This window comes from Miscanthus floridulus, chromosome 6 (assembly GCF_019320115.1).
Source record: "Miscanthus floridulus cultivar M001 chromosome 6, ASM1932011v1, whole genome shotgun sequence".
In the NCBI taxonomy this organism is placed as follows: Eukaryota; Viridiplantae; Streptophyta; class Magnoliopsida; order Poales; family Poaceae; genus Miscanthus; species Miscanthus floridulus.
In genome coordinates this window covers 127,455,408-127,527,323 of record NC_089585.1, presented here as the reverse complement: position 1 = coordinate 127,527,323, position 71,916 = coordinate 127,455,408, and the positions used below count along the sequence as shown (strand labels likewise).

The window sequence follows — 71,916 nt, the reverse complement described above, 5'->3', positions numbered from 1 at the left end:
TCTTGTTTGATCCCCAAACTAGCTGACTAACTACCTCGGCTGCACAGGCTGCACCAATGCTAGGACCCGCAAGCTCTGTCTCATCCGATCCCTAAAACTAATTGCCTCGCCTGGTCCCCTGACACGCATCGACGCTAGGAACCGCAAGCTCTATCTCGTTTGATCCCTAAAACTAACTGCCTCACCCGATCCCACAGCACGCACCGATGCTAGGATCCATGAGCTCTACCTCGCCCGATCCTAAAACTAAACACCTCGGTGGTGCAACGATGCCTTGGTTGATGAATCCATCTCGACTAAAAAACACGCACACACGCCCGCTGATAAAACCCCCTAGACGATTCTGCCTGAATCACCCGGGGGCTCGGGGGCTACACCCGTGAGTGCGCTCGCGCGCACCCGCTAACAAAAACAAAATTTTCCCCCACTGGCAAATACGAATAACCCCCTAGATGATTCTACCTGAATCACCCGAGTGCTCGGGGGCTACACCCGTGGGTGCGCTCGCGAGCACCCGCCATCAAGACAAAAATCCCCTAGACGATTCTACCCGAATCACCCTGGGGCTTGGGGGCTCCTATCGGGTTCATAAACCCAGGGTCCCTCACGGGCTGGCTTCCCAGCAAAGGCTCGGCCTAAGTAGATAATGCGCAACTGATGGGTCTACCCAAGTATCTGAACAACAGGCCAGAAGAGCGATCCAATCTTCGACCAAGAGGACCGGCCGAGGAGGAATGGCACCCATTTTCTGACTCCAGCCCACCTCTTCGACCGGGGCGCCCACTTCAGTCTTTGACCCACCTCTAGATAGCCTCTCCGACCAGAAGGCCTAGCCCAAGACCGCTTTTGACTCTGACCCACATCTCCGACCGGGGATGCGGCAAACCCCTGCTTACTGCTTTTCTCTGACTGGCACGATCAGAGCCGACTGGGATCAACCGACTTGGGATGCCTGCTCGGTAAGGACTAGGAAACAGACAGAGAAAGGATGGTAGGGTGCACAAGTCAAACTACAATACTAGGGACCATAACCTGTACACCTATAGAAACAGTGCTCTTTGACCTCCCTGGTACGACAGAACCTAAACAGTGTTGTAGGCGCCGACATTTTCCCCTATAGTATTGTGGGTGCCATTAAACCCCATATGGTAAGGCACCCCCACATGCCTTAAGGCATCGATAGTGTTGTGGGCGCCGGCATTTACCGTACCAGGAGAACATGGTGAAACTCCTCACATGCCTCTGGGCATCAATAGTATAGCAGGTATCAACATCTGCCATACCTGAACAAGATGACGTAACCTCCCACATGCATATAACATCCAATAGTGTTGTGGGCGCCTACCATCATCCTATAATCGCTGGCGTGGGCAACAAGGCTTAGAAACATATGTATTCTCTCCCTCTCACTTGTAAGGCCATCTCCTTCATCTATAAAAGGGAATGCGCTCTCTCCCAACATGAAGGTTCATCAAAGTCATTCTAGATCCATTAGATCGATCAAGTTCACTAGCACACAACAGCAGAACTGCCAGGTTCAAACCATGAGCACATGCTCAAACACTTAGCTCATAATGAGGCTCCCATCGCTTTTGGTCCTTCTGACCAGAGTCCGACCAGACCTCTTGTACCCCCCATCTTTCTCCTTCTTGTTTGTAACCCCGCTACAAACTTCGAGCACCTAGGCTCAGGAATAAAGTCACCGACTGACTCAAACTAGACGTAGGGAACATTGCCTGAACTAGTATAAACCCTGTGTCATTGAGTGCTAGGCCACCTCCGATCACAACGTACGGCAAAACTACAAATATTTACTTGTTGGTCACTTTCTGTACTGATAGTAAGTAAACAGAGGTGCTTATCTTTTGGCGGTCGTTCATTCGTCATTTTACCTAGGCCGTTTGATTGACTTAGGAGGCCTATTGGGCTACTGTCGATGAAATATGGTCGGCAGTCTACCTAGGGGTATGCCCAAGGTAGTAGATTATCGGCAGATAGATGCGCAAGCTACAAACAAGACGGTGATGCAAGACAGACACGAGGTTTTATCCAGGTTCGGCCGCCGCGAAGGCATAATACCTACGTCCTGCGTCTGATTGTATTACTGTATGTCAATGAGAGATATTTTTTAGAGGGGTCCCCTGCCCACCTTATATAGTTCGGGGGGCAGGGTTACAGATCTGGAAACTAATCCTAGCCAGTTACAATTGCCATAGGTGGCCGGATAAGGATTCCTATTCTAACCGACCAGGATCTTGCTTGATCTCCAAATCTGTCTTGATTCCTAATGCGGGATTCTGAACAGGTTGGTCGGGCCACGCGTCGTCTTCTAGTGGACCGGACCCCCTGACCCGGGCCAGCCCAAGCCCAGCCGTAAGGGTATAGGGGTTAATACCCCCACAGCTAGTCCCCGAGCACCAAGTATTATGCTACGACACGCCATTCGATCTCCTTCGACTAATGCGATCCGTCTTCATGTCATCTCCAACTGATTGAAACATTGACCAACCGAATGTGCTCGCATTCTGGTCAGAATAGAAAGCAGTAGACCACGATTATAGCCAAAGATTCCGGTGTCCGAAGAATGCATGGTGCTCTTAAAGAAAAAAGAAAAAGATTTCTTTCCTTATCAAGTGTGCCCACTTGTATTTCTGAAAAGAAATGTAAGTGACCCTTGGACAATAGTAATTCTAGCAATCAGTCAAAGCGTAGGGGTCGATAAGATAAACACTTTCACCGTAAGGTGAAGTGTGCCCACTTAGTCTCCGAGCCTGGTAGTAGGTGACGTAGGCACGTGGTGCCAGGGTCTAAAAAAATTTCCACTGAAGTTAAGAATCCAATCGTCGTGCAAGCAATACGAGATGCACCGGCAGGTGCATCGTACCGATGTAGTCCCCGAGCTTGCTGGAAGGCGAAGTATAAGACTTGTAGCAAGGTCCAAATAAATGCCTCTCAACTATATGCAAGTACAAATGACATGTAGCCGAGGAGAGCGGTCTCCAAGCAGTGGTTGGAACAATCCCCGAGCACGGTAGTGGTCGAAGCAGTCCCCGAGCATAGTAATGGTCTGGACAGTCCTCGAGCATGGTAGTGATCTGGGCAGTCCCCGAGCATGGTAGTGGTCTGGGTAGTCCCCGAGCACGGTAGTGGTCTGGGTAGTCCCCGAGCATGGTAGTGGTCTAGACAGTCCTCGAGCACGAGACGTGCGACGAAGAACCAAATGCCACTTGTACTATTATTTGGTGTATTTATTTATCTTCTTACTCTGTCCAGTCCAATCTGACATGTCTGGTCAAAAAAGTAGACGGGTATAACACGTCATACTGCCTTCTTGTCCTTTCAAGCAAACAATCACTTGGCACCTGTAAGGAGGAGCATCAGTGTGGGCCCTCTCACACTGGTAATGAAGAGGCGCATACACTAATAAAAAAGAGACACATATATTAGCATAGATCTCGAGGTTGTGAAAACAACCATCTGCGGCGCGTGCGCACGTCTCCCAAGAATCTTAGGTAGACAAAATGGCAGAACTCTTGGTTAAATATAGTATAGAATTGGTAAGTTACTTTTTACCGAACCCCATTACCATTCGCCGCCGCAGCCTTCTTCTTCCTCTTGCCAACCCTAATACCTCCAAAATCATCACTAATCCCTCCTCCACTGTATCCCCTTTCATCAGCAAGGCTGGATTCATAGCGAAAAGTGACGCCCAGAAGAAAGCCAGAGTCATGGCGAAGGAGTGGTAGAAGTCGAGAAGCAACGAGCAGACCATCGAAGACCTTGTCATCATGGGAGTACTCCACAACAAGAAACTCGTAGGATGGCGCACGCCGGAGGGTGAGGGGTACCCCGATCCACAACCAGGTGAGATTGTGGTTTTTGAAGATTTCTTCAAGTGGGGTTTTGGGGTTCTAGTGCACCCTTTCCTTCAGGGGCTCTGTCTGTATTACGAGATTGGGATTTGTAATCTGCATCCCAACTCGATTCTTCTTGTCTCCACCTTCATTCATCTTTGCGAAGCGTATGGCGGCTTCCAGCCCCATTTTGACTTCTTTCGCCATCTTTTCTATCTGTAGAAGAAAGGAAGCGGCGGCTCAAAGATAGCCGGAGGTGTGTACCTCAACCTTCATGACTGGATGAAGGCCCAGTACCTGCACTGCCCTTGGAACACGTCGCTTGACGATTGGTACAAGAAGTGGTTCTACATCCATGAAGAGCCAAACACGATCACACTGTGTGACGTGGGGTTCATTCCAGAGAAGAGGACCAGCTGGTCGGAGAAGCCCGAGCACCTAGAACAGATCCCAGAACTACTTGGGATGATCCCGTGGAAGAAACTAGACGGTCTAAGTGTGGTCGGGAACTTCATCAGCTAAAGGATCCAGCCCTGCCAGATGAGGGTACATCCCGGCTATGAGTACCAAGGTAGCGCAGGCCCAACGAGGACAAGGCAAGAGGCACTTGACAAGATCGAAGTCAGAGCCAGAATTGGAGAGCTATTTAACTTAGCTGATCCAAATTATGTCAGATTGAGTGACATCAAGCACGCTTTCAAGCTCGCCCGACCTCCCCCAAAGGTAAATCATCCAGCCTTGTACCCGTAGTTTTATGTTGTAAGAGAAACTTACTGTGTTATTGCCTTTGTGTTTCCTAGATTAATGGTCGGGATAGAGCAACAGTGTTCGTGTCTCCACCCCCTGGTGTAGATTGGCCGCAAGTTGCCGGCCCAGTCACCCAGACCAGCGCCGGGATCGAAGACGTCGACTAGGCCATGCTCGGAGTTGCGGAGGAGGCAGTGGCCAAAGCAGCTAGTAAGCGGCCAGCAGCCAGCAAGTGTCGTTAGGCAATCCTTACTCTGTCGGGTGATGACACAGAGGATGCAAACATCTTTCGACTCGTCCCTCAAAAGAGAAGGAGGCAACTGGAGTCGACGGAGCAAGGTGGCTCCTCCGTGCCGGTGGGACCCACATTGCCGACCACTGCAGTGCGGAGGACAAGCGGTGAAGGGGTCGAGCACCAAGCCCCGGCGTCAGTGCTGGATGTAGAGGGAGACTAGGTGTCACCCGCATAGCATGTGGAGCAAGCACGGCCAAAGAGACATGCCTTTGCCACATCATTCCGCGCTTCCAACATGTAAGTATTTGTAACTTTGATGTAAGCTTGCAATTTTTATTGACTATGGTTGCCTTCTAAACTTATCTTGGATGTACTAGGTCGGCGTCCACCGAAAATCCAGATCAACTAGTCGGGAGCGGCGTGGCTTCAGCAGCAATTGCAGAGAAGACTGCGCAATAGCCGTCCATGGAGGTACTCATAGCAGAAAAACCATCGGAACCTCAGCCCACCAGCAGTCAGACAATAGTCCCCGAGCAGGGGGTCGAGGGAAGAGCTAAGCCAAACACAAATCCTTCGAGCACCAACCCTGTGGGGGGTGATACCTCAGCACCAAAGGTAACGGGTCAGACCGAGGAGCAGCGGACGAAGGCGAGAGCACAGAGCACGCTTGTTGATGCTGCAGCCCGTGGGAAGCCCATAGTGATCGCGGAAGCTACTAACTCCGGACCAGCACCGATACCCGAAGAAGAGGCTGAAGAGGATGAAGTAGAAGAGGTCCTAGGCCGTTCATAGGACAGACGACAACATGTATATGTGTCGCGCTGGCGGAACGACCAATGGGTTGTTCATGAAGAAATCCCAGAGGTCAAAGAGACCATAAAAGTTGAACGGGCGGTGAAACGACTAGTGACGGAAGTCCAGGTATGCTTTGCTTGACCACCTGATCTTGCCATCTAGTCATACTGTCTTACTTAGCTTTTTGCATGCAGGACTTAATGAAGACCGCAAGGTACCACAAGAAATGCTTCGACCAGATTGAGGGGATCGCAGCAAGCAATAAAGAACTGGCGGCCGAAGTGGAACGCTTGCGCCACCAACTTGAAGCCGCCAACCATCAAAGGACGGAGCAAGAGTCCTAGAACCAGAACCTGGTCATCCAGCTCAGTAACAAAGAGCAAAAATTAACAAGTAAGTAGTCACTTTATCACAATGAGTGCATGACAAGTGTTGTTGCATTGCTGGTAGTAACAGCTATAGTGCAGGCTTAGAAGCCGAGGTGGTCTGTCTCCAAGAGGAGAATAGTCGTGCGGTCGTAGAGTGTGATCGCCTGAAGGAGGACAACAGGAAACTGGTGCACGACCAGTCGCAGCTCCGGGACCACATGACCAAGATAAAAGAGGAACTGAAAAGTAAGTGTTCCAGACCCTTTTGCTCACTGTTGTTGCCTGCCTTATCTTGTTGTGGTATGACGTCTTAATGTCTTGTGTAGTTTGTAGTTTTAAAAGTCAATGCCAAGAAGCATCTGGAGGCCGTGATAAAAGATTGTGACGGCTAGAAGGCGTGGTGCCAAGAGATCTTCAAGGATCAGGACACGTGGAAGAACCGGTGCCAGGAAGTGGCAACGAGCATTTTGCCGGTCCTCAACCTTATCGATCCAGCACTTACAGAGGATGTGCCAAGGACACCATAGCTCGGACTAGTCGATAGATGCCAAAAGGCATGGGGATGGTTCCAAGAGTTCGTGAAGGAGGCGGGTGAGTACACGGGCACACATGTGCTAAGCACAGTGCGTGCTCACTACCCCTTGATCGATCTCAAACACCTGGAGGCTAGATACCCGAAGAAGGTAGATCCAGACAAGGCTGAGGAGCTTCAGATGACCCAGCTGTACTTGTCAGCAAAAATAATTGGCGACATTAACATGTGTGGAGGCGGAACAGCACTTGAACAGGGTACGCCATCAACAAGTTAGCTGGAAGCGCCATCAGTTTTAAGCCAACCGGCGAAGCCTGCGGTCTCGACCAGCCAGGCATCGGTGGGGCCATCTTCTTCAGCTCGACCAGTACAAGAGTCCTCGGGACTCGAGCACGATGCCAGGCCCAGCGAACAGCAGGTGCCACGTGACCCGACCAGCCAATAGTATAGGCTGTAGCTGTAGAAGAAGATGTAGTAGTGTTATTGTAAACTTGGACCTTTTCAGGCAAGCTTGTAATAACGTAACTGTATATCAGCATAAGCTTGTTTGTTTTGTGGAAAACGTATTTAAGCTTGGATCTCGTGTTGGTGTAACTAAGTAAGAACATATTAGCGTTCTGTTTAGTTGTACCAGTTGAGTCGACACGTCATCCTGACAGGTTTGTATGGCCCTAGTTTGTCCTGTGGTCGGAGTGTGAGGTGTGTAGCTTGTACACACATAGACGTAGACAAGTCAAACCAAAGGGGACCTGCTGATCACCCATAGCATAGAGAGCAGATCACATGCACGCGTTGGGAGAAACCGGAGACAGGGCCTGCTCCGAAAACCCAGGAAGGATTGGTGGTCGATTTTGACTGGTTGAGTTAGGATAACGATAGACTTCAAAGTGACACATTAGAGTGGTCGGAGAAATCATAATAGCTTTATTAAATTGAAAGTACAAAAGGAGTACATATCTTAGGAGTTAAGCATAGAAACACCTAAGCTTGTCGATGTGCCATGAATTGGGTACGTCCGTACCGTCCAGGTGAGCTAACCTGTAAGACGTTGGTCGTGTAACTTCCTTGATCATGAAGGGCCCTTCCCATGGAGTTGTGAGTTTGTGGACACCAGCCTGATTCGTCTTCCACTTTAGGACTAGGTCCCCGACCACGAAGGACCGCTCCTTAATGTTCTTGTTGTAGTACCTGTGCAAAACAGCAAGGTATTTGGCTGTACGTACGCAAGAATCGAGCCGCTTCTCTTCTGCACTATTCACTTCTAGCTCCCACACTTCATTGGCCTTGTCTTCATCGAAGTTCTCTACTCATGCTGATCTGAAGGCTATATCTACTAGGAGCACTGCCTCAGCACCGTAAACCATAAAGTATGGTGATACGCCGGTATTACAACTGGGCTAGGTTCTGAGGCCCCAGACCACGGCTGGTAACTCTTTGAGCCTTCTTCCGGGAGCTTTGTCATTTTCTCTGTACATCCTCTTCTTAAGTGCGTCCAAAATCATACCATTTGCCTGCTTGACCTATCGATTAGCTCTAGGGTATGCCACCGAGACGTATTTTACTACTATGCTCCTTTCATCGTAGAAGTCCCAAAAAGCGTTCCGGGTGAACTGAGTACACAGATCAGTGATGATGCTATTGGGTATGCCGAAGTGGTGGATGACCTGGTCAATGAACATGATGGCTTTTTCTAAAGATGCCTATACCAGAGGCATGTACTCTATCCATTTAGAAAATTTGTCGATCAGCACAAAGACACATGTAAATTTCCTAGGAGCTGGCTTGAAGGGCCCAATCATATCCAGTCCCCAGCATGCGAAAGGCCAAGAGGCTAGTATTGTCTGAATCTTATGTGCTGGTATGTGGATTCTCTTGGCAAAGAACTGACAACCCTTACAATGGCGGACTAGCTTCTCTGCATCGGCTATAGCTGACGGCCAATAAAACCCTGCTCGGAAAGCCTTGCCAACCAGCGTTCTTGAGGCCACGTGGTTGCCACAGGAGCCAGAGTGGATTTGGTCTAGGAGATGTTCGCCATCCTCCTGGGTTATACACTTCATCAAGATTTCCTCTGCATTCTTGCGGCATAATTTGCCATCGACGAGCAGATACTGCTTACTACGCCGCATCAAGCGTTCGTTTTCTGTTCGATCGGTGTAACCACTAGCATCTGTCAGGTACTTGATGAAAGGTACCCTCTAGTCAGGCTTCTTAGTGGTTGGAGGTGGTTCGATGGTGTTTGACGCGAAACCGTAGCCACCAAAAGCTGGTCTGGAGGCTTGTCGACTGTGGGATCTTCCTCTTCGATGGAAGGCGTGAGCAAGTCTTGAACAAATATGCCATGTGGGACTTTAGCTCGGGATGATCCTAACTTTTACAGTGCATCTGCTGCTTGATTTTTGTCCTGGACCACATGTGTGTACTCGATGCCGTAGAACTTGCCTTCCAGCTTTCTGATCGATTTGCAGTATGCATCCATCTTTTTGCTGGTTGTGTCCCAATCCTTGTTGAGCTGGTTGATGACCAGAGCCGAGTCTCCGTAGACATAGAGACATTTGACACTGAGCTCGACCGCAATGCGCAAACCATGTAGGCATGCTTCATACTCGGCGGCGTTATTAGATGCTGGGAAATGAATCCTGAGGACGTACCGGAGCTGCTCCTTGGATGGTGACACAAAAAGGACTCCTGCTCCTACATCGTCGATGTTGAGAGAGCCATCAAAGTACATCTTCCAATACTCATCGAGCCCCTGAGAGGCAGGTGTGCTTAAGTCTGTCCACTCGACGATGAAATCGACGAGTGCCTGAGACTTGATTGTAGTACGGCTTGCAAATTCCAAAGAGAAAGGGCATAGCTCCATTGCCCATTTGACGATGCGCCCGTTTGCATCCTTGTTACGAATGATATCTCCCAGAGGGTACTCGGTCATGACCACCACATGATATCCGTCGAAGTAATGTTTCAACTTTCGGGATGTTATCAGTATGGCGTAGATTAGTTTCTGAATCTGTGGGTACCTGGTCTTGGATTCATTGAGTACCTCACTGATGAAATAAATTGGTCGCTGTACCTTATAGGCATGGCCAGGCTCGTCGTGCTCGACCACCACGACAGTGGAGACCACCCAATTAGTTGCCACAATGTAAAGTAGGAGAGTTTCATCTTCTCTGGGAGCAGTGAGGACCGGAGTTGATGTAAGGTATTGTTTCAGCTGTGTGAAGGCAGCGTCTGCTTCCTCCGACCACTCAAACTTCTCGGATGCTTTGAGCAGCTTGAAAAACGGTAGTCCTTTTTCTCCTAATCTTGATATGAAACGACTGAGAGCAGCCATGCATCCGGTAAGCTTCTAGACATCCTTCACCTTTTTGGGTGGCTTCATGTCTAAGACAGCTTTGACTTTCTCCGGGTTAGGGCGTATGCCATCGTAACTGATGATGTTGCCAAGCAGTATACCAGAAGGAACACCAAAGATGCACTTCTTTGGGTTTAATTTCCATTGGAATATATTAAGGGCTGCAAAGGTGCGTTCTAGGTTGTCAACAAGGGTATGTGCTTCCTTGGTTTTGACAACTACATCATCAACATAAGCCTCGACGAGGTCGTCTTTTATCTCGTCTTTGAGGCAGGCCTGTATAGCACGTTGGTAGGTAGCCCCAGCGTTCTTGAGCCCGAACGACATGGTCATGTAGCAGTAGGCGCCAAAAGGTGTGATAAAAGATGTCTTGATCTGGTCGTCCTTTTTGAGAACGATCTGGTGATAACCAGAGTAGCAATCGAGAAAGGAAAGCAGCTCGCAACCGGCGGTTGAATCTACGACCTCGTCTATGCAAGGTAAGCCAAAGGGGTCCTTAGGGTAGTGTTTGTTGAGATCAGTGTAATCAACGCACATTCTCCATTCATTATTCTTTTTGTGTACAAGGACCGGGTTGGCTAACCACTCCGGATGATACACTTCTTTGATAAATTCGACTGCCAAAAGCCATGTAACTTCTACCCTAATCGCCTCCTTCTTGTCGTGAGCGAACCGTCATAGCTTCTGCTTGATAGGTTTGGCCTTGCCATTGACATTCAAGGAGTGCTCGATCAAGTTCCGAGGTACACCGGGCATGTCAGCAGGTTTCCATGCGAATACATCCATGTTGCTCCTCAAGTACCTGACAAGCGTGTCTTCCTATTTAGGATCCAGGTTGGCCCCGATAAGGGCCGTTTTGCTGGGATCACCGTCGACCAGCTGGATCGTTTTGTGCTCTTTGGACTTGACATTCTTGCGTGGGGCCTCGAGGTCTGGGATCTCCAGGTGGTCGGCTAGGGTCTTCTTGGCATCGAGCATGGTCTCGGCCATGCGAATAGAGAGGTCGTGAGCCTTTGCTATTTTGAAGCTATCATCCTTGCAGGTGTAAGCTATGTACACGTTGCCCTTGAGAGTTAGAACCCCCTGCTCAGTAGGCATCTTGAGCACCAAATACCTGTAGTGAGGTATGACCATGAACTTGGTGAGCGCTGGCCGACCAAGGATAGCATGGTAGGTGCCTTCGAAGTCGGCGACCACGAAGTTGACGTAGTCGGTGCGGAAGTGGTCTGGGGTACCAAATTGCATAGGTAGTGTGATCTGCCCGAGAGGAGTAGAGCTCTGTCCGGGGAGAACACCCCAAAACTGTGCCTCGTATGGCTTGAGATCAGCTGGGGTTATCTTCAGAGCTGGCAAACTATTCTTGAACAGTATATCAATGGAGCTGCCGCCGTTAATCAACACTCTATCGAACTGGACCCTATTGATACAAGGATCAAGGACCAGAGGAAAATGTCCTGGCTCAGGTATTGCGGCCCATTGGTCCTTTCTGCTGAAGGAGATCTCGTAGTGAGGCCAAGGAGGGAGCCGCGGATCGGCGATGAGGTTGTCGATGTTGGCTACATTCAAGCAGGCGTGGGCGAGCAGCTTGTGTTCTCGTTTGGTCTCAATGGACACTTTGCCTCCAATGATGGTGTGGACGCGATCGGTTGGCTTGACGTACTTGTGACGGGGATCTGTGTCTTCATCATCGTTGTCCTTGTTGTGCTGTTCCCCTATGTCGTTAGGCTTGTCGGATGTATCCGGAGCCTGTTGACGCGTGTAGATAGACATGAGAATGCGACAATTCTCCATGGTATGGTTTGACTTGGGGTGGAGCTGGCAGGGTCCTTTCAACGCTTTGGTGTAGTCTTCTTCATAGTTGCGAGGTCCGCCACCTTTCTTAACGGTGTTAACCTCGCCGTCGTCTTCCCGAGCACGCTTGCCCCTGTAATCATCACGACGATTACGCTAGTCACGGTGGTCGCAGGGGTCGTTGCGCTGGTTGCGGCGATCAAAATTGTCGTTCTGACCACGGTTGCCATGGTAGTCATCGTGGTGTGGGGGTGGTCGAAGTGTGGAACCCTTGCTGCTTCTTCGATGATTATCTTTTTAGCATCATCGGCAGCCGCATATTTCTTGGCAGTGGCTAGAAGCGCTGTGATGGATTCAGGTCTCTTGTGGAGGAGCTTGTCCCGTAGGGCATCATGGAAGCGGAGACCAGTGATGAAAGCCTCGATTGCCTCGTTGTTAGAGATTGACGGGACCTTGATGTGCATCTTTGAGAAACGTCGGACGTACTCACGTAGTGGCTCATCTCTCCAGTCTCGAATCCGCTACAGATCATATTTGTTGCCGGGTTGCTCGCAAGTGGCAATGAAGTTGTCGATGAAAGCTTGCTTGAGCTCTTGCCAAGAATCAAAGTAGTTCACCGGCAAGCTAACCAGCCATTGGTGACCTGCATGGCCAACAGTGACTGGGAAGTAGTTAGACATGATGTGCTCGTCAGCCATGGCTGATCTGCACGTGGTTTCGTAGAGCATGACCCATAATTCAGGGTTCTCCTTGCTGTCGTACTTCTGAAGTTTTTCGAGCTTGAAGTTCTTGGGCCACATGACTTGGCAAAGATGTGGAGTAAACTGCTTCAAACCTAGAGGGCCGTAGGCAGTATCATATTCCATACAGCGATAGCTTTTATGGGATGCACAATCATTGGCTCTTTGGTTGATGCGATCGCGCAGATCGCGTTCTCCGAGGTAACGGCGGAGATCGTTATTGCCATCACAGTGATCTCGGTTGCCACCCTGATTAACCCTATGACCGTGGTTATCACGGCGATTATCGTGGTTGTCTCGGCGGTTGTCGTCCCGGAAGTCGCGACGGTTGTCATCCCGACGGCGGTTGTCGTCCCGACCACCATCATGGCCACCGTTTCCGCCTTAACAGTTGTCTGATGGGTCGTTGTTGCGCGAACCACGTTGGTTGGGTGGCTGTGAGCAACTTGAGAACTGGCGGCTGTGGCTTGATTTGACTGAGATAGATGGAGCCTGGGCTTGATTTACAATCTCTGCGGTCTGGACCATAGCAGCCGTCAGGTAAGCTTGTATATCATCATGAATTGCCTTTGTTTCTGGGGTGTTGGGTAGTCATTGCATTATCGCCATAGTAACAGCTATGTTGGCGCTTGGAGTCTTGAAGACCTGCTTGTCCCCCACCCTGTCAAAGGCATTGTTAAGATCGCGTGGCTGGACCCTTATGCGTCGGGCCTCCTCTTCTGCCTCGGCTTCGATTTGTCGGTGATTAAACCGATCAATATTGCATGCTTCGCGTCCAGCCTTTCTTGTTCCGTCTCACCGACTACCGGTGGTTCATCATTACTGACAACATTGATCAAGTCTCCTCGCCTTGGTGGGAAGGATGGGAATCGTGGGTATCTCGGGGCGTGGTCTGGGATATCCATATCGTATTCAACGCCTTCATCGTCATGATGCTGGAGCTCGGTGCGAACGAAGGCATTAGATGCAATGCCGGACGAAGAGCTTTAGCCACCCTCTTGAACTATGTGGACCGATCCTTCTTGATAATCCTCAATCCGGACCATGTTGACGAAGTTGCGTGGCTTTGGCCGAGGTTGATGTATAAAACACAGTCCCGAGCAGCGTTGTATATTGTACGCGTAGTTGGAGGCAGCGTTTCGTAGGCCGTAGGGCTGGGCCTAGTAGTTCTCCATCGAGGCTTCATACTCGGAGAGCCGGAGACCCGTTGCGGAGGCTGGCCGGCGACGACCGGAGCGCCCTTCAGGAGTAGATGTGACCATGAGATCTATACCAAGTCGTGTAGGATGACTGGCCTGAGCTGGTCGGGTAGATCTGTTGTGGGTAGCAGTTACCTGCTCATTAGGTTGACTTTTAATTGAACTTACTAGAGCTAGGGTTTCAACAAGTTTGGTGCCGACCCGGTCGATGGAGTCGAGCAGGTCGATGTTGTCGATATGCTTCCCTTTGTAGTGAGGAAGCAGACGATGGGTTGTCGGCGTGGCTGAAGGCGATGCGGACGTGGTCGGAGGTAGATCCACTGTGGTCGGAGCCAGATCCACCGTGGTTGGAGCCAGATCCACCGTGGTCAGAGCTGTAGCCGATGCAGGTGAAGCAATGGTCGACGCGGATTGAATCCGTGCCTCCTCCGTGATCATGGCGATGAAGTTGTCAGAGCCAGTGGTCCAGGTGATCTGGCCGACAGTGAACGTGAGGCCGTTCGGCATAGCCACGGAGCCAGAGATGATGACCATCTTGTTTGCTTGGAGAGCAGTACGCACACCCCCTACCTGGCATGCCACTGTCGACGAAATATGGTTGGTAGTCTACCTAGGGGTATGCCCAAGGTAGTAGATTGTTGGTAGACAGATGCGCAAGCCACAAACAAGACGGTGATGCAAGATAGACACGAGGTTTTATCCAGGTTCAGCCACCGCGAAGACGTAATACCTATGTCCTGCGTCTGATTGTATTGTTGTATGTCAATGAGAGATGTTTTTTAGAGGGGTCCCCTGCCTACCTTATATAGTTGGGGGGCAGGGTTACAAATCTGGAAACTAATCCTAGCAAGTTACAATTGCCATAGGTGGTCGGATAAGGATTTCTATTCTAACCGACCAGAATCTTGCTTGATCTCCAAATCTGTCTTGATTCCTTGCGCGGGATTTCGAACAGGTTGGTCGGGCCACGCGTCATCTTCTAGTGGACCAGACCCCCTGATCCGGGCCGGCCCAAGCCCAGCTATAAGGGTATTGGGGTTAATACCCCCACAGCTACCCTTGATAGAGGTTCTATCGTTGGGTCGTTCTAGGTCCTGCCTAGGGAAGCGGAGAGTCGCCTGCTTACGGGTGTGCCCTGATTCTCGTGCTCCGCGTGCGGTGGTGGTGGGCCATGCCCAGGCAATGTCCTATTTGACCAGGTGATGTCTTGTCGATCAGAGCGCATCCCGTGGGTCTAGGCGCGTCCCCTCATATTCCCGTCAGCATCGATTTCTCATTTGCATTGAATAGGGGAAGGAAGAGGGTTTTTCATCCCAACCTTTCACCTTTCTTCCGCTGCTGCATCTCCTCCTTAAATAGGGGAGGGGGAGGGGGTTCTCATCCCCATTCCTTCGCCTATTCTTGAGCTGCTACCTCCTCTCCTTCTTCCTTTTCACCGAATGCGTTCGTGCATCGTAGCGGTTCCTAAGTGAGAGAGGGCGATGCCGGGGAGAAAAAAAACTCACAGATCCGCATGTGAATCTAGAGCGTGATGTTAAGCTAGAGGTCATCCAACGTAGATGAGATGGTGTCGGCCGCCTTTGCTGAGAAGGGGCCGCTTCTGCTGAAGGAGGAGGGGCACTAGAGTGTGCTGGGCATCGTCGGTTTTGCTATCGTCTACGAGGCCTTCGTCGAGATGGAGTCGTACAGGAAGCTCTTCCAGCAAACCTTCTCGGGGTGAGTCTTGTCGGTGGGGAAGCCGCCTAGGACTACATCGATGGGGAGTTTCGGCCTTGTAGCCGCTCAGATCGGCCAGTTCATGAAGCTTGATGAGATGTCAGAGACATCCATCAGCCATGGCGGCCTTTCTTCGGCGGGAAGCGCCCCCTGTCTAGGTGCCGTTGTTAGGGTTGTGGCTGATCATGATGGTGTAGTCCTTGGACACCCCGACAAAGGTGCCACGGTCACCAACATGGTGCTCGACGTTGCCGACGACGGCACCCTTAGGGATCCCTCAGAGCGGTAGGACATTGCCGATGGAGAGCGTGGCGCGGCGACCGTAGTAGTACTTAGAGTAGAAATGGTCAAAAACTATAATCGAATAAGTTGTGGGGGGAGCCCCTGTGTGAACAATTTTATGTATTCATGAATGCATCAGTCCATTTTTGTAATGAAATTACTTTGTAAGCGATGAATTTGTGAAAAAATGAACTTGTTCTCAAATTTCGTTATGGCAAACAACTTTTTAGCTCTTCTCCCTCTTTTTGGCAAAAGAGGTTTAATGCCTTCCAACTTTTCCCATAGTTACGGTTGCAAAAGACTCGGAGTGCGGGTGAGTCAATTCTGATTACGCTGGTGAGCAAGGAGGCCATAGCCATTGGGGCACGGGTTTCCCGCAGTCCTACCAGTTATACTCAGATTTGGTCCCCGAAATCCTAGCCCTTAGGACTTGTCGTGGGAAAAGAGGGAAAACATAGAGAATGTTTGCAAGATAACACAGAGAATGTTTTTGCAAGGTAAACGTGCTCATACCAGCCCCCCAAGTGAGGTCCAACCCCTCGCATTTGTAGGGGTCGGATGTCATGAAAGATCGGGGGTTTTGATGTCAAAACTGATAAGAGAAAGTATGTGTTTATTTACGGGTAAAAATGACGTAGTTGCTCAATGTTCTAGGCATTGGTGAAGACCTCGCTGTCGATGGTTTTCAACTTGTAGGCGCCTGGCTGGAGTACTTCCATGACGACGTACGGTCCCTCCTAGGGTGGGGAGAGCTTGTGACGGTCCTTGTTGCTCTGCATGAGGCAAAGAACCAGGTCTCCGACATTGAAGGCTCGGTCCCACACTCATCGGCTGGGGTACCGACGTAGTGCCTGCTGGTACTTGGCTGAGCGGAGGAGGGCGACGTCATGAGCTTCATCTAGCTGGTCCATGGCATCTTTGTGGGATGCCTTGGCTCCCTGTCCATCATATGCTCTGATCCTTGGCACTCCATAGTCGAGGTTGATTGGGAGGATGGCCTCAGAACCGTAGACCGTGAAGAAAGGCTTATAGCCGGTGGCTCGGCTGGGAGTTGTCCTTAGGCACCAGAGCACCACAAGGAGCTCGGTGACTGAATGTGCGCTGAACTTGTTCAACCGGTTGAATATCCTAGGCTTGAGGCCCTGTAGGAGCATGCCGTTTACGCGCTCGACCTGCCCGTTCGTTTAGGGGTGCGCGACGACAGCCCAATTGACCCGGATGTGTTGTTCATCGCAGAATCGAAGGAATTTCTTACCGGTGAACTATGTGTCGTTGTCCATGATGATGGAGTTCAGTACTCCAAAGCGATGGATGATGTCGAGGAAGAACAGCACAACTTGCTCGGACTTGATCGCGGAGATTGACCGAGCTTTGATCCATTTTGTGAACTTGTCTATGGTGACAAGCAGATGGGTGTAGCCCCCGAGCACCTTATTGAGAGGCCCAACCAGATCAAGCCCCCAGACCATAAAGGGCCACGTGATGGGGATCATCTAGAGTGCCTGGGCTGGGAGGTGAGTTTGCCGAGCATAGTACTAGCACCCTTCGCAGGTGTGTACGATCTGCTCGGTGTCGGCTACTATAGTGGGCCAGTAGAAGCCCAGTCAGAATGCATTCTCAACCAAGGTTCTAGGCATGGCATGGTGACCGCAGACCCCACCATGGATATCGCTTAGCAAAAGCTTCTCCTGTTCGACGGGGATGTAGAGTTGTAGGATCCTGGTGTGGCTTCATTTGTAGAGTTTGCCCTCTATAAGAATGAAGGACTTGGTGTGATGTGTGAGCCGTTGAGCTTCCGTCTTGTCCGTCGGCACCGTGTCACGGAGGAGGTAGTCGAGGTAGAGTGTTCTCCAGTCGTCCAGATGGTTGGGCTCTATCGCTGGATCCTCTTCAAGCTCCATGACATCAGGGCCGGACGGAGCCGTCGGTTGGTTAGCCCCCGAGGCTGGATTGGATGGACCATTGTCGGCCCATTCTGACCCTTCTAGCGTACCAAGGGCTTGTGTTGGTCGCTGGCGAAGACACCCATTGGCACCAGTTCTCGGTCGGACACCGCTTTCGCAAGTGTGTTGCCTACCTTGTTGAGGCACCTTGGGATGTGATTGAGTTCGAGGCCGTCAAACTTGTCCTCCAGCCATCGAACTTTTTGGCAGTACACAGATATCTTGGCGTCGTGGTAGCTGGACTCCTTCATGACTTGGTTGACGACTAGCTAGGAGTCGCCCCGGATGTCGAGGCATCGGATGCCCAGCTCGATGGCGATGCGTAGGCCATTGATGAGTGCTTCATACTCAGCCACATTATTGGATGAGGGGAAATGGAGACAAACCATGTACCCCATACGAACCCCGAGGGGTGATACGAAGACCAGCCTCGTGCTGGCGCCCTTCTTCATCAGTGATCTATTGAAGTACATCGTCTAATACTCTTGATCGACGACCACCGATGGTGTTTGGACCTCGGTCCATTCTGTGATGAAGTTAGCTAACGCCTGGGACTTGATCGCCGTTCGGGAGGCATACATGATGCCTTGATCCATCAACTCGAGTGCCCACCTTGTGGTTCTTCCTGTGGCATCCTGGCTCTGGATGACCTCACCGAGGGGGAACGACATCATGACCGTCATGGGGTGTGACTCGAAGTAGTGGCGTAGCTTCCTCTTGGTGATGAGGACGGTGTATAGGAGTTTCTGGATTTGGGAGTAGCGGGTCTTAGAGTCGGATAGTACCTCACGGATGAAGTACATAGGGCGCTGCACCTTGAGGGTGTGCCCCTCTTCCTCCTGTTCTACTACCAGGGCGGCGCTGACCACTTGCGTGGTGGCCGCTATGTATAGCATGAGGGATTCTCCGTTGCTTGGAGGAATTAGGATTGGGGCCCTTATCAGAAGTAGTTTGACCATGTCAAGTGCCTCCTGGGCCTCGGATGTCCACTCAAAGCGGTTGGATTTCTTCAAGAGTCAATAAAAGGGGAGACCTCATTTGCCGAGGCATGAGATGAATCGGCTGAGTGCGGCGAGGCACCCTGTGACTCGTTGAACCCCCTTTATGTTCTAAATCGGGGCCATCCTTGTGATGGCTGAGATTTTCTCTGGGTTAGCTTCGATGCCATGTTTAGAGATGATGAAGCCGAGCAGCATGCCCCTCGGGACCCCAAAAACACACTTCTTGGGATTAAGTTTGATTCCATTCGCTCAGAGTTTTGAAAAGGTCTGCTCAAGATTGGCAACGAGATGGTAAGCCTATTTGGACCTAACTACGATGTCATTGACATAGGCCTCAACGGTCCACCCGATGTGGTCCCTAAAACATTTGAGCATACAGCGCTGGTACATAGCCCCAACATTCTTCAGTCCGAATGACATTGAAATGTAGCAGAACGATCTGAAGGTGGTGATGAAAGACATCGTGAGTTGGTTGGACTCTTTCATCATGATTTGATCATAGCTGACTATTTGGTGTATGCGCGGCAAAGGAAATAGATCCTTTGGGCATGCTTTGTTGAGACTCATATAGTCTACACACATCCTCCATTTCTTGCTCTTCTTTCGTACAAGAACAAGATTGGCTAACCACTCTAGGTGGTATACTTCCTTGATGAATCCAGCAGCCAATGGTTTTGCTATCTCTTCACCGATGGCCCTGTGTTTCTCCTCATCAAAACAACACAGGTGTTGCTTCACCAGCCTGGAGCTTGGGTGCATCTTCAAGGTATGCTCGGTGACCTTCCTCGGAATGCCTGGCATATCCAAGGGTTTCCACGCAAAGATGCCTTTGTTGTCGTGGAGGAAGTTGATGAGCGCGCTTTCCTATTCGAAGAAAAGTGTGGTGCCAATGCGTACCGTCTTGCCCTTGGGGCTATTGGGGTCTATGGGGACTTCCTTAGAGCCCTCGTCCGGTTCGAATGACTCGGACAACTTCTTGGCATCGAGCGCTTCTTTGGTGGCCTCCACCCTGAGGGCAGTGAGTTCCTTAGAGGCGACGACCGCTGTGGCATGGCCGCAGCACTCAACCTCGCACTCATAGGACCGCTGGAAGGAGGTGTCAACAGTGATGACCCTATGGGGGCCTGACATCTTTAGCTTGAGATATGTATAGTTAGGGATAGCCATGAACTTCGCATAGCATGGACGTCCCAGGATGGTGTTGAAGGTTTCGAGGAACCCAACCACCTCGAAGGTGAGGGTCTCAGTCCTGTAATTAAACTGATCCCCGTAGGTGATGGGTAGATCGTCTGCCTGAGTGGCATGGCCTGCTTCCCAAGCATGATGCCGTGAAAAGGCGCTTGGGTTGGGCGGAGGCGTGTTCAGTCGATGCCCATCTTGTCGAGTGTTTTTGTGTACATGATGTTGAGGCCACTGCCCCTATCCATCAGTACTTTGGTGAGTCGCTTTGGGCCAATGATCGAGTTGACCATGAGCGGATATCTCCCTGGGTGTGGGACGATATCTAGATGGTCGGTCCGATCGAAGGTGATGGCGGACTCTGACCACCAGAGGAAGGCAGACATGGCCGGTTCGGTCGTATAGACCTCGCGACGTGTGATCTTCTAACGACGTTTGGAGTCATAGACCGCTGATCCTCCAAAGATCATAAGGTGGCCGTCTGGCATTGGAAAGCCATCGTCCTTCTCCTCGGCGTCGTCCATAGTGGGGGCAGGGTCCTTCCCCTACTCCCCTTTGTTGGAGCCTCCGGACAAGAACCGCCGCATGAGGCTGTAGTCCTTGAGCAGATGCTTAACAGGAAATGCATGGTTCGGGCATGACCTCACGAGTAGTTTTTCGAAGTGGCTTAGAGTGCCCTCCGTGGGCTTCCAACCACCCTTGCGGTCAGCAGTGGCCACGAGCGAGTCCTCGCGTCGTTGTTTCTTATTCTTCCTTTTGACGGAACGATTGGAGGTGCCTTCATCGACACCTCATCCCGCCTTGCCTTGCCCTCAAGGTGATTGAAGATCGCTCCAACCGCCTCTTCTCCTGAGGTATGGCTGGTGGTGATGTCCAGGAGTTCCTTGGTGGTTCACGGGCTCTTGCGTCCCAGCTTATGAACCAAGGACTCACAAGTCATCCCGGACCGGAAGGCTCCTATCACATCGACGTCGGCGACGTTAGGGAGCTCGTTGCACTATCGGGAGAAGCTCGGATGTACCCACGGAGGGTCTCACTAGCCTTCTGATGGCAGTTCTTGAGTCCCCATGGGTTCCCAGGGCGTTTATATGTTCCCTAGAAGTTTCGCACAAAGATCTCCTTTAGATCCTCCTAACTCTGGACTGCGTTGGACGGTAGGTGTTCCAACCACGCTCGTGCCGAATTGGCCAAGAACAGTGGAAGGTTACGGATAATGAAGTCATCATTATCCACACCACCGACTTGACAGGCGAGCCGATAGTCTTCAAGCCAAAGTCCAAGGTTTGTCTCCCTAGAGTACTTAGGGATATTGGTAGGCGGTCGGTACCTTGGCGGGAAAGCAGCATTGAGGATGTGCCGGCCGAAGGCCTGAGGGTCTAACAGGCCGGGGCTCGGGCTCTAGTCCTCGCCGCTGTCGTAGCGTCTGCTACAACAAGGATGATAGCCGTGGTGGGCTCCTTCTCTCGGGTCGCTGTAGGTGCGTCTATGGGCATCGGGAGTGTTGCGTGCGTCGCGGTTGAGGCCGAGACATTGATGTATCGAGATCATAGCGCGTTGCCTGCCACCTTGTGGTGCCTGGTGGACCGATGCATCCCTGCTGGGATGTCCGGAGGGCATTTGCTGGCTGGTGTTGAGCTCGCATCGCTGAGACAATGAGCTCTCCACCTATTGTGCCGCCGTATGCTCAAGTAGCGTGTGAATTTCATGGTGGGCCCAACGATCCTCCGACGTTGCGGCCTCTGGAAGGCCATGTAGCAAGGCCGTTGTGGCGGTGATGTTCTAGCTTGCCCGAACGAAGTGAGGAAGGGTTTCATCATCGGCGATGATCCTTCGGTTTACGTCACAGGCCATGGCGTGTGTGCGCCCACCGTCTCTACGGCGTTCGATATTTCGATCGACCTCCGCATATTCCTGCACGAGCTGGAGTCTAGCTTCATTGATCTCCCATTTTTGGGCTCTCAGCTGCTCCACCCCACGCGAGGTGGGGCCGCTGTCTCCCATTCGGTTTCGCCGCCGAGGTTGCCTATTGGGGTAGCCTCTTCCACGGAGATGCTTTCGACATGTCCCACGGGGGTGCCCACCATGAAACATTCCCGGGAGGGGTGATGGCTCCCCCTGCTAGAGTTAGAGCCAGAGTCCGACCCTAGCCCCTCCACGAGGAGGCCATGGAGGGATTCTGTGATGCTTTCGATCATCCCCACGAACTTGTTGTTCGCGGGGGACGGGATCGTGCGCTGTGCCACAAGGTGGCTGACGGTCGCCGCGGCATTATGGAGACCAAACGGAAGTGCCATTGGGGTGCTTCGTGCGGAGTGTTCTAGAGAGAGGGTGAGGCGGCGTGGGTCCTTCTTGGATGGCCGGGGTCCAAGGGAGATGCCGGGCTGGCGCTCAAGCCTCTCGTAGTTGAAGCCGATGGAGGGGAGAGATTGGATGGCTGCGTGGGCCAACGCCAACTCTCCTCCCACCATGACGATGAAGTCTAGGTCACCGAAATGCATGTGTGCGCCTAAGACCCAGCTGATTGCATGGCTAGCCATTCGAGGCCTAATTTGGAACATGCAAAGGCCCCTACCTGGCACGCCAACTGTCGGTGTTTCGAATAAACACCAACTAGTAAATTTATATTTGTTGCGCGTTAGGCTTGGATGGTGTGCTAAAGGACACAAGGTTTATACTAGTTCAGGCAGAATGTCCCTACGTCTAGTTTGTTGCTGCTCGTGTTATTAGTACCGAAAAAGGTTCATAGTAGGGGGTACAAATGGATGAGAGAGGGACAGGTCCTAAGTCTCTGATGGAATGGTTGAAAGAATGCCAAGAGCTCATTTGCTGCTTGGCTGTGTGTTGTCTGTGGAGTCGATCCATCCCGTTAGTGGGGTGTCCTACCCTCCCTTTTATAGACCAAGGGGGGAGCAGGGGTTACAAATGGGAGAAAGAGGAAAATACCAAAGGTAGAGAAGATCCTTCGAAGGTGCCAGGTCTTCCTTTTCCCTTGAGCCTGCCCTGCTGACATGGTAGACCGCGCTAGGGATAGCATGTTTTGCTGATCCTGATAGGGCCAGGCTCTGGCTTCACTTTAGCGAGTGGTCACGTCCCATCCTCCCTCGGCGGACAGTGTGGTGTGTCAGGGTGCTGAGCCATGACTCTACGGGGAGTAGACGGTGAAGTGACTATACGCCAGTTACTGTTGATGATGTGAGTTCCCTCTTGGATTGTAGTGGTTGTCGTATGCTCATGTTAGGATCCACGCCCGAGGGCTGATGGCGGCGCCCACAACACTGTAAGACCAAAGTCGACACCTACAACACTGTTCAGCCTCAGCCATGCCTGGAAAGGCTTAACTTGCCTGTCCCATCGTATCCTAATGGAACCTTTCTGTAGGCGTGCAGGGTGTGGTCCTCGATACTACGGTTGACTAGAATGTCCTGTCTTACCTCATGCTCGTCATCATGAAGGAGCAGGGCGCAATGGTCGAGCCAGCCCTCAGCCGTTGAGCGAGGCGGAGCCAGCCCTCAGACGTCGGGCAAGGCGGAGCCACCCCTCAGTCATCGGGCGAGGTGGAGTCTAGCCCTCGGGGGTCGAGCGAGGCGAAACCAATCTTCTGTCATTCGGGCAAGAAGTGTAGTAGCGTTCTTGTCTGAACGGGAGCGTTAACGTTCATTGGTTATTAGCTCCACCTCATTGAGTACCCCGGTATTAGGTCCCCGACACATACTTACACAAATAAAGAAAAAAGATAGTGGAAATAATTTCTTACATTAAAACAACTACATGTGTAGAAGCACCGCACCGCTGTGTCCGAATGTTTCGATTGGAAAACATGGGCCAGGAAACCACAGTCATAGTTAGGGACAGGGAGGTCTGGAGGGATGGGGGCATCTTTGCTAGACGCGTCAGGGTATAATTCTCAAGGATGACCCTATTTTCGTCAAAACTCCTCCCGAAACATTTCTACCATCTAACAAAACAGATGTAATTTATCTAACATAAATCAAAACATCATAAATAAATGTTAATGAGAACCATAACTACAATACAATTAATTTTGTTCTGAGAACCGAAAGCAATTAACATTAAACCCTAAACCTAGGGTTTCCAATGTTATGCACAACAATGAACCCATAAAATATAACAACATGCGCTGCGGTTACCTAGGTATAATACAAATATTAAAAATTGCATGAAACCCTAAGTAATGACGATTCTTAGGTTAAAAAATCCGACTAATATATACTGAATCAATGCAAAAAAACTAGGAGAGGAGTGAGGATACCTTGCTCTCAAAAATCTATGGATCAAATCAAAGTTTCCAAAGTCCAATATGCCGATTCGTGAGGTAGGGCGAAGTGGGGAGAGAAAACACCCGAGAGGGAGGAGAAAGAAGAGGAAGAAGGCTCGGGTAGGAAGGTTGGGGCTAGGGTTAAAACACAAGCTCGGCGCCAGTCACCCTGGCGCCGAGCTCATCGCTAGGGCTCCCTGTCATGTCACCTCCACGTGGGTCTCGAGCCAACGAGCTCGGCACCAGGGACGCTGGCGTCGAGACGTGTTAGCTCGGCGCCAGCATCGATGCCGCCGAGCTAAGGGTCTAGATTCTGAAATCTTTCCTCCAGGGGCGTATTTGTAAAAAACTTTCAAAAAAGGGCTAAAAAATAAAAAAATCAGACATCGTCATTGCTCATAGGCTCATGGAAGGAACATGAAAGATATATATATGCAAGCGAGAGAAGATGAACAAACCCTAGTTTTTTTAACTAGTAGTTTCTTAGAGAACTAAGGTGCTTTTGCCATTCAAGGGAAAACCATGCTAAGAGCAAATTTGGATAGACCAAAATTGAAACCCCGCAAAAACTAACCCACCCCAAAGTATTGTAAAGCCAAACCCTAGTCCCTAGTTCCTGACTCAGTCGATTTGGTGGCAAATTAGCTGGTTTCATGGGGCCAACCAATCGAAGGCCACGGTGCACGGGATGAGCGTACCTTGTGGTAGCGGTTGGTGTGATCGGGCAGGAGGCGGTACTCGTTCATGATCCAGCTGCTGCGGATGCCCTTGGGCACCTTGCCGGAGTAGAAGACGAGCGTCTTCTTGAGGCCGATGGGGTGGCTGCTGTTGTCGGCCTTGATGGTGCGGTCGGCGCGCGCCTGTGGCCTTCCAGTACCCCGATGCCATCACCCAGTTGGGCCTATCCCTGTTATGGTACTTGCGGTCCCTCAGCATGTAGAAGAATCACTCCTTCTCCCCAATCGCGGCCATTGCTGCACATCGATTAGGCTTGATTAATTTGTCTCCCTTGAATTCTAGCAGAAGATTAGTTAATTCTGGTTGGGGCCAGAGAGATTGGAAAGGGAGAGAAGATCAAGCGTGCGTGCGAGTAATTGGTGTCGCTCGCTGCTGCTCACGGTCGCGGTGCGGGTGCAAGTGGGTGGAGACGAGGGGAAAGGATAAGAGTGTTAGTGTCTAGGGCAATATATATCGACCAAAAACCAGCCATGCTGGCCGATCGCTGCTTGATTGGCCCGGTCCGGCCGACGAGTGATTGCAGCTAGTCTCGATCGGCCCCGGCCGGCTAGTCTCTCTAACCACTCATCTACACACACACAATCCACACACAATCTCTAGCTAGGCGCGCGGGGAGCACATGGCGCAATAGGCACACGCAAGGTGATGAGCAAGGCCTGATTCCAGTCGCCACGCCAGATGCCACACGCTCACGATGGGAGGAGAGGTGGAAATAATGAGTCGTGGGGCGGAGGGGACCCGCCGAAGCGTTGGAGGGAGGGACAGCGACGGCGGAGCGAGTTTAATAGAGGGGAAAGGGATGGCTTAGGAAGAGGACAGTTGTGGGTGGTTGCCGCCGGTAGGCGGCAGGCATCAATCCACCCATTCCATCCATCGCCCTGGCCCCAGCCGCGCGCGTCTTCTATCTTGCCGGGGGCCAGCGCTTTTCGATGATGATACAAGATGGCGCTAGATTGATTTCGATCCGGCCATTGTTTTCTTCGTGGATGTGCTAGCTCTCTACATGATAGCTACGTACAGTGATTCTTGTTGTCAAGCACCTCGTCTTATCACGTAACCTACATTAATACTACTATTAGTTGCCTTTTTCACATGTTCTCCTCTAAAGAATGCATTAGCTCCTTGAGCAGAAGCAGAAGCCACGTCACCCCGATTGTTTCTAGCCATTGGATCTTCGATCGTGTGGCAGTGATTATCAGGAGCGGATTCGACAAGAAGCAGTTTCTACCGCTCTTTCTTGGCTTCCATCAGATTTCCTTTGCATCTCTCGGTGTTCTATGGCTTCTGCCTTAGAGCTAGGCCACCGAATTTATATATACCAAAGCAGGAGAGTTTGGCCGCCAACCACAGCATCCACGTCACCCGAAATTATCTCTTCCGTCTGATCTTGTCTCGTGTGGCTCAGATTTGATGGACCCGCTTTCGTCTAAAGCTGCTTCTCGTGCTTCCGGTTGCCTTGTCCGGCTTCTCCTCTGCTTCCGATTCACTTCTCCAGCTTCTCCTTAGAATCCAGAGACATGAATATATACTTGAGCTTCTACTTCTCCTTCCAGATTCTTCTCCTCTCTCCCGAGTACCGACGCGGGTAAGAGCGACGACGACTGGCCCCAGCGGGACGCGGTGGCTGCGACCGCCCTCCGCTTCCTCCTCCTCCCCCCCGCGCCCTTGGTCGCCAGCGCGTGTCCCCCCGGTTTGCCTCCTCCTCCTCCCCCTCGCTGCCTCCTCTCGCCGGTCCACGTGTGCTCGACGAAACCCTAGCTGCTCCTTCATCGCTGCCAATGGTGGCGGCGGCGTCTCAGCTCGTCAGCTCGATCTACCGGTACGTCACCCCTTCTCTTCTCCCTAATGGACGCGTGGTTGCCGGTGTGCGGGTTGCGGCGGCGCTAGGGCCCAGGCTGCACGCTGGGAGGTGGGGGAAGGAGGGCCCCTTTGGCCTGTAGCTGTTGGCCTGCCCCTGCTGTGCAAATTTCTTTGGAATTTTTTTGTGTCAGATTTTTAAGATTTTTTTGGGTGAATCAATGTATCTGAACCTGTGCTATGATGAAGACGTGGCTAGGTATCTGAATTGTGTTTGTTGATGGATGGGGAATGAAATGAAGCCGTGGGTATAGGATATGAAGCTCAAGCTGGTGAATGGGTCCAGAGAGGTGTGGATGGGGAACGACATGATGCCATATCAGGTGTTCTTGGTTCTTAGTCTTGCCTTTCTTTATCAGCTTTATTTGTATGTATGATTCTCTTTTTTTTACTAACACAATTTGGTTTTGTTTACATGCTCCACCTGCTTCGCCCTTTGTGATTGACTGACATTTTGTTATGGCAGCATATTTTTTTTGGGTCTCAATACAACCCTTGTCTTGACCTCTTCTCATTTGTTTGGCAAGGATCTGCAGAATGGTGTTCGTGTCTGGGTTCTTCCTTATACTCTACCACATCACACGTGTGTGATTTTGTCAAGGTTAGATAGCTCTCTACCTATCTTACCATTTCATCATTTTAGTTTAATTCCTTTAATATTTTGTCACACTTTCTGTTTTATTCAGGTGAGGTCTGCCGTAGAAAGACAAAGGTAATTTTGATTTCTAAGCTTTCCCTTCTGCATGTCATGGATAAGTTATGAAATGAAGAAAACATAACAAATTTAAGTATGGACACGACCATTTCATGATTCGTGGAGTTAGAACATGCTGTTTTAGTGATAAGCAAATTTTAATATGGGCATGATCATCTAATCATTTCATGATTACTGCCTTTGCCTTGCAGTCTTTTGTAGTTGTCATGATAGTTCACATATCCACATTGCAGCTACATAGTTAAAACATCTTTGTGTTGCACTTTTCCCTTTGCATTGCCTTTGCTTGTGATGGACCTGCACATTTTTTGGTTGGAACTGCCTGTGATTAAATGTAGCTTATATCTACATTAAACTCCTAATATTGTTTCCATGCAAAGATTAAACATGTTTTTTACCTACGCCTTAACCAGGTGATTTGCCGGCGCGCGCAAGGGCACGCGTAATGGACTAGTATATATACAACGCCTTCCGATTCTCCTTCAGGTCCTTCCAGTAAAAAAAACTTTCACCTTTTCTTCCCCGTGCTCCCTCCCACACCCGACGCCGCCTCCGCCGCTAGCGCTCCCGCTCCCGTCGCCGCCCCCAACGCCTCTTCCTCTCCCTCACTCCTGACGTGATGGTGTGCCGGACGGGCCCCAGTGCCGTCGTCTCACCACGCGAGGCGCTGCTGGGGCGGCGATGGCCTGCGCTATAGCACCACACGTAGGCCGCGGCGATGGCCGCCCCTGTGCACGGCGTGATGCGGGCGGGCCTTGCCGGTGGCCGCCAGCGTGCCTGCCCTCCGACGGTGCCTCCTCTCTTCGGTCCGCGTGTGGTCTCCACGAAACCCTAGGTGCCTATGCTCGAGGACCCCTACGACGGTGGCTGGATGTGGCAGTGCCTCACCCTCTTCCCCTCCTCATCCTCCTTCTCATGGCTCCTCCCCTAGATCCTCTATTCTCCCCCATCTTCTCCTTTGCGTAGGTGATTGGGCATGATTTCTAGCAATACGATGTCCATGGCTTGGTCTCATGTTCTAAGATTCATTACATGATTTTCATCCGGCTAATCTTTTCTAATCCATGATTCCAGGGAATGCCTCATAGGCTGAATGGATGGTTTTCTCTTCTTTCCTCCATCTTTTCATCAACATCGACCTACATGGCTGCAGGATTAGATGATCCAAATGAAGCATGGCATCAGGTATATGTTTTGTTAATTTGCTTTGGAGGTCCATGTTAACTGACCTCGAATGATTGCACATTTGTTTCATAAAAAGGAGTCCAAGTCGATTATTAATATGCAGCTGACCGCCTGAGTGACGCTGTTGCTGGTTGCCATCAAAGCCCTAGCCACCACTATACCAGCAGGCGTGGGCATGCCGCCGTGGGCCGCTGTGGGAGGTCAAAGCCACCGTGAAGCCGACGAATTTGGAGGAGGAGATCCATGACCTGGGGCATCAGACATGGCCGACGCGGCTAGGCGTTGGGCACCATGGAGCCATGGCTTGCCCTCCCCCTCTGACGCGACGGCCACCAGCTCGAGCAGCTATGTCGCCGACGCCGGGTGTCCCGTCGGGATGATAGGCGAGAGGACCTGGGGCACCTGGGCCATCAGATCCATGGTAGGGAACACCGGATCTAGACCCGGAGATCCCGGATCCGCCCTTTCTCTGGTCATCTTGCACGCTGCCGGCCGTCCACCATGCTAGAAATCCAGAGCTCAACAGAGGAAGAGGAAGGAGAGTGTAATGTCCTGCCTCTTCGAGGCCGGGCCTGCTTACATCTGGCAGCTTCTCTAGGATATAGACTGCCCTCACAGACCAACACATGTCTTTTCTGCGCACTTTGTCCTCACTCGTGCGCACCCAGGAAGAACTTTCCGGTCGGTCACCCATCGCTCCAGGCCAAGCACGCTTAACCTCGAAGTTATTTGCAGATGGGCTTCCGGAAAAGAAGTTGCACTTATTGGTATGAGTATCCTATTAATCCTATTAAGCCCTGGGTCGGGATGTTGCATCCTCACCCCCTTAAGAGATCGACGTCCTCGTCGATCAATCCCAAGCCAGGAGCGTCCTCTCTTGGCCACGTCCGTGTGTCCAGAGCCAGCGCATGTGCCATGCTGTGTGACCACGCCGGATCCATACTAGCCATGCGCACCATGCCTGCGCAACTACGACACACGCGCCTGTGAAACCGCGAGAGTCGGCTTTGATACCATTCTGTAACGTCCCGCCTCTCCGAGGCCGGGCCCGCTTACATCTGACAGCTTCTCTAAGATATAGACTGCCCTCACAGATCAACACAGGTCTTTTCTGCGCACTTTGTCCTCACTCGTGCGCACCCGGGAAGAACTTCCCGATCGGTCACCCATCGCTCCAGGCCAAGCACGCTTAACCTCGGAGTTATTTATAGATGGGCTTCCAGAAAAGAAGTTGCACTTATTGATATGAGTATCCTATTAATCCTGTTAAGCCCTGGGCCGGGATGTTACATCAGTATCCTATTAATCCTGTTAAGCCCTGGGCCGGGATGTTACATCCTCACCCCCTTAAGAGATCAACGTCCTCGTCGATCAATCCCAGGCCAGGAGCGTCCTCTCTTGGCCACATCCGTGTGTCTAGAGCCAGCGCATGTGTCATGCTGTGTGATCACGCCGGATCCACACCAGTCATGCGCACCATGCCTGCGCAACTGCGATACACGCGCCCGTGAAACCACGAGAGTCGGCTCTGATACCATTCTGTAACGTCCCGCCTCTCCGAGGCCGGGCCCGCTTATATCTGACAGCTTCTCTAGGATATAGACTGCCCTCACAGACCAACACAGGTCTTTTCTGCGCACTTTGTCCTCACTCGTGCGCACTCGGGAAGAACTTCCCGGTCGGTCACCCATCGCTCTAGGCCAAGCACGCTTAACCTCGGAGCTATTTGTAGATGGGCTTCCGAAAAAAAAGTTGTACTTATTGATATGAGTATCCTATTAATCCTATTAAGTCCTGGGCCGGGATGTTACATCGTTACAAAATGGTATCAGAGCAGAGAAGCGCCGCCGCCGTGAATCCATCGCCACAGCAGCACCTCCATCTTTCTCCTCCCACCAACAGCACCACCACGGCCCTTGCTGCATCCGCAACCTTGCTGCACCTTCCCTCGACAATTGGTAAGCCATGCGAGCTCACAGCTCCGCCGCGTCCGCCATTGTTGCCGCCTTGTGCGAGCTCGTATGTGGCCATACTTACCTGAACTCTATCCGTCATTCCTCTCCATCGCTGTGTGTCTGCCTCGAGCCGTAGATGCTCCCACGGTGGGCCATTAGAGCTGAGCCTCCGTCGGTTCACCGAAATCGACGAGCTCACTGCCACTGACCATACGGCCACACCGCCGAGCCATCCTTCTGCCGCCGCCGGAAGGAGAGTCGTGAAAATCGATTGCTAACCTATTCCGTTAGATGCGTCTCGGCGAGAGGAGTCCGTTGGTGGTGGTCGTGTCGCCGGATAGTTCGCTGCCGGCGAGCTACGGCCGATCAACGCGCAGCCCCTGCTTCTGTCTTTATGACATGTAGGGTTAGGTTGACCCAGGGGCCCAGCTGTCAGCCCCCTCGGGTGCAGTAGGCTGTGTACGCGTAGCATATGTTAGGATTTGGTCGTTTTCGTCTTAATCTTTTCTAGATTTTGTGAGGATCTTGTAAATTCAATATCTAGAGCTACAGAGGTCCGATTTGAGTGATTCCAATTTTGTTAGCTTCCTTAGGAAGTGTAGTATTTATTAAAAATATAAAACACATAGTTTATAGTATTTTTCATGGTGATTAAAATGTATTTAAATAAGTTCCTTTTGTATGTTTACAATCTTGTAAAATAGATATCTTGAGCTAGAAAAGTGATAAAATTGTGATTCCAAGTTTGTTGGTTTTGTATTGACATGCTTTAGCTAGAAAAAAATAGTGAACTTGCTGTAAATTTGATTGGAATAGGGTCTTTCTAATTATCTAGTAATAAATGGTATTTCCTAAGGAAAATGGTAGGGATAAAAATATGTAACATATTGATATGGAACTTTTTGTACAGTAGTATGGCACTAATATGGTGCTAGAAAAAATATATAATCTGTTGTTTGACACTTTTCTATAGGGTTTACAATTTTCGCTAAAATAGACCTTTCTAGCTTGTCATTTTTGTAAAGAATGTTATACTTGGTAAAATGATATGAAACTTTTACAGTAGTTTATTGAGGGCACTTGTAAGCCACTGTAATTTTCTAAGAATTTATTATGTACATTTGGTAGAGGTTTATTATTTAACCTAATTATCCAAATAAATTAATAAAGGCAATTAAATCAATAGTTTGGGCTTTGCCATTAGGTTTTCTTGAGTGTATTTGATGTCCCTGAACTGTTGGTGTACTTGGTGGTGCCAAATTTTGAGTGCTTACATGTAGTAGAAATATTGTTGCTTTATAATTCGAGTTAGAAGGGTTTCCGGACAGATTCTGTGGTTTGTTATATTGCATAGTGAAAATGATGTTTACTATAAAAATGGTTAATAGCAAAGTTGTAGGTAACTTCTTCATCTATCTTGTGTTAAAATTTTAGGGCAATAGGCCAAAGGGTTTAGGAGTTATAGCTGTTTAAATTTAGTATTTCGAAATGCTTGCTCTTTGGAATTTCTGGACAGCACTGGTTTGATTGTCTATTTTGGTTATGTTAGAGTGTGAATTAGCTTTTGGTGATTAAATAAGAGTTGTAGACAATTTTATAAGCTTTCCAGAAAGTCTAACATCAAAGCATTTGGATAAGTATAACTTCAGTTATGATATAAACTTGTAGCTGTCATGTGTAACTTAGATATTGCTTTGTGGGAAATTTGTAAATAACTAGAGAAGAGATATGCACCTACTAGGCAAATAAGGAGTTAGCATTTTGCTACTTCAGTTATCATTTTGCTACTTAACATCATTGTCACAGCATGTACATTCCTTATCACATCCTCCATGATCCATCTTATGCATTCATGGTACTTACTTATGCATATGCATGCAATAGGTGCAACCGAGGGGATCACACTAGTGGAGCTCGACGCCGAGCCACAGGAGGAGAATTAGGAAGTTCAGCACCTAGAGGTTCCCGGAGAAGGAGAGCCTAAAGCCGATCACCTTCCCGAGTGCCCCGATCACCAGCCTTCGACGTTTGTGAAAGGCAAGCCCCAGAGCATTATAAGCCTCCCTATTTTATTAATGTCACTTAAAGTTATTTGTATTGCTGCATTACGTGATAGGAGTTGTTTGGAAACTATTGTTGCATATTACCTTCCTTGACCAGAAATATTTACCATGAATCCTATTTAAGTCCAGGAACATTTATCATGCTTAGCTATGCTTAGACCGGTAGAAGTCGGGTGATTTCCTGTCGCCTGCGAGCTATAGGTGATAACTTAATCATGGTTGGCTATATTGTGCTATCATGGAGCATAACCTGGTAATGTGGAGTAAATGGAGACTGGGCGGAGTCTTATATGTGGTATTGTAGTGATTCCATCTGTGTCGTTTAAGGACCGGACGTTGGAGGTCATCTTGTCATGTTGAACGCAGCCTCTCACATAGTTGGCCGGATAAGTCATTCTGACCGCGAAGCCGAGTAGTTCAATTCAGGCCGGGACCACGAGCGGTAAAAGTGCGCACTCTGGATGGTAGTAAGGATGTGTGGAGAGCCATTGGCGTAAGCCCAAGGGCGGGTTAGAGTCCTGATCACCCTTGGTAGAGTGGTTCTCTGATTGTGCGGCGCTGGTCGTACCCGTGAATTTGGTTCTTGAGTTGTACCAAAGGTGACCTAAGGCTACCTTCGCGAGGTATGCTTGGGTGTGTGTTAGGAATAATTCCCCAGCTGGGTAGGAATTGATTCGAATCGTCGTCTCTCCCGGATAGTGAGAACTTGACTTGAGTTCCTTTCATCGTAGTAAATTATGGAAATGATGGTTATGAGATTATGCGAGAACTCAATTGGATATGGTTATTATTGTGATGACTTAATAGACCAACATGTTTAGCATAGGATAGTTGCTAATATAGTATGAGATAGGATTAATAACTGGTGTTTCATAATTAAAGAGATGTTGGATAACTTATGCCTTTTCTGCAAATAATGTCTACCAGCTCTACTTATAAAGCCTTGCATACTCCTTGGTGTCTTAGTATATTAGTTGGACGGGTAAGTCTCGCTGAGTACCTTCTCGTACTCAGGGTTTTATTCACTTTGTTGCAGATAACGTTATGTTTCATGGCTACTGCAAGAACTGTCTTGCTCCTGCTGTGGATGAGGACTAGGACCATGGGCAATGGTCATTCTGTATTTCATCTCACCTTTGTGCTTTTAGTTGGAGATGACTATGACACTGGCTTTGTATTAAACTACGCGTGATGTTGATGTTAAACTACTTTGCTTCCGCTACTTTCAAACTTGGTTTGTAATAATTATTCAAACTCTGATGTATGAGACCTATTTGTAAACTATGATGTAACATGTGACTGGTTGTGTTGAATCTCTACGATCTTGGTTTGTATGTTGGTTGTTTGAGATCCTTCGCGATTTCGTTGGACTACCGGGTTTATATGGGCTCAAGTATGATGGTTTGATCGCTTCGGTGATTGCTATTATAACCGTCCAATTTATAAGAGCACAAGTACAATAGCAATCACCGAAGCGATCAAACCATCATACTTGAGCCCATATAAACCCGGTAGTCCAACGAAATCACGAAGGATCTCAAACAACCAACATACAGACCAAGATTGTAGAGATTCAACACAACCAGTCACATGTTACATCACAGTTCACAAATAGGTCTCATACATCAGAGTTTGAATAATTATTACAAACCAAGTTTGAAAGTAGCGGAAGCAAAGTAGTTTAACATCAACATCACACGTAGTTTAATACAAAGCTAGTGTCATAGTTATCTCCAACCAAAAGCACAAAGGTGAGATGAAATACAGAATGACCATTGCCCATGGTCCTAGTCCTCATCCACATCAGGAGCAAGACAGTTCTTGTAGTAGCCATGAAACATAACGTTATCTGCAATAAAGGGAATAAAACCCTGAGTACAAGAAGGTACTCAGCGAGACTTACCCGTCCAACTAATATACTAAGACACCAAGGAGTATGCAAGGCTTTATAAGTAGAGCTGGTAGACATTATTTGCAGAAAAAGCATAAGTTATCCAATATCTCTTTAGTTATGAAACACCAGTTATTAATCCTATCTCATACTATATTAGCAACTATCCTATGCCAAACATATTGGTCCATTAAGTCATCATAATAATAACCATATCCAATTGAGTTCTCGCATAATCTCATAACCATCATTTCCATAATTTACTACGATGAAAGGAACTCAAGTTAAGTTCTCACTATCCGGGAGAGACGGCGATTCGAATCGATTCCTACCCAACTGGGGAATTATTCCTAACACACACCCAAGCATACCTCACGAAGGTAGCCTTAGGTCACCTTTGGTACAACTCAGGAACCAAATTCGCGGGTACGACCAGCGCCGCACAATCAGAGAACCACTCTGCCAAGGGTGATCGGGACTCTAACCCGCCCTTGGGCTTACGCCAATGGCTCTCCGCACATCCTTACTACTATCCAGAGTGCGCACTTTTACCGCTCGCGGGCCCGGCCTCGAAGAGGCGGGACGTTACAGAGAGGAGGAAGGGGGAGGGTTGCAGCTGTGGGTAGCCTTGTTGGGCACCGCAGCGGGTCGCCACCGCCGTGAGCCGGGGAGCGTCGGCGGCGACCAGGGAGCTTCAGTGTGGTGGGGAGTTTCGGCGGCAGGGGCTGAGTCGCCCCAGAGTCGCCTATGTACAGAGACGACGCGGTGTGGGGGGGGGGCTTGACAGACACATTTGAAAAAGATCGGTAATACAATGTTAAGCATTCTCTTTTTTTTATAAGGCTAGGTAGCGTGTTCGTGCGTTGCTACGGGATAACTAATAATTTATACTAAAAACACACGAATCACATGATAAGATAATAATATTGTTAAATTAAATACCAACATTAAAGTGACATTTAATTCAAAAAGCAAAGTTTATGAATTTAACACAGTCACGGAGTGCGCGGCGTCGCAGGCTCACAAACTCTAGAGCTTCTAGAGATTGGGTCGAATCCAACCTAAAGCCTCAGAACCCTGCATCTTTTCTTGAAAGGGCTTCACTTCGGATGCGCTGGTAGCAATATCAACGATCTCCAGTCGATGGACCAAGTCGTATGGATCCCCATACAATGGCTCAGACATGTAGATTTTGTTCTCCTTGTATTTGGATACACTTGTTTCACTGAAGCTTTCATTGAAATATTTAGACACGAACAGTGTCTGATCACCGATGTCTCTCACCCTGGACCACTCCGACGTATGGTCGTGGATGTTGCACTTGTAGATCGCGCTGCTGTAGGTGAAGCTCTGTGTCTCGTAGAACGTGCTCACCATGGCACCCACAATGTGCAGCTCACCGTTTGATTCCAGGTAGCTGCGGTGGTAGAGCCCCGCAGGTGGCGACAGCGATGGCGGCAGTGTCGCGGTTGGAGTAGCGCCGGCGACATTGCTGCTGCAGACGGAGATTTCTCCAGTGCAGTCGATCGCCAAGAATTTGTCTTGGCAGTGGACGATGGACCCTATGGAGAACTCCAGTTTGGTGTCGAGCAGTGTCCATACGCTGTCGACTCCAACCCGGCAGAACGCGACCTCTATGGAGCACCCAAGCATGGCTATGGCCACACACTCGCGGCCGGCGGCGTCAGGCGGCGCCGAGAGCACGATCTCATGGAAGAACACGTCCCTCATGTCTTCTAGCTTGATGGCTCTGCCTGTGGCATTCGCGTCCCCGTAGCCGTTGGTGGGATGGAGGACCCACCGGCCGTGGACCCTAGACACGTATTCCGATGAGGACGCCGCCGCGACATGTTCGCCTGCTGGCGGGAGCTCAACGCGGGGGGGCACGGGCACCGGTGAATGGATTCAGCAGCGTCACGGACGCCGCCTCATCTATGAGCGTCAGCCACCCACACGAGGAGCCGCACGCCAGCTTGCCGTGCACGTCGGGCAGCGTCTTGGACAAGACCTTCTCCGAGACGCAGTAGAAGCCGACGCGGTCCGAGTCGGGGTCGAACGGGAGCAGCAGGAACGGCCCGAAGGTCGCAAACGAAACGGCGGCGCGCCATGGGGAGCAAGTGGATCGGAAGGACGTCGCGTCGTGGTCTGACGCGAGACGCTGCCCGATGGACTCGAGGAGATCCTCTAGCAGGCCGGATCTCCAGTCAGGGAGAGGTAGGAACCTTATCTTAGGATTGGGAGGCTGAGCCATGGAAGACAGATGACATCAACTATGGTTCACGCAAGAAACAACAAGCGAGAGCGATGGAACACGTGAGCGTGAAACCAAATGAAAGGAGAAAAAAGCTGTCCCTTTTGCAAATGCAAAGAGAGAAAATAATTAAATGTAGACATATTTGGCAAGGTTCTTAGAAATACAAAGATGTTCCTTTGTCTTAATTCTCTTTCCTTCCGTGTTAATTATCTTTTCTTTTGCTCGTTGCCATGTATGCTAGTGCATGCAAACATGCAATGTGTATATAGATAGCACAATAATTTTCTACTTCCTATTTTACAGTGATTCCTCTATCACATGACAGGCAATATTCAATCAAGGAGAATAGCACGATCAATTAGTAATTAAGATGTCGTTGGTTCACAGGCGTGGGCAGAGAGACGAATCAAAATAAATTTTGCACAAAAAAAAATATTCATACTTTGTTCATTTTAGTCGTATAAAATGTTAAGCATTCCCTATCTAATAATATAAGGAGAAGCGATTCTCTTCCGGGCCCAGGAAACATTAGGCACCCGTGCCCCCGTCCAGCAAACGAACACGCCGCCCTTCGAATCCGACCCAGTTACCAGTTTCCACCGACTTCCGACTTGCAAGCCGATAAGGAGAGAGCCCAGCACTGAGCACACCTTTTATTATCCATCTAGTTCACGTTCGTCACCCACAAAAGAGAGGGACTGGAACCCTAATCCCCAAATTCGCCGACTGCCTCTCCCAATTTCCCACAGGCGACGCACCGAATCCCCAGAATCCGATCCCACCCCACCTACATGGCGTCCGGGCAGATCGACTCCGTCAATCCCCCCGGCGCCGCCGCCAACGCCTCCGGATCCCACATGGCATCCGGGTCGATCGATTCCGTCAATCCCCCCGGCGCCGCCGCCAACGCCTCCCGCCGGCTGGGCTCGATTCTCCTCGACCGTCAGCGGGTCTACATCACCAACGGCAATAGAAGTAACCTGACCACGGCCACTGCCGCATCGAAGGGAGACTATGTCGTATCCGTCTCCTTCTGGATGGCGGAGCCACCGGGTATCTCCTGCTTCTCCGTGTACTGCTACATGCCGCCCCCCGACCCTACGCCCCGCGACTTTACTGCTCTGCCTCACGTGGTTGGCGCGGACGGCCGCTTTGTCCTTCTGCGCGCCCAGTTCTACTCCCACTACGGTAAGGATGAGTACTTCATGTACAAGGCCGGCGGCTACGGCGAGTCGCCGTCGCTCGAATGGGTTCCGCTTCCCGACGACGACAACATGGGCACCGCTCTGGGCAGGGTCTCGGAGTTCGGCGTTGTGCTCGGTGAACACAGGGATCATTACCTCTTGGCTGCTCTATGTGACGCCCCTGATGCCCCCGCAGACTATCACCTTCGAATCTACTCGTCCGAGACCAAAGCATGGAGCACTAGGACACTGCTCAATCCATGCCCCGGAGTACGGAAGATTATACCTGATAAGGTGATCGCGCTTGGAGAAGGCTCACTAGGTTGGGTTGATTTCTCATGCGGCTTGGTGGCATGTGACGTGCGTCAAGATCCCCCTGTTGTTCGTTTCATACCATTGCCCGAGCCATTGCCTGGAAACAGAGACAAAGTTGAAGCATCCCTCCCAATCCCAAGAGCTGCTGCAAGGTCGTTCCGGGATCTGGTATGTTTCAGTGGGGTGCTCAAGTTTTTTGAGATGGAGCGTCACATGACTGAAGAGCCTAACGACCCCACTGACAAGGATGTTCTGTACGATTCAGACTTAATCATGTCGCTCAAGCGCAATGGCGTGGATGAGAAGAAGCCCAAGTCAAGGGATTGTTGGAGGGCCGTGACCTGGAGTCGGACGGTTTGCTCAAACTTTTGGCGCAAGGAATGCACTCTTAGTGGTGATGACATCTTGGTCGACAAAACAAAGCATTCGGCATTGGTGTCAAGGCTAAGGGGCAAAGCTTGCGGGAAGTTGACACTCAGTGACCTGTACTCGGCTTTCCCCACCCTGCGCACTGATGGTGACGATATTCTTTACCTCATGTCCGTGGCGGAACCTGATGATCGGAGTGGATGGGTGGTGGCTGTTGACCTCGGAAACAGGACTGTCAAAGCAGCTGTAGCGTGTTCTTTCGAGGAACATGACCCTTCCAACCAAGTTTTCCGTCCCTGTACATTGTCCCGGTATCTGAACATGACTCCAGTTAGTTGTTACCTGCTCGAATCTGAAGGTACCAACATGCTGCTTCCAATCCTTTCCTTCATCTTGTTTTTGTGTTTGGTCCCAGTTGACAACCAGCCATCTGACAATGCCACCATCTTTGTTCGTGCGTTTCCTGCATCTTTGCAGCTCCCTGAATGTGACTGTGGCATTACTTATGAATTTTGCTGTTTCTGTAGGCACTGAAGTCTCGGCATGTCGCAAGATGGTACGGATGGGGAGCTCTGCCAATAATAGAAAGAATGCATCGGTAAGTATTTTGCATAATTCCATATTTCAAAGAATTGTTTCCATCTCACTCTCTCCTCTCTGTGTGTAGATCCATGCTGTCAGGCCACTTCCACAATTGCTCTACAGGCAAGTTTCTTAGTCAGGGGAACTCCATTCTTTTATAAAGCCTGTGTGCACCAAGCAATGGTCGTGTTTAGTTCATTTATTGTATGTTTTCATAGCTATATATTTGCTAATTAAATTTGATGTGATACTGTTTATCAGGCCAGAGTGTTTTCCACATATTGAAAAGCACCCTGAAATGAAGCGGCTGCGCAGGCAAGTTTCTTCTATTTTATGGGACCTCTGTTCTGTTTAGGCATGTCTGCACCAATGATCCTGTTTAGGTCCATTCATTGCATTCTGATACCTATATTTGCTTATTAATTATTAGTTTTACCTGATATTGGAGGTATTTTGGTTAATATGACATGCTGTTTTTCAGTATCCTGGCCATGGCTACTGAGAGAACCAAGCGTGCACGAAATGAAGCCCACAGTATTGTTCAGAATGATCATGTTTCAGAAGTCCAACCTGTTCAAACCAATCTGGTATGCATTCCATTTGCCCTGTTCCCCATGTCATTTTCTCATCATCATATGGCAAGATTTCAACTAAAATATGATGTTTCAGACACCGCAGCAATGCGTCAACAAGCTGGATCAGCCCCTCAACCCTGTGTATGAACAGCAGCCATCACCATCCAACAAGCCGCTCGTCGATTTTCATCCTCTTAAGGTATAAACATTGGTGATGCTTATGATATACCCCCATCTCTTATGTGGACTTGTAGTTCTGGAACATACCATCTCATTTTAAAGGGTGTTTGGTTGGATATATCAAGTTATGTAGATTGGATAAACCCATTTCATTCGTGTCCTGAAACCAATCTATTTTGTTAGGTTTGGAATTAGGATTGGATGATTCACCAACCCACTCCAACCAAACACCCAATTCATACTTCTTCAAGATGCATATTTTTACTAGTAATATTGTCATATGTGCTGTAAAGGTCAATGGATCAAACATGATGTTTTCTGCAATGTCCTAGCATCATATGTTTTTTTTCTGAAAAAAACATGGGAGCCGTTTTTAAAATTAAAGTCTAAAAACGGTTATACCATTCGGATAAATTGAAAAAATCTGAGTTCGTTGTTTGCTATGCAATGCTATACTCTCGTAATATTTGCCGATGTTTCTATTTTTCCGTTATCTTACAATAAAGTTGTTGCCTATGCTTCCAGACTGCCTAGCTATGCTTCAACAAATGAGTTGAAACTAGCTACCTTGCGTATTCAGAGCAACTCCCTGCCTGTAACACGTACCTTATGACACATACTCAGACTATGACACCTATCAACAGCAATTGCAACAGCCTCCCCTTTTCAAGGAGCTGCCTGTCAGTGCATCCGGTCAGTGCATCCGGTGAACAGCCATTTTTGCCACCGCATCAGCTGACTAGTTGTGTTTTAAACTCATAAGGTAAAAACATTGGTGAGAGTTTCGATATACTCTCATCTCCTCTGCAGTCATGTTGTGAACAATATTCTCTTTTATTCAAACTTTTTTGTTTTAGATTGTTATATAATCTTGATGACAATTTTATTCCTGTGGCTTGTCCAAGCAGTATATGTTTTAACAACACAACAACAACAAAATAGTATATGTTTTAAACATAAATTTAAAGATGAACTTGTAGCCGTCTAGAACGGTTTGCTCTCCAAATTCTTAAAAATATTGTTTAATTTAAAATAAATAAGTTGAATGGAACTCTAGAAACCAATAAAGACTCTCTGGAGTTGGGAAGAACCGAGTAATTATATAATCTAGTGGCATATGAGAATTCACACACCAATATTCTCTAGTCTTCTAGTAAGGCTATTCGACCATACTTCTTTGGATTGGTACAAAAATTTCTCTTGCAAGTCTGTATGGAACCTGCTTTGTCTACTATTGCTATTCTTATGCATTGCAAGTCTGTATGGAACCTACTTTTTCTACTATTGTTATTTTTATAGTGCACATGCATTGTAAGTCTGTATGGAACCTACTTTTTCTACTATTGCTATTTCTAAATTCTTATATTGCACATGCATATATGATCCTGTGGGACTAGGTGTCTGAACTAGTGATAGGCTGCTACATTGATACATCTTTCAAAAAGAGTTATCCAGTGGAATACCTTGGTATAGTCTGGAAGGAGGCTATATGAAAACTGATGGTACTTTGTGCTTTAGGATTCTTTGATAGCTTGTCTTGAGGTCCAAAAGGAGACTTTCAGAGGACTTATGGTGATTGTTGTTGGTTTCGGAAGGTTTTCTAAAGACCTCGGATGGGGAGTGGGCAACGGGGGTTAGTACAAATTGGGTTATACGGGTAGTTCGGGTTCTAGGACACATTGTCCGAATTACACAAAATAATTTCGGGTTTCTAGAGTTGCTATCCGAATTTGTGACCGGGTATTCTGAGTTCGGGTCTGGGTATTGGGTTACGAATAATTTGCCCAGTCCTCCGCCACTCCGGCCGCCTCCACGGCAGCTCGCGTCGTTGGGGAGTCGCGGGGGCCGACGTAGTCTGGGTCGAGGGGATTGGGGTAGTCCGCACCGCTGAGTCGCGGTCGCGGAGAAGCCTATTGCGGATTCGCGTGGCGGCGAGGGGTCTGCACCGCTGAGTCGCGGTCGCGGAGAAGCCTATTGCGGATTCGCGTGGCGGTGAGGGGTGGGTTGGCGGCGCGAACCCTCACGGGCAAGCGCGCGCGAAAAAATCTGCGGCGCGCGCGGATGGGGAGAGAGCGAGCACGACCAAAGGCGCTCAAAAAACGTTCTTAAAACTGTCATTTGTCGGCTTGGGCAAGAGCCCCTAGCTGGGTGCCGAGGGGGAGTTTTGGGTGCCCACCCAAATTTTGGGGCCCTAGTTTTGGGTGCCCACCAACGGAAAGAAACCTCTCCATTCATTACATGCAACAGCTCTATCAAGTCTTTCTTTTATGTATCCTGCAGCCCTGACGATTCCTCCAAGTGAAGATGTCCCCAACGCATCCTAAATCCTCAAGGCCACAATCTTCCAAGGTGTTCCTAAAACGCTCCATGCATGATGCAGCCCTAGGCTACCCCCTTCCTTCTCACAGCCAAAGAGAATTTCCCGCGCGCTTGGGGACATCTTCACTTGGGCCTCGGAATTTGGGTGGGCACCCAAAACCCCCCCTCGGCACTCAGCTAGGGGCTCTTGCCCAATCCCACAAATGACAGTTTTAGGAGCATTTTTTGCGCGCCTTTGGTCGCGCTTGCTCTCTCCCCATCCGCACGCGCCGTCAATTTTTCCCTCGCGCTTGCCCGCGAGGGTTCGCGTCGCCAGCCCACCCCTCGCCCTCACGCGGATCCGCAACAGGCTTCTCCACGACCGCGACTTGGCGGTGCGGACTACCCCGACCCTCGTGACCTAGACTACGTCGGCCCCAACGACGCGAGCTGTCGTGGAGGTGGCCGGGGTGGCGGAGGCCTTGGCAAATTACCCGTAACCCAATACCCAGACCCGAACCCAGAATACCCGGTCACAAATTCGGATAGCAACTCTAGAAATCCAAAATTATTTTGGGTAATTCGGGCGATGTGTCCAGAACCCGAACTACCCGTATAACCTGATTTTTACAAACCCCTGTCGCCCACTTTCCATCCGAGGTCCTTAGTAAACCTTCCGAAGCCAAGAACAATCACCGTCTCTGAAAGTCTCCTTTTGGATCTCAAGGCAAGCTATCAAAGAATCTCAAAGCACAAAGTGCCATCAATTTTCATATAGCCTCCTTTCAGACTATAAAAAGGCATTCTACTGGAGAACTCTTTTTGAAAAATGTAGCAGCCTATCACTAGTTTAGACACCTCGTTCCACAGGATCATATATGCATGTGTACTATAAGAATTTAAAAATAGCAATGGTAGAAAAAGTAGATTTCATACAGGCTTGTAATGCATGTGCACTATAAGAATAGCAATAGTAGAAAAAGTAGGTTCCATACAGACTGATAATGCATAAGAATAGTAATAGTAGACAAAGCAGGTTCCATACAAACTTGCAAGGAGAGTTTTTATAACGATCCAAAGAGATTGGGTATGGTCGAATAGCCTTACTAGAGGACTAAGAAAATTGGTGTGTGGATTTTCATATGCCATTAGATTATACAATTACTCGATTCTTCCCAACTCCAGAGAGCCTTTGTTGGTTCTGGAGTCCATTCAACTTGTTTTTAAGAAAAAAAAATTAAACAACATTTTTGAGAATTTGAAGGACAAACCGTTCTAGATGGCTATAAGTTCACCTTTAAATTTATGTTTGAAACATATACTGCTTTGTTGTTGTTGAAACATATACTGCTTGGACAAGCCGCAGGAATAGAATTGTCATCAAGAGTATATAACAATCTAAAACAAGAAAGTTTTAATAAGAGGGAATATTGTTCACAACATGACTGCAGAGGAGATGGGAGTATATCGAAACTCTCACCAATGTTTTTATCTTATGAGGTTAAAACACAACTAGTCAGCTGATGCGGTGGTAAAAGTGGCTTTTCACCGGATGCACTGACAGGCAGCTCATCAAAAAGGAGAGGCTGCTGCAATTGCTGTTGATAGGTGTCATAGTCTGAGTGTGTGTCATAAGGAAATGTGTTACAGGCAGGGAGTTGCTCTGAATACCCAACGTAGCCGGTTCCAGCCCATTTGTTGAAGCATGGCTGGGCAGTCTGGAAGCATAGGCAACAGCTTTACTGTAAGATGACGGAAAAATGGAAACATCGGCAAATATTACAAGAGTATAGCATTGCATAGCAAACAACGAACTTAGATTTTTCAATTTATCTGAATGGTATAACTGTTTTTAGACTTCAATTTTAAAAACAGCTCCCATGTTTTTTTAAAAAAAAACTTATGATGCTAGGACATTGCAGAAAACGTCCATTGACCCTTACAGCACATATGATAATATTACTAGTAAAAATATGCATCTTGAAGAAGTATGAATTGGGGCCTTGTTTAGATTGGGGTTAGGAATCAGTATTTGGCACTATAGCACTTTCGTTTATATTTGACAATTATTGTCCAATCATAGTCTAACTAGGCTCAAAAGATTCGTCTCGTAATTTACAATCAAACTATGTAATTAGCTATTTTTTTATCTACATTTAATACTTCATGCATGTGTCCAAAGATTTGATGTGATGGAGAGAGAGTGAAAAAACTTGCAATCTAAACAAGGCCCGGATGTTTGGTTGGAGTGGGTTGGTGAATCATCCGATCCTAATTTCGAACCTAACAAAATAGATTGGTTTCAGCCTTTCAGGACAATGGAATGGGTTGTAGAAGCTGTTTCGCACATGACATTCTGATCATAGGCCATTAACGGTAGATTGTGGTGAAAAGGAGAGTTGTAGTAGATGTTTCGCACATGATGTTCTTCCCAAATTTGAGGTGAAATGGTTAGAGGAGGAGGGATGCTGGGAAAAGGTGGAGAATACGTGGACTGAAGCTATGGAGGCTGGGGATGTTCACGTGATTCAAATACAGAAGAAATTTTTGGGAGAGCCGTGTCATCGGCCGTGTTGCTTCTTGGACTATGTGGTGCTGCCGGTCACCTGGATGAGCCGGTCGCCGTGCCACTCCTCCACGACACCACCAGGCAGACGTGGAGGCGGGCTCGACGGCGCTCGGCGAGGCGGGCGTGGAGGCGCTCGCCGTCGCTGACATGCTCCTCGTCCTCCATGAAGTCATGGTCCAAGGCAAACGTGCAGCTCCTGGCGCTTGTGCTCCTAGTCCTGTGAGCAACCATCGGCGCCTAGTAGTACTAGTACTAGCAAGCAAGAAAGCGAAGCACCAAGCGACGCGAATTAAATTGAGCGGAGCAGCGGCGCCTTGTTCCCATGCGCATGCAAAATAAATGAAGGGTAGAGTAGTTCAGATTGGAGCAAAAAAATTACAAAACGACATCCTTTAGGCTCCTCAGGTTCAAGGCTCCAGCGACATATATTTGGAAACCGGAGGGAGTTGTTGATTAGAGTAAAAAAGACTTTCTAATTACAGTACTCCCTTCGGTTTTCTAAAGGACGTCGTTTTACACAGTGACACGGTCTAAAAAAACAACTTTAATCGTTACTTTTTGCTATAAAATATTTATAAAATATAGTTAATATATTGAATCTACTTATATCACTTTCATATTTACAAACTCAACCCAACAGAATTTATTTATAGCTAAAGTTTAAAATATTTGACTTAAGACAATCTTGAAACAACATCCTTTACTAAACCGGAGGGAGTACACGAGAAAGCTAGACCAAGTCTGAATTATGGAAAGGCGAATCCAGGCTTTGCCAAATCCCTCCTCGAGCCCATATGTCCTGATGCACAAGTACTGTATGAAAAGCAGCAGACTTGCTAGATGTGACCCACAATCCATTGACGCTACTCCTACCGTGATGTCAATAAAACCTGGTCAGCTGGTCCAACACAAGCCAAACTTGTTAGGCTTGGGCAACTACACGCACCGTAGGTCGCAGCACCAGAAGGCAGAAACGCCATATAAACGCCAGGCCTTCACTGTGGAAATAGGACGCGAGGCAGGATAGCCTCGGTGAGGTTGACGTCGATGGGTGCACGGATCACCTCCCTCGTCCTCCCCGGCTCCTCCAACAACTCCCCTGTCGTTCATCGAACACGAACACGACCATCTTTTCCCCGCGCCCGCGCCTGGGCAGGCGCGCAGTGCCGGCGTGCCGCTCACCAGTGCCCCACCTTCCTCTGTCTCTCGACCAGTCGACCTCGTGCAAAGTCAAAGGCAAGAGAGGGCGTCACACGGCTCACCTCGCACTCTGCCACCGCCATGCGGGCCCCACAGACACCCGTTCCAGCATGGCAGTGACAAGCACTAGCAGCTCTTCTGGCCTAATCAGAGTTTCATAAAACACCTTTGGGTCACCACTCACCAGCAAATATTTTAAAATGGGTTTTTTTGGAACCACGAGCAACTCCAATAGACTAGCTATCCCTTGCCATGCAATCCAATTTAGAAATTTTGATGTAAAATAGGCCTCCAACAGCGGAATTCTTTCCGTCCGAACGTTCGGACCGGAGCCGTCTGCCGAGTACGGTTCCTGCGCTCGCGTTCACCGAGCACCAGTTCTGCGCTCCTGTCCGCGCGACCACCACACCTGCAGTTGGGCTGCTTCGCTCCCGTCCACGCGAGAACCACACCTGCAGTTGGGCTGCTTCTTTGACTTTTTCTCTAGGCCCAGTAACAGCAACATGCGGAGCAAGCAGTGCATGTGTCTAGAAACCTAGATACGTTTCTTTTTTTTCTTATATTTGTTTTTTGTTTTATTACGTTGCCTTTTTTATCTCTATTTTATTTTCTCTTTCTTTTATTTCTTTTTTCTTTTACTCTAATTTTTCTTTTGATTCCATTTTTTTTTCCTATGTTCACCCATAGGTTGGTATGTTTATCTTTTTTCTCTTTCCTTCCTTATAGGAGTATTTGTTTTTCTTTTTCTTTCTCGTGTAGTTTTTTCTTCTTCTCATTTTCTTAATCTTTTTGTTTTTTCTATTTCTATTTATTTTTTTATTTTTTGTACTATTTTTTATAATTACTATATGAACTATTTTTGTTTTTATTTTAAAGTTTTTTTCATTTCATGTGTTAGATAAGACACATATATCATATAATTTTTTAAATTTTCTTTTTTCCTTTCTTATTTAAGTTATTCATTGATTTTATTTTCTATATATTTTCATTTGTTATTCATGTTTCTATGTGAAATTTTTTACTTAGTTATTTACTCTAATTAATTACTTTAATATTTTATTGTATTTTTTATTATTTATTATTTATATTATATGAGATACATTTGATGTTCACGTAGTATATATACGATGTCCTATGATGTATTCTGCAATGTTCACATATTATACATATGATGTTCTATGACGTATTATGTGATGTTCACATTGTATACATACGATATTCTATGATATGTTTTTAATGTTTACATAGTATACATTTGATGTTCTATGACGTATTTTATGATGTTTTATGTAGCATCATCCGATGTTCTTTGTTGTATTTTGTGATGTTCACCTAATATATATTTTTCTATTATGTGTTTGTGATGTCCATGTTATATATATGTGATGTTTTATGATATGTTTTATAATGTTCCCCATAGTATAATGTGATGTTTTATTTTGCTTCGCTCTTGCTTTGCTCTAAATTTTATTATTTTTATTTATATTTATGGTATTTATTTATTGTTATTGTTTATATATATATACTTATAGTCTTTGTTATTTTTTTTGTGGTTATTATATTACCAATTCAATGAACCTATAACTAGAATATTGTTCTCGTAAATCGAGAACATTTTTCTTATAAAGGCAGAACATTGTTTTTCTGAACTTAGAACATTGCTTCTACTCAATAAAAAAATATTTTATCTTCACAAGATAAATGTCCGTTATAAAATTTTATCTAAGTATATCCATATGAGATCTTGTTTTGAAGGATTTATTGCAAGAAACATAATGGTATAATCCGAATTTAATTTGGATGTTTAATTTAATAGTTATGACTTTTTAAAACTTGTGCATATGTTTACGTAGGCATATTCTCAGTGTGTTTTCCTTTTCAGAGCATGCATGCATGTGAAGGAGCAGTTTTCAATAATTTTTTTGGGGCTATTGCGTTCTTGCCCCTACTTGGACGTCCAGTTGTGATTTTACCCATGCTTTTGTCATCGTTGTGATTTTACCCCTGTTTTTTGAAAACGAAGCTTAAGTTTACCCTTATTCCGTGAACAGCAGGTAACGATGTCAAATGGACTCAGTAAAGACAAGTTTACCCCTGCGAAATTGCCCCTACTTATCTGAATACGTTGTGATTTTACCCCTGTTTGGCAAACAAATCACATCACCGAATACACAGTTAGCTAAATCGATGGACCGACAAAAACTCATTCTTCCTAAATATTGATCCTAATTTTCCTACGGACCAAATCACAGGAGCTGGACATGATGCCGCACGTGAAGTTGCCGCCGGCGACGAGGAACTGGAAGGAGATCCCGAGCGCCGGCTCGTACAGGGTGGTGGTGGCCCCCCTGAGGCTCCAGCACACCGCGGTGTGGTTGGGCCGCCGGAGCGCGCACGCGTGGGAGTCGCCGATCGCCAGGCCGTACCCGAAGAGGTCCCTTGGCAGCGCGCCGGCGGTAGAGGCGTTCGCCGCCGCGCCGACGTTGTTCGCGCCCGAGCAAAGCGCGGCGCCGGAGGCGAGGACGGTGCATGCTCGAAAGCCCCCCACGGCGAGGTACGTCGCGGCGGTCGCGTTGGCGAGCCCCGCCTGCACCACGCTACCCTGCGGGCCCCAACATCGGATGGCCGCGGACGTGTTGGTCTCGACGAAGGACGAGACCTCCCTGGATCCGCTGTCGGGAAGCGCGCTGGCCATGGATCCACCACGGGAGGGGGAACCCGCCATGGATCTAGCCGCCCTCCACCAGATCCAGCCGTCGGGGGGCGCGGCCGCCATGGATCCGGCCGCCCTCCACCGGATCCAGTCGCCAGGGGCGCGCCCACCATGGATCCGGCCGTCCTCCATCGGATCCAGCCGCCGGGTGGCACGCCCGCCATGGATCCAGCCGGATCCGAGGTGAGGGAGAGGGGTTGCGCCGCACACTGATGGAGGAGAGTCGCGCTCCTTCCCGCCGGTGGAGCCATGGAGGTAGGGGAGGAGGGCGGATCCGTGACGCCACCCGCTGCTGCTGCTGCTCCGTGCCGCCGGGAGGGGCCGAGCCGCCTTGCGCCCTGCCCGACGCTGGATCCGGGAGGAGCCACCGCCGGGAGCTGGGCCCGCGCTCGCGGCAACCGCGCACCACCGCGCGGGAGCTGTCGTGGGGGAGAGTGGAGGAGAGAGGGAGGGTTGGGGAAGGGGCGCGTCGGGAGGGGAGGGGATGGGGCGTGTCGGGCGCCGGGAGGGGAGGGGAGGAGACCGGAGGGAGAGAGGATGGTAGAGGACGGGGGATTGGAAGGGTACGAGCGGATAAGGGTATTGTCGTCCTTTGGTCTTACTGTGAAGGGATATAACTGACAGAGTTAAAAGTAAGGGTAAACTGAGGCTTAGTTGTTACAAAACAGGGGTAAAATCACAACGACGACAAAAACGAGGGTAAAATCACAATTGGACATCAAAGTAAGGGCAAGAACACAATATTCCCATTTTTTTGTGGTAACGGTTCTATCACGTGATCTATCCACGGCAAATAAAGGAGTCTGGAGCGCGCGCGCTCTGGTAGCCTCGGCTTGGCGCGGACGAGAATGTGAAAGCTCTAGTTTGGTTTTGGTTAATTGATGAAACCCTAAGTGCTAACCTAGTTTATCAAGATGATTATGAGATAGGTAGCACTACTCCAAGTGATGAAGCAATGACGAAGATCATGACAATGGTGATAGCATGGTGATGATCAAATGCTTGAACTTGGAAAAGAAGAAAGAGAAAAACAAAAGGCTCAAGGCAAAGATATAAAATGTAGGAGCCATTTTGTTTTAGTGATCAAAACACTTAGTGAGTGTGATCACATTTAGGATAGATAGCCGTACTATTAAGAGGAGTGTAACTCGTATCGAAATGCGGTTATCAAAGTGCCACTAGATGCTCTAACTCATTGCATATGCATTTAGGATCTAGTGGAGTGCTAACACCCTTGAAAATATTTGTGAAAATATGCTAACACATGTGCACAAGGTGTTTGCAGGGTTGAGATGGGTTTGGGTCCCTCTCATTCGGCGCTTTTGGAAAAATGAAATGTCTATTTTCTATTGCGCCGGATGCAAAATTCTTGGTGGTTGGCACATTTGAGCAAGGGTGAAGAAGTTAGAGTTGAAATGGAGTTGGTCAAAATGATGCTGGCGTCGGTCTACTGACCGGACGCTGGGTCACTCAGCAACCGGACGCTGAAAGGCTGCGTCCGGTCGAGCTGTCAGACGGCACAGTGGGTAAGGGTTGAGCACCGGACGCTGGTCTGCGTCCGGTCAAGGTGGACCGGACGCGTCCGGTCGAAAAAACATGCCTTAGGGAGCTTACTGGAAACGACCGGACGCTGGGGCTTCAGCGTCTGGTCAGTTTTGACCGGAGCGTCCGATCAGCTTCGTAGCCATTGAAATCTGACGAACAGCGTTTGAAGCTGGTGACGCGTGGCGTCCATCGGGCGACCGGACGCTGAGGGCCAGCGTCCGGTCGGTATGACCGGAGCGTCCGGTCAGAGCGTGTTTTGCCCAGTGAAGGGGTACAACGGCTCTATTTGATGGGGGCTCTATTTATAGCCCCATGGCCGGCTCAAGGGATAACTCTTGCACATTTTTATTGACATAGCAACCTTGTGAGCTTAGCCAAAGTCCTCTCACTCATCTCCATCATTGATCCATCATCATTGTGAGATTGGGAGAGAATCCAAGTGCATTGCTTGAGTGATTGCATCTAGTGGCACTTGGTATTCGTGTTGCGCTGCGGATTTCGCTTGTTTCTCTTGGTGGTTGCCACCACCTAGACGGTTGGAGCAGCGGTGAAGGATCGGCACGAGTTGGTGATTGTTCGTGGCCGCCTTCGGTGATTGTGAGGGGAGTTATACCTTCCCCGGCGGAGCGCCGAAAGGTAACTCTAGTAAATTGCTCGTGTCATTGAGTTACCTCACTTGTGGGTCGGTTCTTGCGGTGTCCAATCGTGTGGATGAGGTTTGTGAAACACCTCTTAGCCGCCGAACCACCAAGTGTTGGTCGACACAATGGGGACGTAGCGTGTTGGCAAGCACGTGAACCTCGGGAGAAAATCGATTGTCTCTCTTCTTTGTCATTCTCCCGGTGATTGGCTATATATTCATCTTGTGATTGGTTCATCCCCTACACGTCGGTATAATCACTCTACTCACTCATTTACATTCTTGCAAACTAGTTGATACAAGCTCTTTAGTGTAATTAGAATTGAGAGCTTGCTTTATTATTTACATTCATCTAGTTGAGCTCTTTAGAGTAGCAAGGTTGAGAGCTCTTAGTGAGTAATTACATAGCTAGTTTGTGTGCCTAAGTATTCATTGCAACTAGAATTGTTGGATAGGTGGCTTGCAACCCTTGTAGAGCTAGAGCAAGTTTGCATTACGCTATTTGTCATACTAATCAAATTGCTCTAGTTGATTTGTAGATTTTTAAATAGGCTATTCACCCCCTCTAGCCATATTAGGACCTTTCAGAATGGCGCGGGAATTATCGGCGTGCGGATAGGAACCAGCTGGAGCGTGGGAAAAATCATCGGCACTGGATTAGGGTCTGAGCGACCGAACCCTAACACGCCCTGATGAGGGAGGCCGGCATCGGCAAGATTCCAAATGCACGAGTTCCGTATGTGTGGCTGTTTATCCAATTCCTTTACGGATGGGAACCAAACAAAATCAGTATTTGCTTAATTTGGTTCCATTTGCAGTGTCTTCCATTACTATTTGCGTTTATATTTATATGATGCAACCAAACAACACCTAAGTTATCTACCATTATTATTATTATTACTAGCAAAAGTGCCTTGTGCGTTGCGACGGGTTGTCCACATTCACCATGTTGCTCTTGTCGTTCACCGACCTCCACGCTTACGTAACACCTGGTATCTTACACTAGAAACTGTCTCGCCTTATGCATGGTATGTTTGTAGTACCCGCTACTACTCTGCCGTAATGAATGTAAATGATATTGCTGAGTTGAATTGGTGCTCTTACGTACTTGAATGGTTCCTTTCTTACACTTCAAAGTACAAGAAGAGTAAATTCAAGAAATCTGGAAGCCCATATGGTGGATGCTGCCATCTCTTATTTGCAAACAGAAAACTGCTTGTTATTTAGAAGATACTGATTCAGATGAAGAGCATAACTGGGACAGAAATGTTCTGGGTGAGTTGGAGAGGAGAATTAGTAAAATAAGAAAGGAGCTAGAAAGATGTACAAGAGGGCAGCTGAACCAGGAAAATGTGAATCGGGAGCATGTCCTGCGGTACAAATTAGAGAGATTAGAAGATCAACTCCATATTTATTGGAAACAAAGAGCTCATAGGACATGGCTCACAAAAGGAGACCGTAATACAAAAAATTTTCATGCAAGTGCATCCGAGAGGAAGAGAATAAATTATATAAAAAAGCTTACATGGAGATGATGGTGCTGTAGTGACGGGGAGGAGACTAAAACCTTTTATCATTAACCACTACAAAAATCTTTACTCTTCCTATGCAGATCAGAGAACCGAAGAAATTCTCAATTGTGTACACAGAAGGATCTCAAGACATATGAATGAGACCTTACTTAGAACTTTCACGGGGGAGGAAATAGTGGAAGCCTTGAGGAGCATTGGCGATCTGAAAGCCCCAGGACCAGACGGTATACCTTCAGTGTTTCTACAAAAGGTTCTGGTCCCTGGTGGGTGATCAAGTCAAGAAAGAAGTCATAAGTGTACTGAATGGAGCTCCCATGCCGCAGGGCTGGAACGACACCGTCATTGTGCTCATCCCCAAGGTAAAAAATGCAAAGAAACTCAAAGATTTGCGTCCTATCAGCTTGTGCAATGTTTTATATAAATTAATTTCCAAAGTCCTTGCGAACCGTTTAAAGAAAATTTTGCCGGATATCATCTCTCCCTCGCAAAGTGCCTTCGTGCCTGGAAGATTAATAACTGATAATGTTCTCCTTGCATATGAGATGACCCATTATCTAAGGAACAAAAGATCTGGCATAGAAGGATATGCAGCAATCAAACTTGATATGAGTAAAGCCTGTAACAGAGTCGAGTGGCATTTTCTGGAGAAGATGGTGGAGAAAATGGGGTTCGCACGGAGGTGGGTAGAACTGGTTATGAAGTGTGTGACCTCTGTAAGCTATAGAATTAGAATAAATGGGGAATACACTGAATCTTTTAGACCGCAACGCGGACTTCGGCAAAGAGATCCCCTATCGCCATATCTCTTCATCCTGTGTGCGGAAGGCCTTTCTGCTCTTATTAAAAACGCAGAGGAAAATGGCAGCATTGAAGGAATTCGTATTTGCCCGGGTGCCCCTTGTGTCAGCCATTTATTCTTTGCAGATGATACTCTAATGCTGATCAAAGCAACAACCTCAAGTGTTTATTCCCTGCAGCATATTTTAAACCTGTATGAGGATGTGTCAGGCCAAATGATAAACAAGGACAAAACCTCTATTATGTTCAGTCCTAATACACCAACACATATGAGGGATCAGGTACTGATGGCATTGGGAACTAGCCAATCTGCTAATAATGAGAAGTACCTTGGCCTGCCAGTATATATTGGAAAATCAAAGAAACGTATGTTTGAGTATACTAGGATCATGCCCGTGCGTTGCAACGGGAACAACCACCTAATCTTAGCTATGCTCACGGAGATCGCCTTATCCATGCCGCCGCTGTCCCACCCGCGACGCCAATATCTGCACGCCACCAGTTCTCCAAGAGTCAAACCACATATATTTTGACGATAGGTAAAGTGCCCGTGCGTTGCAATGAGAGAAAAAATGACATCATGATTCAAGTTTACGTGGTTTGTACAGTTAAAAAGATACTTTAATTGTGATATCCACAACTTTATAAAGGATGAACAATTAGAATATATAACTCAAGTTTTTTTTCCCATGCTGAGATCATGTTGCAGTGGGAGAACATGAAGGATTGTTCGTGTGCTGCAAAGATAGATAACACAATAACAAAAGCTATGCATTTAGAAAAGTCAAAACGACTTACAAGTTAAAACAAAGAGAGTAGTAAAGATCTGATCACATGTTTCTGCAATGGAGTAGATCCATGAACAATACAAATTTCAATGAAAACTCCATTCCTCTTGCGTAGATTGTCTCACCCTCCTACACCGTAAGGAAACTTTTAAATAACATGCCTCTTAGTTCAAATATAAAATTGCTATTTTCTACAAAATAAAGAATTTCAAGGGTTAAATTAATATATAAATGCATAAGGGATGTCACATTTGAGCCATAATTAAATTTGTGATACGGTCATGGAACATTAATCATAGTTGAAAGAATAAACACTTGATTGTGTACATTGCACTTAAATTTACGAAAGCTGCATCTAAAATTCTAAATGGCTAGACTGAATAAGGGAAGTCCATAGAACTTGAACCTAAATCCTTCATGCAACTTGAATATAAACTCTTGTACATGAACGAAGGCAGTGTCCCATACACGTCAGGAACAATATTTGCAAATGCGGGGGAGGCAAAGCGAGAGGGAGTGAAGGGAGCTAGTTTTGACAATTGTCAGGCTTTTTAGGAGTAGAGATAAGACAAGATCCTGACCTTGGCTGCAATCGTGAAAAGAGATTAGAATTCTGAGAAAAATAATGTTAATGAACAAGTACCCCTCTATAACTACAAAGAGGAATATTTCACCATCTCCTTGAGTATCTTCCATAATCCTAAGATGATGCACTGCTAGCAAGCTGTAGAATCCAAAGGTGAAGATGGACTTCGCCTGGAAAACAAAGATGGCAGAAGCATTAGGAGGTGATAACTGATAAGGAAATAAGGAAAGACAGTAGAATGGCAATATCAATGGAAATCGGTCACACTTTTTCTCATGAGCGCATTAAGGTTATTCTGACCAAAAGAGAAAAAATCATGCTGCTACGAAAGCACAGTAGCAGCATAACAGAAGATATCACCTAAGTTGTTTAGATTGCATTGGAGATATCAACTTTGTGAACTGCAATCTTTTCAGATTCACATTCAAACTAATACAATATATGAGACAATAAAAATGCACAGCCATAAACATACTATATATGACAGTTTCTCATCATATATAAATACTTCATATATGGTGTATATTTGGTTTCTTCAGCTCTTGTCGGGATCAGAACCTAGAAGTACCTGGCAATATCAAAGCCATATCTGGATACTGACTAATAAGCCTTTCTGAGTTCCTTAGAAAAATAAGGAAGTCAACCCATCATAGGATAATTTTCATACACATGTAAATAACAGTGGCACACTCAAAATTACTTTTGGCCAGAAGATTACGGTAACTTTGTTTTCCATTGGAAAAAGACATGGTGCTATATTACTTTTGGTCAGAAGATTACAGTATGTTCCGAGTGACAGCTCCGGCGAACTGAATGACATTAGGGTGTCGAACCTTCTCCATTATAGTACAGTCAGTTCATGCCTGAAAACATAATTGGTTGAACACAGATATTTGTTTAAAAAAAAAGCTGGGCACAGATATTGGCATCTTACAGTCAGATCCTCCGCCGCTGATCCCACGCGGCTCTGGCTCTAGCTCCGGCTGCGCCACTGGTTCGTGTCCATGGACGACTCCACCTGAATGCATCAAATGCAGAAGTGATTTCAAATGGTAGATTAAGGTGAAAATGGCCTGAAAATGGAAATCAGAAATAAATGTTGCCTCACATAGATAACATGAGTAGTAGTGAATTTGGATGGTTCTATGAACCTGATTTTCAAACTTCAAACATTTGATTCTCAAACGTCAAACATTTGCAAACCGGATGGAGTACGAAGAACACTTGTTACGACATAAAACTTGGATGACCATTGATTAAGCTACAACCCATTTATAGCCACTAATGAAAAGTTGCTTCTCCTTAGTACGAAGAACACTTGGAACCCTCCTCATGAAGCACTGGAAAAAAACAAATAAAAAACATTTAACACGGTCAGTATAAATCTCTTCTCATCTATTGTTATTATACAAAAATTGGAATAAGTCCGATCAAAATTAATTTTATTAAACTGCAATTGTACTTGGGATTACGAGGTGAATAAGTCCGATCAAAATTTATAATTTATAAAACTGCAATTGTACACAGGATTAGGAGATCGATGTCTTGCATATGTACACTTCTTTTGTGTATCTATTTACAGAAGCAAGAAGAATATAAAAACATAGATGTTCTACCTATCCTAGGCATCCACTTCAAAAATATTTTATCAATTAGCAGATCATAGTTCGAGAATCATCAACCCAGTAGCACATGACTTCAGATTTTAGCAAAAGCAAACAGCAACCACAGGAGAAGAGAGACAGGAAACAAACACTCACCTTGCGTCCGCTTTGTGTGCATATATGGCCGTTGGCCGCACCGCCCGCTGTCCTGGCACGCACACCCGGCCGCTGGTCGCGCTCCCCATCCACCGTGTGTCACCTTCGCCTTGGATTGGAGAGCGCCGCCGCCGAGTGACCGACTGGATCTGAGTGCCGTGTGCGTGTCTGGCCGCGGGGAAGGACGGTAGCGACAGGGGCTCTAGCAATGGTTTCGGTCGAGAAGTTGACTGCGTGTCTATGTGTGTCGTATGCGGGGAAGGAACGCACGCGGTGATTGAAGACGGGATTGCTGTGATTGAGGAGTAATTGGTGATTGATTTTCTTTCCATTTTGCTGGATGGATGACGGGAGAGCCGAAGGCTACCATCGTGGGGAAAGCGAGTGGGAATTGATTTTTGCCTTTCTGCTGCGGTTATTATGGGGATTGAGCTGATCGTCCAAATTTTTTACTATTTGGTTCTTTTTTCGAAAGTTTCTCACAAATAGACTCCTGGCGGAAAGAATTCCGGAAATGGATCATTGGCTCGGCGCCAGAGCTCGGCGCCATGGTCACTGGCGCCGAGCTCCTGGGCACGGGGAAATAGCCTACCAGGGGCTCGGCGTCAGAGTGTTATGGGTTCATTGTTGTGGATGAAATGAGAAACCCTAGGTTTAGGGTATAATGTTAACTGCTTTTGGTTCTTAGAACGAAATTGGTTGTATTATAGTTATGGTTCTCATTGATATTTTTTGTGATGTTTTTATTTATGTTTGTTAAATTACATCCGTTTTGTTAGATGCAAGAAATGTTTCGGGAGAAGTTTTGACGAAAACGGGGTCGTCCTCGAGAATTATACCCCGACGTGTCTAGCAAAGATGCCCCCGTCCCTCCTGACCTTCCTGTCCCTAACTGTGACTGTGGTTTCCCGGCCCATGTTTTTCAATCGAAACATCCGGACACAGCCGCGCGTTGCTTCTACACATGTAGTCGGTTTAATGTAAGAAATTATTTGTACTACCCTTTTTCTTTATTTGTTTAAGTATGGTACTAATATTTTATTGGAATCTCGTTGTGTAGGACCATGAGAGGTGCCTTTTCTTTCAGTGATTCGATGGTGCAGACAAGTTTGATCCTAGGTACCTCTTTTTCGACGATTGGTTTAGAGGGAGACATCCACGTGAGCACTTCAAGCGGTGGGTTCCACCCCCCCTAACCCTCCAGTAATGACGGCTAAGGAAAAGCACCTAGCCGCAGTTAGACGACTCGAGGAACCTCCTCTGTGCGATTGCGGAGATTGAGCTATGATAAACCCTAAGAATACGTTGGAGTTTGTGTGTCCAAACAAGCATGAAGTAAGTGCAAAGTGTATGTGTTAAAATCTTGAGCTATATGTGTTCATGTACTAATGTCTCATTATTTAGGTGTATTCAATGACGAAGTGTCGTTTCAAGGAGTGGTTGTACGGTCCTAAGAACCAATGGCCGGAAGAACCGCGGAGGGTTAAGGAAAAGAAGAAAGAACGGGTAATCTACAAAGCACCTCCTGTCATATGCGAATGTGGTGTAAAATCCAACTATGGCCTAGTCCCTTCGGAGCTTGGAATAGGCCATTATTGCGGCCATATGATTGAGTATGATGAGGTTCGTTATTTTTCTGGTAAACATGAAATCGTATTTTGTTTATTTTGCTAAGACATATATGATATAATATTTCTTTTGAACAGAGCACTAGGAAATACAGTTGGGAATGTTATGATGGTCAAGCTAAGTTCTTGGATGAACTGAAGAAGAGGGAACTAATTGCACGTAAGAGGGGATATGGACCTGACTACGTCAACCTATTCGTTAAACATCACAAAGAAAAGATGCGTGAGTTTGCTAGACAGCGCGGTATTTATAACCCGATCGATTTGGGCTTAAAAAATGGGGATTGGAGAGGCGGATGACATTAGAGGAGAGGGCAAGGAATGAGGCAAGGGAGGAGACAAGAGTACAAATGCAGGTCTTGAACGAGCATGTTGCTACATTATGTGCCAGTGAGTGCTTAAAAACCTTTTTTCGTTGCCTGGTTTTAAATGTAATATAATCGCGTTGCTAACTGATTGTATTTTATACATGAAGTGATTGGTTGCAGCGGGGAACTGGCTGCAGAGGTGGCTCGTGCAAGGTATGAGGAGAAGAAGTTAGATGGCCATAGATCACGAGCTGGTCGCACCGTTCAATTACCGATTGTGTTGTGTGATGACGGAGACGAGAATGAGAATGACACTGGTAGACTGAGTGAGCGCATTGCTCTAGTAGAGGCGGGCATACAGGCGTAGGAGGCTGAGGACGACACTGGCAGACTAAGCGAACTCATCTCTCTAGCAGAGGCGGGCATTCAGGCGCAGGAGGCTGACGATGACACTGGCAGACTGAGCGAGCTCATCGCTCTAGCAGAGGCGGGCTTACAGGCAGAGGAGGATGACGACGTGTTCTTCACTCAGGCCACAGCGGTCGCAGATGAAGCGGAGGCCGCTTACTACAAGCAATAGGTAGGTCAGAGCAACGTAGTTGAGCCTAGCCACAGCAACAGGGTTGTAGTAGAGGACTGGTACTCGGATGATGAGTTGCTTACTCAGTATATTTTAGACTGAGGATTTGGAAGTGCATTTGCCCCTATGTCTACTGTCGGCACGTAGTTGTAGTATTAATATGTTGTGTAATGTGGCATAGTATCGAACTTTTCATTAGGTGGTTGTTTTCATTATCAATGGTCTTAATATTCCGCTTAATGATACGGACGTATTTTCATTTGAACACGTGCTGTAAAAACACTTAACGACGTACGACATTATAGAAATCAACACACGAAACACATTAAATGGCATATGACTACATGTACCGAACCTGGGTACAGAGTTTTCTTTGACTGAACCTAACATGCCTTAGGTAATTAAACCATGCCTTAGGTAATTAAACCTAATATGCCTTAGGTAATTAAACCTAAGTACATGTGAAAAAGATAAAGTCATCCTAGTAGTGTGGCCACATAGCAAATTGTGTTGCACCTTCTCCATAGTGGCCTCCCGTTGTTGGTGGTGGTGGTGGTGGGGGTGACGGAGGAGGCCCCTTTTTCTTGTGGTTAGGGCAGGTGCAATATGGATCATTGCAGAGTGCCTCCTGTGAATCGGCACCATTGTTGTTGTCGTCCTGTTCGTCGTCCTTGTAACCGCTGCTAACTTCTCTTTCTAGATCGAAGATACGGTCTTGTAGGTGAAGGGTCGAGATGGCGACTAGAGGGGGGGTGAATAGTCTTTTCTAAAACTTAATAGCGTCGGCTAACCGATACAAATGCGGAATTAAAACTATCGGTCTAGCCAAGACTATACCCCACTATATATGTTCACTAGCACCTTGCAAAGATAACAATTATGCAACAAAGGTGCTGGGCTAGTTAGAGCTCTCCTAACCAATTCTAGAAGCAAGGTCACATAAACCTATGCCACTAGTACTTTAAGCTACAAGGGAGCTCCTACACATGCTAGTAAGCAAAAGCACAAAGCTAACTAAGCTCACTAGTAATGCTCAATAACAAGGCAACCAATGCCTAATTAGAGAGCACAAAGACTTAGCTACACAAACTAAGTAATGTAACTAACAAGGTTACACAAACCAAATTAGCCACGCAAGGGAGCTACTTCTATGCTACACAAGCAAGAAGGTAATTAGCAAGCTACACAAGCTATCTAATCACAAAAGCAACAACACAAGCGTAATGTATATGAAAGTAAACGCAAGCTTGTGTAACGGAGATGCAAACCAACGGGAAGAACAAGGTTGACACGATGATTTTTCTCCCGAGGTTCACGTGTTTGCCAACACGCTAGTCCCCGTTGTGTCGACCGCTCACTTGGTGGTTTGGCGGCTAATTGGCATCACCCGCCAAGCCCGCACGTCGGGCGCCACAAGAACCTACCCCTTGAGTGAGGGTAGCTCAATGATGTAACAGAACCGACCAATTATACGAAATTAAGTAAGAAAATCATCCGCCAGAGCAGACGCTTTAGCAAACTTAAGCCCGTATAACCCGGTAGTCCGTGAAATCACGAAGGATTTCAAACCAACTCATGTCCCAGCCATGATCGTAATAAGTTTAGCGGTCACCAATCACATATTACATAAGAGTTTGCATAACAGATACATCAGAGTTTAAACATAGTTATTACACAACAAGTTCGAATACAAAGTAGCGGAAGTCATTTGTTTAAAACCACACACACTCACACGGAGTTCAAATATAGTGCCAGCGAATGATCATCTCCAACAAAAGCATCAGATGAGACGTAAGGAATGACCATGCCCATGGTCCTAAGCATCACCCATCGCAGGATACAGGCAGTTGATACAGTAGCCATAGTACATCTGCCCATCTGCAACAAGTGGGAATAAAACCCTGAGTACGAGAAGGTACTCAGCCAGACTTACCCGACATAACCGAAAATAAATGACACCAAGGATTATGAAGGGCTTTATAGTAGGGTAGCTGACTCATTTGCAAAAAGAAGCATTTTAGCATTTCAAGAACCTTTCTAAAAGCATTATTGCCAAGTTAATTATTATTAACCTGTCCACTAGATTTGCACCTATACTAGAGTAAACATGTGATTAAGCAGATAATGATAACCAATGATCATTAAACAACTTCCATACCGTCATATTTATTATAACTGTCCAAGTGTTCCATAACATTTACTACGATGAAGTCACTCAAGTCAAGTGCTCACTATCCAGGAGCGATGGCGATTCGAATCGATTCCTAACCAGCTGGTGATTTGTTCCTTACACAAACCTCACTCACCCGCTAAAGTGAGATATTGATCACCGAGTCAACTTTCCAGGAATCTCGAGTTTGCCAGGAACCACATGTACCCGGGGGCCGACCGACTGCACTTTGGTCTTATCATCCCGCCCCTGTTTCCTACCACACCTACTTCGGCACAGTACGCTGCGGGCAATCTACTCGGCCCGAAAAATCTCCCAGCTTCGCGGTCGGAAGGTACTTTATCCGGCCAGCTAAATGTAAGGCATGCGTTCAACATGACTCGAGGCCCAACAACGGCCGGTCCTTAATCGACACAGACGGAAAACACTACAGTTCAAAACTCTGCAAGTCTCCGTCCGGTCTCAACTTCATTTAACACTTAGTTATACCATGACTTCATAGTCATCCAAGCAGATCCAGGTAACCACCTATAGCTCGCAGGTGACAGGAAATCACCCGACTTCTACCGGTCTAAGCCAGCTAAGCATTGACTCGACTGCGGATACCAGGGTAACAAGGATATAGTATAACAAAGGTAAGCAAGGTATAATGCAGCAACGGTTGCAAACAACTCCTGAACGTAATGCATCAATTAAAGTAAAGCATTTAATTAAATCATTGCAAACCGGGAGAAAAATGCTCCGGGGCTTGCCTCTCTCGAAGGAGCTCGGACGGTGATCGGGGCACTCCGGAAGTTCCTCAACGTCCTCCTCGTCGGCTTCTGGCACTTCCTGCTGCTGCGCCTCGAGCTGCTCCTCTGGCTCCTCGGGTATGACGACCGGGTTCTCGGTTTGCGATCCTGTATGATGCAATGCGCGTAAGTGATTATGCAAACGGTGCATCGAAGGAGATGAATGCAATGGATATGTTTAAATGCAAGGTAGTCAACATCATCCACGAAATTATAATACAAGCACATGTCATCTACTGCATTCTCTTCTACTACTAATAGGTTAAGTTAACCTATCTTATGAAATGCTTCAATTATACACCAAAGCTTTACTAATTTCTTAATCACACTTAAAGCGACACTGGCTTAAACCCTAGTTAATAATAGGTTTGAATAGCAACCTATATTTCTGATGCTCCTAAAAATCTGAGAAAATTACAGTAGCATAATACTACTCTAAACAGACTACCATAAAAATTTCATGGCATTTGGATAAGTAAACTATCCTACACAAAAATGACAAGCTATAGCATAAAAATGAGCATGAAATTACTTTGTACTATGAAAAGTGTCAAACAACAGAATTAATATTTTTCCTAGGTTCTTCATAGCATATAATGACTGTACAAAAATTACCACATGCATGTTTTATACAAAGTTTGCTCTCTAGCAAAAATAACAAAAATCAGCCATTTAAGGTACTTGAACTACACCTCAAAATTTTCCCACAGCACATACATGAAATATATTTTTCCTAGGAAGTACATGACATAAGAAGATTAACAAACTTGGAATCATATTTTTCTGAAGCCTATATATTTTTCTACATATTTTTCAAGTTATCAGCAATATTCAAGATTAAATAAAATCCTATGGAAAAGTATCTCAAAAATGACATGCACAATTTTTCCCAAGTAGATCTGGTGATAAGGAACCTAGAAAAATTTGTTTCAACAAATTTGGAGCAACTTTGAGTATCCAAATATTTTGCAAACCATTTCTGTTTTCAAATAAGAATGAATAAATTGAAATCAATTCATTTCAGAAATGCTGGGCCGGCCCGAAGGGAACAGCTGGCCCAAGGCCGCGTTCGGCCTGCGCGGCCCGAGCGCGAGGGAGGGGGAAACGGCCCAACAGGCGTCAGCCCCCGGCCTGGCTCGGCCTGGCCAGCCGAGGCGAGGTGCCTCGCCGGGGCGCGCGCTGGCGCGGCGGCGCGGCTCGGCCAGCGGCCAGCGGCCGTCTCTGGCCACGGCAACGCCAGCTAGCGAGCGCGGGAGACGTGCGAGGAGAAAGCGAGCTCGGCAAGGTAGCTATGCGAGGCTGGAGAGGGAAGGAAGAGGGTGCTCTACGGCGGCCGTGCACGGCGGCGCCATGGACGCCGGTGGCGAGGCGCGGGGAGGTCCGACCTGTGCTCGGAAGGCGGAGCAAGTTCGAGCACGACTTCGAGGAAGGCGAGGCGGAGCTCGGGGCACGAGGAATTGGAGAATGGCGCGGTGGTGCGTGAGGTGGACGCCGGCGGAGCTCGAGCGCGGCGACGGCGGAGCTCGGAGCTCGCGGCTGTGGAGGAGAAGGGGAGGAAGTGCGGGCGCGAGTGAGCGAGCGCGCGGGCACCGGCAGGTCAAGGCGGGCGCGTGGGCGCGATGTCAGGCCGCGGCTGCCGCGCGGCGGGCGACGCCAGCGCAGAGCGGCCACGCGGCGGGCAAGCTCTGCCGCGGTCGGGACGCGCGGCGCGGCGCGTCAGCGAGCAGGTGCGCGGAGGCAGGCCAGCGCGGCGCTGGGCTGGGCCGGGGCGCGGTGGAAGCGCGAGGCGCGCGGGGGCTTCGCTGGGCCGGCTTGCGGGGCTGGGCCGGAAAGGAGGCGGCGGCCCGCGAAAACAGAAACATCCTTTTCAAATTTCCATTTTCAATAAATTTTCAAATAACAGTTTTCAAATATTATTTTGAGCAAGAAAATGACCTCTTTTGAAAATGTACCAAAAATGAAAGTTGCTTAGAATTTAATTACCTACAACTTTGCTTTTATGACCAAAGTCCAATTCTATCTAGATTTTAAATTATAGAATCAAAGTTAAATTTTAACTCAAAACCCTAATTTTTGGGAATTTACTTTGGAAGCAAAATTTTGAATTAATTTAAATACAAACCTTGCTCCAAAAATTGTGCTAAACAATTCTAGATGATTTACAAGCCTAACCAACAATTTCTACTCAACTAGCAAGCAAGAATCAGGGCAAAACAACTCTAATAAGTGTATGCATCATTTTCTTTTCACAAACATGTTTCGTATGTTTCGAAGAAATGTTTCAGTTGTTATATGCAAGATCATGCATGTAGGATTAGGATGCTTGATGATGCATGACATGTATGATTTAGCAATGCCTAGATGTAGGCATAACACCGGGGTGTTACAAATGACACGCTTTACTAATGTTGCTCTTCGCGACTCCCGCGGGGCGAGCACAAGTGCCCCTCACAAGCACTTCTCCGGAGCGCCGCACAAGCTTCTTGCGCGCTTCGACGGAGACCACCACCAAGCCGTCTAGGAGGTGGCAACCTCCAAGAGTAACAAGCACCACCGGCTTGCAACTCGATCACCTAGTGCCACTCGATGCAACCTCACGATGCAATCGCACTAGAATCGCTCACTCACACAATCGAATGATCACTATCAAGTATATGTGTGATGGAGGGCTCCCAAGCACTCACAAGCATGGACACCAAGTCCCTTGAGGTGCTCAGCACCAGCCATGGCCGAGGGCCACTTCTATTTATAGCCCCAAGGGCTAAACTAGCCGTTACCCCTTCACTGGGCAACGGTCGGGCCGACCGGACGCTCCGGTTGTGTTGACCGGACGCTGGACCTCAGCGTCCGGTCGCCCGCAGACGACCACGTGTCCCGATTCCAACGGTCACTTGACCTAACCGGACGCAGCAGCTTCAACTGACCGGACGCTGGACCCTCAGCGTCCGGTCGTTTCCAGTAAGCTCCCGAGCATGATCGGACGCGTCCGGTCGAACGTGATCGGATGCAGCACCAGCATCCGGTCACTCTCCAGCTTCTGCGTCATCGTACGTCAGCCTGACCGGACGTAGCCTGCCAGCGTCCGGTGCATACAGATCCAGCGTCCGGTCAGTTGACCGACGCCAGCATCTTCGCGACTAACTCGTTCTCACTTCTAACTTCTTCATCCTTGCTCCAATGAGCTAACCACCAAGAATTTGCATCCGGCGCAATAGAAAATGGGCATTCCATTTTCCCGAAAGCGCCGAATCCCGCCGAGCAAGCTCGGCGGGAGGGAGAGAGGGACCCAAAACCCATCTCACCCCTGCAAACACCACCTCCTTTGTAAATGTGCCAACACCACCAAGTGTACACCATCATGTGTATGTGTGTTAGCATTTTCACAATCATTTCCCAAAGGATGTTAGCCACTCAACTTGCCACGCCACTCGATCCTAGCGACAATGCAAAGTTAGATCACTCGAGTGGCACTAGATGACCGATATGCAAACAAGTTTGCCCCTCTTGATAGTACGGCCATCTATCCTAAACCCGGTCATAAACTTCTCTACACACCTATGACCGGTGAAATGAAATGCCCTAGGTTATACCTTTGCCTTGCGCATTCCATTCCATCTCCTTCAATGTCGATGCAACACATGCACCAACACGATCAACAATGATATAATCCACTTCATATCATCACATGATCATATTGGTTCATCGATCTTGACTCTACTTGCTCTTCACCGTTGCCATCGTCCATCGGCGCCAAGTCTTGCTCAAGCTTCACCGCCACGCGGTCCATCACTCCAAAGCCTTCGACTTGCCCTTCACGCTTGCAACCGGTCCATCAAGCCAAGTCTTGTCTTGATCTTCTCCACCTTGATCACATGACTCAATGTCATGTCTCATGTGCATTTAAGCTCCTTCATCATCACATGTGTGAGCTTTGCAACATCTCCAAGTCATTTTCACCTCCATGGCATATGTTGCTCATACACATGTACCTGTGGACTAATCACCTGTGTATCTCACATAAACACAATTAGTCCACCTAGGTTGTCACTCAATTACCAAAACCAATAAGGACCTTTCAGTAGGTAGTAGATGTACTCCGCATGCGGATAAATAGGTCAAGGATCGACCCATCTACTGAACCCACAGTTTTCTTCGGCCAAGGAAGACTACAAAAAGTTATCGTGCATCTCCTCCCATTCCTCAATGTAGGACTGGTGGTGCCTCTCCCAGTCAAAAATCTTCTTGTTCGTCTGATGATCCAACCTGCACGTATGTCATCGTTACATTAATCCACGTACGTGGCACCATATTATAAGAAATGGACCATCATCATGAGACTTTTGAAATATCAAAACACTTACTTGTGTAAGTCAACGCCAGTCGAGAACAGAGCCATAGGCCAAAGCTGTCTCACTCCAAATTGGCGTGCAACCCTATCTGGTAGGTGGTACTCAATAGCATAGAAGCATATTAGAGGGCACCTCATCCTATAGAAGTAGTCGTCGGCCCCACAGACGTTGCTCAGCTAAAAAGGAAGTGCGTCCTCTCCACCATACAGCTCCCACTCCACCTGCAACATGTCCAAATAAGATGTTAGATGGTATACTAATCCTTTTCAAAGCAGCATGGAAAATAAAATTTACTTACACTAGACGCCGTCAGCGAATCTAGCTCGTTCGTGTACTCAATGTACGCCCGGTCTATCCTCATGTGCGGAACCCTGACCTGGTCCCAAAGGTACACCCACGTCGGCTGGCGACTTGGAGGCTGACCTTGGAACCACTCACGACGAGCCAGAACCTCTGGACGACCAACTAGAAAACGAGCCCACATCCACAACTGTAACAGGTACACGCATCCACCAAGTGACAGGTTCACCGTAGACCGACGACACCCGTCGCACAGCTGCCGGTATAGAAAACATAAGACTGCAGAGCCCCAGCTGTACTGACCCGCCTGGTCCCAGTCAGTGAGGCAGTGGATCCACATCCAGGACGCATTGTCACACGTCGCGTCGGGAAAGAGAACGCAAGCAAAAAGGTGTAGGATCCATGCCCGGTAGTAGTACCCAACCGTCTCCTTATCTGCCTCCTCGGGGCACTGTGCGAACTCTGTACGTAGCCATGAGATGGGAACTCCAGAAGTGCGAGCCCCTTGCTCACCAAGCTCACGCCCAAGGAAGGCCTCCACTCGTGCTCTCCAGCCCTCTGACCTACACTGCCCGGTGACTGGGTTCCCATGAATCCTTAGGCCTAGCATCTTCTGACAGTCCTGAAGCGAGACTGTCATCTCCCCGAAAGGTATGTGGAAGCTATGAGTCTCCGGACGCCACCTATATTTAAGACCAAGCAAGATTACTTGTCAAAAAGTCAATCGCATGAACAAATGGCCATGAGTGGAGGCATGATCAAAAAGTCAAAAAGTCCATCTATTTCAAAAACGTAACAAAACACATGTCCTTTAGTCCAAATTAGACGATAGATAGTACCTAACAAGTACTTTCTAGCTACAAACTAAGTAATCAGGATAATAACTACGTATATATTTATAGTGTACTCACTAAATAGCTAGATCATATGTAGTTAACTACAAATATAACTACATATCTAAGTAGCTATCTAACTATATCTATTTACCAATGTATCTATGTTTCTATCTATCTACATATATATCTCACTAAATCAACTAACTAAGTCATCACAGTAACTAGTAAATAACAAACACCAACTAAATAGGTACATTGCATATTCATAATTTTTACCTTTTCGGGTTGACGGATGACAGGTGTAGGTCAAGGCGAAGATCCGGGCCCGCGGTGGCGTGGCCGACGACAGAGGTGGCGCGCGGCGGCCGCGGGGTGCTCGGTGTTCCGCGCGGCGAGTCCGGCGATGGACGGCAGCAAGGCGGGGTGAGGCCGGCGGTGAAGGGGGCAAGGCGGGGCGAGGCCGAGGCCGCCGGTGGAGACCAAGGCGAGGCTAAGGCGAGGACGGCGGTGGAGGGCGTGGCGGCGCGGCGCTGCAGCCAACCACGGGCAACGGCGTGAGGCACGGCGGCGCGGTGCGGGCTCAGCCGCCGGAGTAGCAGAGACGACGCGGCGCGGCGCGGGCGGGCGCGGCGCGCGCGGGCTCGGCGTGTGCGGGCGCGGCGCGCGCGGGCTCGGCGCGGGCGGGCGCGGCGACGGCGCGGGCAGGGGCAGCTAGGGCAAGATGGAGAAGAAGAAAGGTGGGGCGGCAGATATTTAGGGGGCTCGGCGCCAAGATCTACGGCGCCGAGCTCGGCGCCAGTCACTCTGGCGCCGAGCCCCCTGGCAAGCCATTTTCCCGTGCCCAGGAGCTCGGCGCCAGTCACTCTGGCGCCGAGCCAAGGGTCCATTTCTGGAATTCTTTCCGTCAGGGGTCTATTTGTGAGAAACTTTTGAAAAAATGGCCAAATAGTAAAAAATTCGGGCTGATCGCATGGAGCGAGTGCGTGTTGTCTTCCTGATCTGATCGCATGGAGCGGTTTTGGTGTCGCACCTGTGGACGGAATAGTTATGAATGTTTTAGTTGTAGAGATTAAACAAAAGATATGGGCTAGGATTCAAGGTTGGCAAGAGAAACTCCTCTCAAAAGCAGGAAATGAAATTATGATCAAAGCGGTGGCACAGGCCATTCCGACCTACGCCATGTCATGCTTTGATCTAACAAAAGGATTGTGTGACGAAATATCAGCAATGATTGGGCGATATTGGTGGAGTCAACAAGATAAAGTGAACAAAATTCATTGGGTGAGTTGGGAAAAGATCACAAAATCAAAGAAGAATGGTGGCTTAGGTTACCGAGATTTGCATGTTTTCAACATTGCCATGTTAGCCAGACAAGCATGGCGACTATTGGTATGCCCAGAGACACTGTGCACTCAAGTTCTTTGTGCTAAATATTTTCCTTTGGGGAACGTACTTGAGGCAAAACCAAAGGGAGGAATTTCATATACATGGCGGAGTATACTGAAAGGTGTACAACTTTTAAGGAATGGCATAATCTGGAGGGTTGGGAATGGAAATTCTATTAATATTTGGAGGGATCCATGGATTCCTCGAGGAGATACAATGAAGGTTATTACTCCAAGGGGTACATCCATCCTGCATAAAGTCTCTGAATTGATTAACCCAATCACAGAAGATTGGGATGAACAACTTGTGCGGGACACATTTTGGGTGGAAGATGCAAATATAATCCTATCCTTACCACTATCTGTGCAAAGGGAAGACTTCCCAGCATGGCATCCAGATCCAAAAGGAATTTTTTCTGTCAAATCTGCATATGCTTTAGGAAAAAAGATTAGGGACCATCAAAAAAGAAGCCGAACAAGCCGGCTTGTAGCTCAGCCGAACACCGCCATGTTCGGCTGAGCTACAAGCCGGCTTGTTCGGCTTCTTTTTTTCAACCGGAGCAGTGTTTTTCTCTCACAACATTCCAGCATAAACAATGTTTTTCAGCCTAAACAGTGAAACATTCATACCAGCCGAACACTGCCTGCTTCCTCCTCAGGTTCTGTAGGAAGTGGATTTGATTGGAGGAAAATATGGAGGCTGGATGTTCCAAATAAAGTTAAAATGTTTGTATGGCGCATGGCTCATAATTCTCTACAGGTGAAACTTAACATTGCACGAAGGGGAGTGGATCTAGACACTCTATGCCCAGTGTGTTCGAGGTTTGATGAAGATTCAGGTCATCTCTTTTTTAAATGCAAGGAAGCAAGACATGGCTGGCAGTTGCTAAACATGGAGGACAAAAGAATCATGCTGATGGGAGAAACCTCACCTAAGGCGATGTTGGAGAAAATATGGGAATTTGACAATGATTTCCAATGTAAAATAATTTGGATTTTGTGGTGCTGGTGGTCTGCACGTAATAATAAAGTAAATTCTGGTGAAAGGATGAAAACTGCACAGGAAGTTGTTAATGATGTTTGTTTCCATTTTCAGGCATGGAGAGACGCAGTTCATTTGGCCAAGCAACCTTCAGCACTTCCTAACAAGCCAACGTGGAGAGCTCCACCTGAAGATATGTACAAAATTAATTGCGATGGGGCTTTTATCCCAGGTTCAACTAGTGCTGGGTGGGGTTATGTCATTAGGAACCACTTTGGTGAGGTGGTTGTGGCAGGAGCTGGTTCGGAAAATTGTTTGTCAACCCAACATGCTGAAGCCACTGCTTGTTTGAAGGGGCTAGAGCAGGCAGCTGCATTAGGAATGGATCGTGTTATTTTGGAGACCGATGCAGCTACCGTTGCTAAAGCTTTATCAGACCCAACTACGGATAGATCAGTGATTGGAATTCTGATGGCTGAGATCAAAACTCAAATGTTTTTTGAGTTTTCTGCATGTATTATTTCTCATGTACCCAGAGTTTGTAATGTTGTAGCTCATACCCTGGCGGCCATTGGCTCGAACTGTAGGGAGGGTCCTCTGATGTGGCAAGATCATGTACCAGACTCTGTAGCTTTGTTGGTGGCCGGCGATTTAGCCGGATCACGTGACTAATGAAATTTTATTTCCCCTTTTCAAGAAAAAAAAAACCCGACCTGCAACTGCAACCGGTCGCAGAGTACGGATGGCTCGGGATGCCCACGTCCGTGCCGGGCAGCTGAACCACGCGATCTGGGCGATGCCGATGACGCCAGACGTGGCCGTTTGGGGCTGCTCTCCGGGCGCTGGCTGCATGACGGCGTCGAGTTGGGCGCGCACGCCGCGTGCGAGGCCGTGCGGTGTGAACCCGCGCGACATCGGCACATACGAGCTCGCGGCCACCGCGCTGGAACGTGGCGGTGACCCCCGGCCCGGGCTGCGCGGCATAGGCGTGAGGGGCCGGATGAGGGACAGAATTCTTCCCGTCCGAACGTTCGGACGGGAGCCGTCCGCCGAGTACAGTTCCTGCGCTCCCATCCGCCGAGCACCAGTTCCCGCGCTCCCGTCCGCGCGAGCACTGCACCTGCAGCTGGACTGCTTCTTTGACTTTTTCTCTAGGCCTAGTAACAGCAACATGCGGAGCAAGCAGTGCATGTGTCTGGAAACCACGTTTCTTTCTTTCTTTCTTTTTCTTATATTTCTTTTTTATTTTATTACGTTGCCTTTTTTATTTCTATTTTATTTTCTCTTTCTTTTATTTCTTTTTTCTTTTACTCTAATTTTTTTATTCCATTTTTGTTTTTCCTATGTTCACCCATAGGTTGGTATGTTTATCTTTTTTTTCTTTCCTTCCTTATAGGAGTATTTCTTTTTCTTTTTCTTTCTCGTGCGGTTTATTCTTCTTCTCATTTTCTTAATCTTTTTGTTTTTTTTTTCTATTTTTATTTATTTTTTATTTTCTATTTTTTTCTTTTTTCTATTGTTTTTTATAATTACTATATGAACTATTTTTGTTTTTATTTTAAAGTTTTTTTCATTTCATGTGTTAGATAAGACACATATACCATATAATTTTTAAAATTTTCTTTTTTCCTTTCTTATTTAAGTTATTCATTGATTTTATTTTCTATATATTTTCATTTGTTATTCATGTTTCTATGTGAAATTTTTTACTTAGTTATTTACTCTAATTAATTACTTTAATATTTTTATTGTATTTTTATTATTTATTATTTATATTATATGAGATACATTTGATGTTTACGTAGTATATATACGATGTTCTATGACTTTTTAAAACTTGTGCAGATGCTTATGTAGGCATATTCTCAGTGTGTTTTCCTTTTCAGAGCATGCATGCATGTGAAGGAGCAGTTTTCAATAAAATATTTTTTTGTGGCAACAGTGCTATCACGTGATCTATCCACTGCAAATAAAGGAGTCTGGAGCGCGCGCTCTTTGGTAGCCTCGGCTCGGCGCGGACGGGAATGATGCGGGAATTATCGGCGCGCGGACACGAACCAGCTGGAGCGCGGGGAGAATCATCGGCGCTGGGTTAGGGTCCGAGCGACCGGACCCTAACACGCCCCGATGAGGGAGGCCGGCATCGGCAAGATTCCAGATGCACGAGTTCCGTATGTGTGGTTGTTTATCCGATTCCTTTACGGATGAGAACCAAACAAAATCAGTATTTGCTTAATTTGGCTGCATTTGCAGTGTCTTCGATTACTATTTGCATTTACATT

At 47.8% G+C, this 71,916-nt stretch overlaps 1 protein-coding gene and 1 long non-coding RNA gene across 12 annotated transcripts; one reads left to right on the top strand and one right to left on the bottom strand.

Moving 5' to 3' along the window:
* Window positions 1-37,334: 37,334 nt before the first annotated feature.
* On the top strand, window positions 37,335-51,604 carry LOC136456923 (uncharacterized). Of its 9 annotated transcripts, none has more exons than XM_066456926.1 (7): window positions 37,335-38,897; window positions 39,067-39,137; window positions 39,207-39,244; window positions 39,383-39,436; window positions 39,603-39,708; window positions 39,791-39,895; window positions 51,420-51,604. In XM_066456926.1, exons 1-7 carry the CDS (start codon window positions 37,463-37,465, stop codon window positions 51,507-51,509), a joined length of 1,899 nt encoding a protein of 632 aa, XP_066313023.1. In that variant the 5' UTR covers window positions 37,335-37,462; the 3' UTR covers window positions 51,510-51,604. The 9 variants fall into 9 exon arrangements, with proteins under 9 accessions (XP_066313023.1, XP_066313025.1, XP_066313024.1 ...); XM_066456928.1 differs by lacking the exon at window positions 51,420-51,604 and adding an exon at window positions 47,998-48,121; XM_066456927.1 differs by lacking the exon at window positions 51,420-51,604 and adding an exon at window positions 47,995-48,063.
* A 1,490-nt stretch (window positions 51,605-53,094) lies between these two features.
* On the bottom strand, window positions 53,095-55,863 carry LOC136459541 (uncharacterized). 3 transcript variants are annotated; one of them, XR_010760220.1, is made up of 6 exons: window positions 55,697-55,863; window positions 55,480-55,563; window positions 55,326-55,408; window positions 53,970-54,715; window positions 53,591-53,659; window positions 53,095-53,344 (listed from the first exon to the last, which is right to left on the bottom strand). It is a non-coding gene; the product is annotated as an uncharacterized lncRNA (long non-coding RNA). The 3 variants fall into 3 exon arrangements; XR_010760221.1 differs by lacking the exon at window positions 53,095-53,344 and having other exon boundaries at window positions 53,390-53,659; window positions 55,654-55,863; XR_010760219.1 differs by lacking the exon at window positions 53,095-53,344 and having other exon boundaries at window positions 53,390-53,659.
* Window positions 55,864-71,916: the final 16,053 nt, after the last annotated feature.

Coding starts and splice junctions, on each gene's coding strand:
- LOC136456923 (XM_066456924.1), top strand. CDS start 37,463: ATGGCGTCCGGGCAGATCGACTCCGTCAATCCCCCCGGCGCCGCCGCC. Junction 38,898..39,066: donor TTACCTGCTCGAATCTGAAG/GTACCAACATGC, acceptor CTGTTTCTGTAG/GCACTGAAGTCTCGGCATGT. Junction 39,709..39,790: donor AACCTGTTCAAACCAATCTG/GTATGCATTCCA, acceptor ATGATGTTTCAG/ACACCGCAGCAATGCGTCAA.